Below are 72,089 nucleotides of genomic sequence, written 5' to 3'. Positions count from 1 at the left end.
TAACTCAATAAACATTATCCTAAAGATCTTTCATTTTTTTGGTGAGAAGGGCACTATTATTTTTACCTGGAGAAGAGAAACTAAAAAGAATCTCAAACATATATAAAATCTTTAAAGCATTATTATTAGACTCCCTTGTGTTGGTCTTACTGTTACACACAACAAATCTTCCTAGTAATCTGGCCTCTGTTTCTCACACCATCATTACACACTTCACAGGTAATTAAATGTCTATGATGAGTAGGGATTACCATGGCTAGACTTGGACTCATTTGCTTTTCACTTGTTGACACCTTTAGCTTTGTTGTTTTCATGTTTTCATTTCTACTGACACATTAATTTCTGTAATCTTTCTTTACCCCACTTCAGCCAAATATTTAAACGATTACTGATTTGTAGAAAATCTCCAAGTCCTAATCCTTCCTCTTTCAATTTTTGATCTGAGACCACAAGGGCAATGTGCTGTGCACCTCTGTTTATTCATTGCTTTCTGAAAACTTTCTAATAAAAATTATTTGAGAATTAATAATTTTGGAAGCTTGACTTTTTCTCTAGTTTGATTTTAAAATAGTAAGAATTTTAAAGAAAATATCAGGTCTCAGAATATTAGTAAATTTATGGACTTTAAATATCATTCTCAATAATTCTAATAGTAAACATTTAGGTTGTTATAACTTTTTAAGAAATATTTCCTAACACTCCTGTGAGAATGAATGGAGGGTTCCCATTCACTAGCATTCCAGTGACATGCTTATATTCAATTTTAGGAGATGGCCATAGAAAAGGAAAATTGCAGTATAATTAATGATCAGTGGAGGTTGGGTACTCAGAAAAGAATGGAACAGTATTCAGGTTCATAATTAGATTTTAATTTGTGTGTCTTTTTAAACTCTTCTATTTGACAGACATCTGAAGTCCTCAACTTTTACCATTTAGGATCTGTCACATGAAGATCATCAGTCATTAAAAACTGAACTGAGTCTAGAAGAAATTAAGAGAAAACCAATATTATTTTTGCAGGAAATAGTAAAAACCATCATCTTGATGGATAGGGAATTTGAAATCTTTTTCTTTTCAGGTCCTTATATCAAACAAGTGCAAGCAATAATTAATAATTGCATCTTCAAGTATTTTTATAATTGACAGTAATTAATAATTTCATCTTCAAGTTATATTTATAATTGCATTTTATAATATTAACAAACAAGTGTGAGTATACCTTTTTTAAGATTGCTCTGCTTTAACTGCAGATATAATACTGCTATAGCAAACATAATATGGGATCATAGAGCTGTAATAACTTTCAAATTTAAATGGTTATTTTCCTGTAACACATAGTTATGTACATTGGGCTTCTGTGGTGTCTCAGCCCGTGAAGAATCCACCTGTAATGCAGGAGATGAAATGGCTGAACGACTTACACAAGCATAATATTATCATGGAGCCGTAATAGTTTTCAAACTTAGATGCTTCTTTTTTGTAACACGTTGTTTGTATACATGGAGCATAGATTCATGTCTGGACGAATCTGAAGATTTTCAGACTAATGGAAAGTTTTTGAATTGCCACGCACAAATAATACTGTAGTAAATTACCTATCTGTGGTAAACCAAGGGCATGTTTATCCAAAATTATTATATAACCCTTCCCTAGTCTCATCTAAAACACAATGTTATTCATATTAAAACACAAAATAATTTACTTTGTAGCAAAGCTGGCATTTAAAACAGTAGGGAGATGATATTCAATAAGTGGTATTGAAATAACTCTCTATTTTGAAGAAAATAAAGTTATATCTTTCCCTTACACTATAAATTCTTGCTGAAATAAATATTCAGTGTTATAAAAGGAAGCAAGGATTATCATTATGGCTATGAATCATTTATATAATTTTGAATTTTAATAATTTCAGGTAGCATTCATTATTTAGGTTTATCTTAATATTCAGTGAATAAGTGTGCTATACAATACTGTATCCAAATTTGGAATTTATCTTGTGTGAATGAGCAATTATGGAATTAGTATAGTAGGTATACAATTCTTTATATTAGATTATGTAGTCTTGCATGTATATTCTCAACAGATAAAAATTAATACTTTATATTAATTTTTCTTCTGATTGTTCTGTTTAGTTTTCTTCTAAAACTATCTTCTGATTGTTATCTGATATATGCAAAACCCTTTTCAGTGTACCCAATTTAAAGGAATTCTACTTAATCACAATTTTAATTTTTCTTTTAATTTAAGAAATTGCCTTCATTTTTACAGAGGATGTTCGTGTGGCATGATTATCCTTCTGTGGAGTGTGTCATATTAACTAAATGTTGGCTGGATTCTGGAGATGTGTTCATAAAACATGAAACTTCTTCAAGACTATGAAACTAGTAGACATCAGAGCTAGGATTAGACTCATGATAACCTTGACTATAATTAATAATTAAGCTATATTCTTCCCTGAGAACTTTGAATTTTGCTCTGCAAAATTTTCACATTCAATGCTTTCTCTTTATCCTCACAACCAACAATTTGGATCAAATGTCTTCACCTTTGAAAAAACTATGTGGTAAAATACAAGTAATAAAATTTGCCACCCTACCCATCTTTAAGCATACGTGCAATGGTATAAAGTACATTCATAACATTGTGTAACCATCACTGCCGTCCATCTCCATAACTCTTTTCATCTTGTAAAACTGAAACTTTGTACCCATTAAACAATAACTATCCATTTTCCCTTCCCAGAAGTCATCCATGAACCCACCTAGAGTCATCCTGTTAGAACAAAACGTACTCCTAGTGCTTTTGTCACTTAGAAATTTACAATGGCTTAAGGAGCCCTTTGTCAAGGTTGGGGTCAAAGACACAACAATAAGAAATGCTCCTCATGCTCTTGTCACTTAGGAAATTACAAGGGTTTTACATCCACTGAATCACAGGAAAAGCAAGGGAATTCCAAAGCACATCTGCTCCTGCTTCATTGACTACACTAAAGCCTTTGACAATGTGGGTCACAAAAAAATGGACAATTGGAATTGGGAATACCAGACCTGTCTCATGAGAAACCTGTATTCAGGACAAGAAGCAACAGTTAGAACTGGGCATGGAACAACAACTGGTTCAAAATCAGGAAAGAAATACGTCAAGGCTGTATATTGTCACATTGCTTATTTAACTTATATGCAGAATACTTATATACGTATCTAATTTAACAGATATGCAACTGATAGCACTCTAATGGCAGAAAGTGAAGAGAAACTAAGAGTCTCTTGAATAGAGTGAAAAAAATTGGTTTAAAACTCAGCTTTCAAAAAAATAGGATCATGGCATCTGGTTCCATCACTTCATGACAAATAGATGTGGAAAAAGCGGAAATGGTGACAGATTTTATTTTCTTGGGCTCCAAAATTACTGTGGATGATGACTGCAGCCATTAAATTAAAAGACGCTTGCTCCTTGGAAGAAAAGCTATGACAAACCTAGAGAGTGTATTAAAAAACAGAGACATCACTTTGCCAACAAAGGTCCGTCTAGTCAAAGCTATGATTTTTCCAGTAGCCATGTATGGATGTGAGACTTGGACCATAAAAAAGGCTGAGTGCTAAAGAATTGATGCTTTCAAACTGTGGTGCTAGAGAAGACTCTTGAGAGTCCCTTGGACTGCAAGGAGATAAAACCAGTCAATCCTAAAGGAAATCAACCCTGAATATTCATTGGAAGAACTGATGCTGAATCTGAAGCGCCAATACTTTGGCCACCTGATGGGAAGAGCTGACTCACTGGAAAAGACCTGATGCTGGGAAAGACAGGACAGGAGGAGAAGGGGACAACAGAGGATGAGATGGAATCATCAACCTAACGGACACAAGTTTGAGCAAACTCCGGGAGATAATGGTGGACAGGGAAGCCTGGCATGCTGCAGTTTATGGGGTCTCAAAGAGACGGACATGACTTAGCAACTGAACAACAGCAATGCCAGGAACCAAGGCTGGAGACCTAAGTTTGAATGTGTATGTATATAAATATATATATGTGTTTTTCCTATTGTCTCAAATACAGTATTTGTCTTTTATGACTGTCTTGTTTCAGTTAGTATAATGTTCTTTAAATTTACTCATGTTGTAGCAAAATTTACTTCCTTTTTAAAACTGAATAATACTTCATTGAATATATTACATTTTGCTTATCCATTTGTCCTATGATAGGCACATAGATTGCTTCTAGTTTTAGCTGTTATGAATAAATTTAATATGATCATGGATGTACAAATATTATTCAATACCTTGCTTTTAATTCTTTTGCTTGTATACTAAGAGGTGAAATTACTGAATTATATGGTAATTATATTTTTAATTTTTTGAGAAACTTACACTGAGTGTATGTGTCATTTCACATTTCCAACAATGGTTCACTAGGGTTCCAGTTTCTCTACATTCTTGCCAACATTTGTTTTCCATTTTTTTAAAAGGTAGCCATTCTAATAGATATGATGTAGTATCTCATTGTAGTTTTGAGATTTGCATTCTCCTAGTGGTGGCATTGATTATATTTTCATGTGCTTATTGACTATTTATGTATCTTTTCTGGAGAAATGTCTATTCAAGTCGTTTGTGTTTTTAAATTGGATTATTTGTTTTTTTGTTGTTATTGAATTTTAGGAGTTACCTATACTGTTTGTCTTTCTCATCAGTTATATGATTTGCAAATATTTTCTCCCATTCTGTGCATACCTTCTTTATTCTATCAATATTATCTTTTGATGCACACATTTAAAATATTCATGAAGTCAATTTTGCCTATTTTTTCTTTTGTTATTTATGCCTTTGGTTATATCCAAAAAATCAATGTCAAATCTAATGTTATACAGATTTTGTCTTGTGTTTTGTTCTAGGAATTTTGCTTCAGGTGTTATATTTAGGACTTTGGTCCATTTTGAGTTACTTTTTTATATGGTATTAGGTAAGAGTCCAACTTCATTCTTTTGCATGTGGATACCCAGTTTTCTCAGTACCATTTGTCAAAAAGCCTGTCCTTTCCCCATTGAATGGTCTAGGTGCAGTTAAAATCATTTTTACATATATAAAAGGGTTTATTTCTGGGCTCCCTATTCTATTCCACTGGTCTAAATACCGTGTTTATGTCAAAATTACACTGTTTTGATTACTGTAGTTTTATAGTAAGTTTTGAATTCAAAAGTGTGATCCCTCCAGTTTTATTCTTCTTTTTCATAATTCTTTTGGCTGTTTAAGGCCCCTTGATATTCTATTTTAGGATATAATTTTACATAAACCATCATTGGGATGTTGATAGGGCTAATATTCAATCTGTTGATTGCTTTGAGTATTGGCATTTTAACCATATTAAATCTTCCAATCCATGAATATGTGATGTGTTTCCATTTATTTGTGTCTTTTTAATAGTAACATTATGTCTTATTATTTTATCTTCTTTATTTTAGTGATGTTTTCTAGTTTTCATTATACTACTGCTTTAGTTCCTTGGCTAAGTTAATTGCTAAATATTTTATTTATTTGATGCTATTACAAATGGGTTTGTTTTTGTAATTTTAATTTTAGATTGTTTGCTATTATTGTATAGAAATGCACTTTTTCCATTGACTTTGTGTCCCACTACTATGGTGAGACCATTTTAGTTTTAACAGGTTGTGTGTATATATGTGTGTGTGTGTGAAATCATTAGGGTTTTCTACATGAAAGATCATATCATCTGCAAACAGAGATACTTTTTACTTTTTCCTTTCCAATTTGGTTTCCCTTTATTTCTTTTTCTTACCTAATTTCTTAGGCTAGAACTTCCATTAATCTGCAATCTCGTCTTTGCCAGGACTAAAGCAGTCTTAATTTTTTCCCTTGTTTTTATTTATTTTTTCTATCCTTATTTCAGTTATTCTTCCACACTTTACTCTGTTATAGAGTAACCTTTCTACATTTTAAACATGATCTTTAAGGGCCACTGATATCCCCAAAGCTGAAGTCCAATTTCTTAGCACTGCACTTAAGGTAAAAGGACCCCTACACCACACCCTACACTCCTTGGACATAGATTGCTTTTTTATTTTCCGACTTTGGTGCTTTACCCATGGTATTCTGTCAGCCTAGATTTCAATTCTTTCTTGTCATTCATAAATCTCTGCCTTTAAAATCCAGTTCAAACATCTTAACCTGTCTAGAGACACCTTTGAGTCTCCCTGTCATTTACATTTCTTTCTAATTTACCCCATGGCACTGTCTCATGGTTCTTTTCACACTTTAATTCATATTAGCATTAGTTTCTCTCTGTCTGCCACAACCTTTAAATTCCTTGAGGGGAGGAATTGCTTATTTTACTTCTTCTCCAGGTTATATGGAGTAGCACATAGGCCTGTAAGTATTATTAGTAAATGTTCAATACATAGTTGTAGAATGGGATTCTAAACATATTTATATATGTTGAGGAATAAGAAGTATAAAATAATAGGAATCTGAAATTTTGATTTCTGTTCTCTGAGTTCTCTCATCTTTACCTTTCTTTCACAAATGAGATTGAATATATTTTTTGTTGGTGATACGGGAAAAATCATTTTCTTCTTGTTTCAAATTCCTCTTTTGTAAGCTCAGAGTGTGACTGTGAATTTATATCATAATAAGGGGCACTGAGAGATGCTATAAAGATAAACCAGAAATAAAATATATTTTATAAAGCAAGTTTTCACTCACAATGTAAGAAGAATATCTAACCATCAATGCACTCATTTCTCCAGTTCAGCAACTTTCAAGAAGTGCCGCATATAACTGAATATGTAAAGTAGAATAAAAATCTGACAAATCCCTCCTGGGTACAAAAAGATGGATCAGTCAGAGAAACTTACTCCATAAATTCTGCAGCACACACAAAAGGTGGATTGGAAAGTCAGAGCATCTCCAGAGATACCACCACTTGCAAGAGGATTGTAAATTGTGTGGAATTTTGAGATGAGAGCTAGATGCTTATTCCCAGGGTGTCATAATTAGTCTCTGCAGTGAATTTTTCCTGAGAAATTCACACATAAATCTATTGTTCAAGACTTTTAACAAGTCAAGATTGTATTAGAAAACAGATGATGGCTTGACCCATTGTATTGGCCTGTCTAAATTGAAATTCAAAGAATGTAATCTTTTAATTAAATCAAACTCTGCTACAGATCAGGTGTATTTCTCCCAGTTGTCATTCTTGGAAAGGCTTCAGTAGTTATTGAAATGTATAGTTCAATTTAGTTGGTAAATTTACCTGAATGAAAGATATTATGGCCCTTCCTTTAGAAAATATTAAAAAACCAGAACATTACTGAAAACTTATTTATTATTATTCTTTTTAGAATACAATTTTACAAATTGCAGGTTGTCTCATTCTGTAATAACTTCATAATACTGTTATCTTGGTACATACATGTATTCAAATTAGTTAATAAACTGTTGTTGAATAGAAGCCTTTTGAACTTATAGCACAGTAAGTATGATTTATAATAAGGTTATCAATTTTCTGTATATGATTGGATACTTTTAAATGCCAAAATATGTTGAAGTGTTATTTCCTCAATCTTGTTTGTACTATAGTTTGCCCTATCTGTGCAAATGTTTTGGCAAGGAATCATTATTACCAATTTTGCTTTTGAACAAATAAATGTAACATTCAAGTTAAGTTCAGACAGACGGTAAAGCGTCTGCCTGCAATGTTTGAGATCCGGTTTCAATCCCTGGGTCAGGAAGATCCCCTGGAGAAGGAAATGGCAACCAACTCCAGTACTCTTGCCTGGAAAATTCCATGGAGAGAGGAGCCTGGTAGGCTAAGTTCCATAGAGTCGCCAAGAGTCAGACACAACAGAGCGACTTCACTTTTTTTAATACACTTTATATGAGAGACATAAATTTGACCTCTCTCCACCCATTTTGTATTATTAATCATAAGTTCCTTCCCAAGACTCTTGGACTCTAACACTATGTAAGTTCTTAGTAAATTCTGGTTGAATTAAATAAGTGAATTCAGTGCAACTTTCTTGCACTCCTACAGTTGTTTCTAACCAGTTGGTAGATATAACTTTCCATTCTTTTTTTTTTTTTTAATAGATTTCTTGTTCTTGACCTGACAAGCTTTATGTTTCCTCAGCTATTATTTAGTGAAAATCTTTTTAATATTAATATCTGCATTAGTATTAAGAGCAAAGAGGATACAATGATAAAATCTTGTTCCTTGCAGATTGATGGTTGGAAAAGGCATAGAGTTCTTAACAATTTAATGTGATCTGTCCAAAGTAGCTTGGGACACTGAGGATAAGAAGGCAGGCTGACTCTGTTTCTTATAGAATGTGTGAGATTTCAGCCACCACTTAGAGGATCAGTAAGAGTTCCCAAAGCAGAGAAGACAGTTAGGGTATTTCAGAAAGAAGAGAAAGCATAACAATGCAAACAAATGACATGGAAATCCTGTCCAGGGAATTTCTGAAATTTTGTAGCTATAAAATATAGTTTAAGAAGGACCTGTGAAGCATGGCATCAAGGAAACCGTATAGTCGAGTTTTGACAGTGCAACGGTTTTGAATTCTCCTGCTGGGTTTGATTCCTGGGTTGGGAAGATCCTCTGGAGGAGGGCATGGCTACCGACTCCAGTATTATTTCCCAGAGAATCTCCATGGACAGAGAGGCCTGGTGGGTTACAGTCCATGGGGGTCACAAAGAGTCAGACATGACTAAGTGACTAAGCACAGTGTGCGGCTGGCCAAGCTAGTGTATTCTGACCAAGACTGGGATTTTTAACTGGGTTTAGCTGCCTTTGTTGATTGGGCTGAGTTGAAATTGAGGCTTGGTTAACCTTTGGTCTTTAATTATGGAGCAAAGAAGAAGCCAACTACAGAAAAAGCCAACTAAAGAAAACCTTTAGGAAACCTATAGGAAACAAAGAAACCTTGCAAGCCAAGTATAGATACTCAAAAAACTAGAGCAGGCACTCAGAAATCTAGTCCAAGATAAAGGGTCTGCATATTCTGGTATTGATGTAGCATGTGAGAAAGTTGAGACAGGATGACCATTTTAGGAAGCCTTCTCAGTCTTTAAAATGGAGATGATAAGAAACTGAACCAGGATAATAATAGAAAAAATGGAGGATGAATGAGGTAAGAACAATACATAGCTAGAGCTTTCAGGCCACTTACATTTAATACAGTTGCTAGATTTTAATCTTTTTAAATTTTTTAATTATTTATTTTTATTTCTAAATCTTAATTGGGGTATAATTGATTTACATTGTTGTTAGTTTCAGCTATACAGCAAAGTTATCAGTTATACATAAATGTACATCCACTCTTTTTCAGATTCTTTTCCCAAATAGGTCATTATAGGGTATTGAGTAGAGTTCTCTGTTATACAGTATGTCCTTATCAGTTATCTGTTTTATATGTAGTAGTGTGTATTGATTTTGTTTGACTTAAGTCTACCATCATTCCATTTGTTGTTGTTTTTTTTAATTTTTCCCGTTTTTTAGAACTTTTCTCCCTTTGCTGCTTTCTTTAGATGAGCTATCTTTTCTTAGAGTTTCATGTAATTTTCTTTATTATTTTTTGACTGTATCCTTTTATTTCTTTTTTCCCCACCAATTACTCTAGGGATTAAAATATATATACTTAAAATATCATAGTCTTACTGTTGCTGTTCAGTCACTATGTCATATCCAACTCTTTGCGACCCCATGGACCACAGCACAGCAGGCCTCCCTGTCTTTTACTATTTCCTAGAGTTGGTTCAAACTCATGTTCATCGAATGGTTGATGCTATCCTACCATCTCATCCTCTCTCGCCCTCTTCTGCTCCTGCCTTCAGTCTTTCCCAGCATCTGGGTAGTTTCCAATGAGTCAGCTCTTCTTATCAGGTGGCCTAAATTTTGGAGTTTCAGCTTTAGCATCAGTCCTTCTAATGAATATTCAGGGCTGATTTCCTTTAGGATTGACTGGTTTGCTCTCCTTGTAGCCCAAGGGACACTCAAGAGTCTTCTCCAGCACCACAATTCAAAAGCATCAATTCTTCAGTGCTCAGCCTTCTTTATGGTCCAACTCCCACATCCATACATGACTACTGGAGAAACTTAGCTTTGACTAGTTGGACCTTTGTCAGCCAAGTGTTGGCTCTGCTTTTTAATATGATATCTAGGTTGGTCATAGCTTTTCTCCCAAGGAGCAAGAATCTTTTAATTTCATGACTGCAGTCATCATCTGCAATGATTTTGGAGCCCAAGAAAATAAAATCTGTCACTGTTTCAACTTTTTCCCTTTCTCTTTGCCATGAAGTTGTGGGACAGGATGCCGTGATCTTTCTTTTTTGAATGTTGAGTTTTAAGCCAGTTTTTTCACTCTCCTCTTTCACTTTCATCAAGAGGCTTTTTAGTTCTTCTTCACTTTCTGCCATTAGAGTGATATCATCTGCATGGCTGAGGTTATTGATATTCCTCCCTGCAATCTTGATTCCAGCTAGAGCTTCATCTAGCCTGACATTTCACATGATATACTCTGCATATAAGTTAAATAAGCAGGGTGACAATATACAGCCTTGATGTACTCCTTTCTCAAGTCAGTAGTTCCATGTTTAGTTCTAACTGTTGCTTCTTGACCTGCCTACAGATTTCTCAGGAGGCAGGTCAGGTGGCTTGGTACTCCCATCTCTTTAAGAATTTTCCATGGTTTGTTGTGATCCACACAGTCAAAGGCTTTGGCATAGTCAATAAAGCAGAAGTAGATATTTTTCTGGAATTCCCTTGCTTTCTCTATGATCCAGCGGATATTGGCAATTTGATCTCTGGTTCCTCTGCCTTTTTAAAACCAAGATTGTGTATCTGGAAGTTCTCAATTCATGTACTGCTGAAGTCTAGCTTGAAGGATTTTGATCATTACCGTGTAAGCATTTTAAATGAGTGCAGTTGCATCAGTCTACTTTGGGATAATATTATACTTAGAAAAGTTAGACATTTACAAAACATACATATATTTACCCCTCCTCTTCTCTGTGCTATTTTCAAATGTGATAAATTCCATATTTATTTGTTACTATTCTGCTTTAAACCATCAAATGATTTTTAAATAGATTAGTTTAAGGCTTCCCTGGTTGCTCAGATAGTAAATAATCTGCCTGTAATACAGGAGACTCAGGTTCTGTAGAAGGGATTGGCAACCAACTCCAGTATTCTTGCCTGGAGAATTCCATGGACACAGGAGCCTGGCGATGGGGTCGCAGAGTTGGACATGACTGAGCTACTAACACACAAGGAATTTAAGGTGTTAGGTTTAGTGTAAATTTTCTGAAAGGAACTAATTCCCTCAATTTTTTTTTTTTTTTTTTATTGCAAATGCCTTTTTTCATCTTATTGGTATTTTTTTCTGATAAAGGGCATACATTTATTATTGTAATCACACAGACATTAAACACTTAAATGTAATGCGATTGTTTCATTCAGCTAGTATTTATTGAGTGCCCACTACATGAAAGTCACCTAATTAGGCAGTGACATCTTAGTCTATATACTATTTATGAAATGCCCATTATGAATTGAACATTTGGGCATGGCCATTTGATTGATATAGTCAAGGCTATGGTTTTTCCAGTAGTCATGTATGGATGTGAGAGTTGGACTATAAAGAAAACTGAGCAGTGAAGAATTGATGTTTTTGAACTGTGGTGTTGGAGAAGACTCTTGAGAATCCCTTGAACTGCAAGAAGATCCAACCAGTCCATCTTAAAGGAGATCAGTCCTGAGTGTTCATTGGAAGAACTGATGATGAAGCTGAAACTCCAATACTTTGGCCACCTGATGTGGAGAACTGACTCATTTGAAAAGACCCTGATGCTGGGAAAGATTGAGGGCAGAAGGAGAAGGGGATGACAGAGAATGAGATGGTTGGATGGTATCACCGACCCAGTGGACATGGGTTTGGGTGAACTCCGGGAGTTGGTGATGGACAGGGAGACCTGGTGTGCTGCGGTTCATGGGGTCGCAAAGAGTCAGACACGACTGAGTGACTGAACTGAACTATCTCACTTAATTCTTAATTTAACTTCATGTTATAAGGCTATTTTATTTGAATTAAAATTATAATTTGACTTCTTGTTTTGACTTGCTTTGTGTCCTTCTATTTTTTTTTTTTTACTTATATTGTTTGACTGAGAAATCAGTAATCAAAATAATCATTCTATTTCCCTATACATTATATACATATTTTTTCTTTATGTTTCTTTTTTCTTTGCTTCTGGCTTCTTTCAAGATTTTCCCTTTATTTTTGGTTTTCATGAAAAACTTGTCTAGGTGTACTTCTTTTTGTATTTTTCCTATTTAAGCTTATTGAATTTTTTGGAATTGTACATTGATATTTTTCATCAAATTAAAAAACAAAGTTGAGCAATAACCTTTAAAATATATTTTTGCTTGCAATTTATTTTTCCTTTCATTCTGTGTAAACACTTGCAATCATGTTACACACTGATCATTTATTCACAAGTTACTAATACCTCAACCCCTAGCATTCTTTCTGTTTCAGTTTAGGTGATTTTTATTGGCTTATCTTCAAGTTTACTAGTTTTTTTTCTTTTACTTTCCAGCATGTGAACCCACTCAGTTAGCATTATAATTTCAAATATTGAATTTCTCAGTTATAAACTTTCCTTTTGATTCTTTTTAGAGTTTCCATTTCTTTCTCTCTAACTGTGTCTATCTTTTACCTATAAATGCTTTACCATATTTATAATTATTATTTTAAAGTCCTTGCTACTTCCAATAGATAGGTTTGGGTCACTTGTTAGACTGTGCCTGTAGACTTTATTTTCTTTCTATTATTAGTCACAAATTTCTACTTCATTGACTGTCTCATACTTTTTAATTATGTTTTTAATCTATAGTTCAGATATTGTGAATAAAATTGCAGACTAAATTATAATTTTGCTTTGTTTTGTTTCTCTCCTCTGTCTGGAAATTAGAGTGACATGCTGGTCAGTTAGATTTCTCCAAGTGTTGAGTTGAGGCTATCGCTGCAAACAAGTTATATTTACTGACTGATGTCAGCTGCCTATTTGTTTTCTTTATTGCTTCTTTCATGCTAGATGTTCTCTGGTGGACAGGTGATCCAAGAACTACACTTTATGCCCAGCCCCATAGGCCTGTCCCTAGACCTCTTTTTCCCCAATCTAACTTTCTTTCAGTCTCCCGGCCAACTATTTGTTATTGTTCTTGAGTTTATGTATATTCTTACTAAGAAATATTTCCCTTTTCACACATAGTGCATGATTACTTGAACCGCCTGAAGTTCTGCCTGTAGGAGGATTTGTCCTCAGTGCTGTTTTTAGTGTTGCCCTGAATAAGGCTACAATGTGAAATGGCCCATTTTGGTTCTCACCACATGTTGAGCAAAACTATCTGTGATGGAAGTTTGTCCTGTTTTCCTCTTACTCAATCCAGTCAGATGTAAGAAACCTCCATGTGAACAAAGTTTGTTTTTTGTTTTTTGTGTGTGTGTGTGTGAACAAAGTTTTGACTCAAAGACAGGTGCCAGTATTCTAGAAATGTACAGTTTGGGAGTCTAGACCACCTAGCTCTGACCCTGTTCATGCCATCTTGGATGTGCCTCTTTGGCCTAACACTAAAATTACTGTGTATATTCCTGATATTATGACTCTGCCGTTCTGATAAGATATAGTTCATGATGGGTAGCTCTGGTCAACTGTCTTTCTGTTGTCCCACAGATAAATATTTTTTCTATACCAGGCCCCAGTAGCACATAAGGACTATTCTCCAAAAGGTGTTTACTTGCATGGCCTTTTACCAGAACTTGCTTCATAAATCTAGGTATTTATATGTTATTCTCTTTTTGGAACTTGTCATAGTTCTAATAACATTAGAGTTTGCTTGTTCATATGACTCAGGTGATAAGATTACCTTCACTGCTGTCTAAATAACAGAATTCTTTATGATCTGGGCGCATTCAAAGCTGGCAGACTTGCAAATCATCTGGTAAATGAGGAAGTGTGTTGCCTTCAAAGAAGGCTGCCCAGTATTTTTTGTTTTTATTTCAGAGAAGTCTTAGAAAGTTATGGGCTTCCCCGGTGGCTCAGACAGTAAAGAATCCTCCTGCAAGGCAGGTGAGCCAGGTTCAATTCCTGGGTTGGGAAGATTCCCTGGAGAAGGGAATGGCTACCTACTCTAGTATTCTTGCCTAGAGAATTCCTGATAGAGGAGCTTGATGGGCTACAGTCCATGGGGTCACAAAGAGTCAGACACGACCGAGTGACTAACACTTTCACTTAGAATGCCATGCACCAAGAAAGTCCCTCAAAACGCCCCTGGATGTTTTTTAAATGTTCTCATTGGGGCCTTGTCTCTCATTTCTCTCCTTTAGCCAATGGGTTTTGGTCCTGAGAACGGGCTCAGATCTTGAAACTAGGACGTATATTAGACAGTTGCCCCCAGACCCTCTTTATTCATCCTTGATTTGTTTGATTGCATAAATTAAGCAGCACTGTTTTGACTACCCAACTCTCTTGTTCCTGAGAACACGATGGTCTGTTAATCATCTTAGGTCTGCAGGTGTGCACATCTCTCATTTCCTCTGGCTGCCACTTTAACCTTTGCAACAATGATCACTTTGCCTCAGATGGTCTATTGCCACCACTGGCCTGTGTTCTTTTGGGAATCCTCATTATCCTGTAACTGCCCCTCTTGGCATCAGTTTTGGTCTACCTCCGTGACTGATCTTTTCAACCATGCTGATGAGTCACTCATTCCTTATTATATTAGTAAATGGAGCATCTTTTGGGCTTTTCCATAGAAAATAGTTGGGTGGTGGGCTTCCAGCCTTAGGTAGTATAACTGTTCTGGCATGCTCCTGTCTTCAAACCATTTGATGTCTCCTGCCACCATCCTTTGTGAGAGTTCTCATATTTTCACTTCACCTAATAATGAGCCATTTCTTTCCTCAAGCTTCCTAGAGCCATCCTAGAAGCTTATTAGTAATGTTTTCTAGAAAATTTGACAAAGAATTAAATATTGTATCAAAGAACAGCGATCCCATATCAGTCAAGCATTGAGTTCTGCCCACCCTCTTTCAGTTTGCACTCTTAGGGCTTGTCCTCTACCGACTCTTTCGGCTCCAGCTCCTGTCACTACTTTGGGTAAATCTAGCAGTATTTTTCAGCATTGTGTCTCATTCCTCGCTTTTGAGACCCATTTCTTCCCAGTCAAATTATGTTGGCATTATTGGTCTAGAGGAGAATCCTTGATAATATTCAAAGGTAGAGAGGGTATGTGTTGCTTTGCAAGGCAAAAATCTCTACATAGTTCTTAAATAGGGGGTAAACTAGGCTTTTAACTTGGAGGAGTGGCTACTCTTACAGGTCCAGAGGATTCAGTTTGGGGAGTTCAGTTTTTCAAGCACACCAACTTAGTTATTTCCATTTCAAGTCTAAAACTCATACTCCATTCCAATGAGGGCCCTGATCTTGGCATAGAACACTCACTAGGCAGCAGTTCATTCTTTGGAGCTCTTGAGAACTGGATTGCTCTTACTGTATCAGTCTTCCAGCTATAAGTGATAAGAATTTCTGTATATATTGCAGCTGCTTTGTACTTTAAGTTGATCATTTAAATAAATAATGACATTTGGCTTTTAGTTGTCTTTCTCCAAATGTATGGGAAATTGTACCATCAGGGTATTCCATTCCAGAGTTACGCCATCCAAGTTAATCACCAGTGAAAGTTTTAACTATTTCACTATTGTAGTATACCAAAAACCATACTTACTCCATCAGTAGGCAATCTGACTTCTAAAGTTCCATTGTCAAAATCTGTCTTAGTCCCACTCTGAATACTAACAGTCTTAAGTTCCCTGGGAACAATGGTTCCAAGATGGAGACTAGAAATCAGATTTACTAAGAAATACTCACTGGAACATATCTGTAAGTGGTGAGAAGAGAAGGTTGGACAGAGGGAGATGTTGAACTGTGATGTAGTTGCAGCAAGGATTTGGCTAATCCTATAGTGAACTCTTGACTTTAGATGCCTGGATTGTCCCAAACTAGGAAAAGGTCCCATTAATTTGTTTCCCTACATCCCAAGATGTGAGCTGCTTCCCTGGAAGGAGTCTATGTTTGGTTAGGAGCTCCCTATAACTGAGAGAAATACTGAAAGAGGGGATTAGTTAGCTATGATTCACCAGTGTCCAGCACTCCCAGAATCTTAAGGGAGTGGATGCTTTAATTTTCAAGAAGGTTTGGCCAACATACCACAGCTTCCATTATATTTGATATGACATGAGCTGGGGCCTCTAAAAATAAGAATGTTTGAGGATTGCAAAAACCTTAAAATTGCTCTAGGGCAGGATGTGGGAGTGTTCAAGGAACAAGATAAATGAAAACATACAAAATGTTCAACACACGATTTGAAATCCTGAGTTATTTTTTAATCTTCTAATTTAAGTGAAGACTATCTTTCATATCCAGCTTCCTTTTGAGTAGGAAGATGAATTTTTCATTCTGAAAGAAAAGTTCTTTTTCTTCTTTGTTTTATGATGGGGTAATACATTCTGTACTGATAACTACAAATGTTTGTATTTGACAATGGATATAAAAGTACATAGTGAAACTTAGAGTGTGATAGAAAGCAAGATAATATATATCATTATTACTTCCATGCAACAATCTTTCCATCCTGTGACCTTTGTAAAATTGATATTGCCTAGAATTCTAAATTATAGGCATAAATTATCTTCCTTCAAAAATTTACTCACACATCAGCTGAAACCTATCAAATAATGAAACTTGGCATGTGAACTAGAGACTCAAAACTACTATTCTGGTGTGAATTTCTCTACTGAGAACATTCAAGCCGCACTTGTTGACTAATCAAGGAGTATATAATTATACTTAATTATAAGTATAGAGGAGAAATCAAAGTGAAAATGTTCTCCAAATGTCCAGTTAAATGTTGCCAAAGAGAATTTCATAGAAAACAGGGCCTACAAAATGTTTTGTTTAAAGACTTTTATTTCCCCAAAGAAACATGCTAATTTTGTTGCTTGAACTCTTCTATTCACAGACTCCACTTTATTGTGGAACTTACAATCCATTAGAACTAGAGTTTCATGGGAACACAGTGAGATTTAATTATCCTAGATTCCTGCGTGGTATTATAGAAGCCGATGCTGCTCCTGGCTGCAGAGTGTTGATCATGATTGTGGTAGCCAGACTCCAATCAGCCCCCAATGTTCTCCCTGCTCCTGGTATTTACATCCTGTGTAGTTCACTCTTACCTTTTACGGGTCTGTGTGACTGGTAAAATTTGGCAGAATTGATGGTGTTTTTGAGATTAGGTTATAAAAATGATTGCAGCTTCTTTCTTGAAAGCACACTCTCCCTGACCACTCCTCTGTAGGCAGTCAGCTGTCGTGTCTTGAAGACACTAGGAAGCCAATGGATGGGCTTATATCATGAAGATCTGAAGTGATCAGAACTAGGGCCTGCCAAAAATAGTGGAGTGGAAGCAGATCTCTAAACTTCATGATAACTGTTTGATGATGTATGCAAGTCAGATCATTGTGCTATACACTTGAAATTTATAGAGTGCTGTATTTCATTTGTATCTCAATAAAACTGGAAATACATAGATTTTATATATATATATATCTATACACACATAGAGAGAGAGTAAGTATAGTAAATGAAAGTCACTCAGTCATGTCTGACTCTTTGTAACCCCATGGACTATACAGTCCATGGAATTCTCCAAGCCAGAATACTGTATATGTATATGTATATGTATATATTTCCAGTTTTAATTAGATTTTGCATATTTTATATTATATATAAAATATATCTGATGGATATATTTTAGATGATTTTAATTGAGAGAGTAGTTTATTATTTAGATTTTCTAAATTTTTTATGATAAATATTCACTAATAAAAATGATAGAATAATCAAATTATACCAATTCTTCACATGCTGCCTTATGAATATTCATTTCTCAAGGTAAAGAGATCTTTTATTGCATCCAATATATATTTAGTGAGCAACTATTATGAAATCAGGCTTCCCAGGTAGCACTAATGGTAAAGAACTTGCCTGCCAGTGCAGGAGATGTAAGAGACACAGGTTCAATACCTGGGTTGGGAAGATCGCTTGGAGTAGGAAATTGCCACCCACTCCAATATTCCTACACGGAATTTAATTTGAACCTTGTAATGGCTTTGTGAGTGAGCCAGTGAGAAGATCTACTGGACCTGGAACCTTAGTGACAATCAACACAGAGAAAAGAAAAGGTAGTGTCAGGGTGAATGGACCTGTACTATACTGACTTTAGACTTGGCCCCTCAAAGGAAGCTATGATCTGGACATCCTGTCTGAATTAGAGCGTGGAATATGGAAGCAAGATTTTATACTCAGGAGACAACCTAAATGGGGGTGAACAACAGTGTTTCATTGAAAGGAATTCTTCTGTCAAGAAGCAAAACTCAAGACAGTCTAATCCAGAGGAAGGGAAAGGTGAGCTAATCAGGTTGTCAAATCCTCTGACTAGATGTTTGAGATACAGAGACTCAGGATGTTTTACAAGACTCCTCTTTATGCTGTAATAATAAGTTATAAGTTAAGATGCTTGTTAAGGTTTAGAGACATGGTCTTGTCTTTGCCTATGTATAGACTGAGTTTTATAGGTGGATGAAACTGGAGCCCATTATACAGAGTGAAGTAAGCCAGAAAGATAAAGACCAATACAGCATACTAACACATATATATGGAATTTAGAAAGATGGTAACGATAACCCTATATGCAAAACAGAAAAAGAGACACAGATGTACAGGACAGACTTTTAGACTCTGTGGGAGATGGAGAGGGTGAGACGTTCTGAGAGAATAACATTGAAACAAGTATACTATCAAGGGTGAAACAGATCACCAGCCCAGGTTGGATGCATGAGACAAGTGCTCAGGGCTGGTGAACTGGGAAGACCCAGAGGGATGGGATGGAGAGGGAGGTGGGAGGGGGATTGGGATGGGGAACACATGTAAATCCATGGCTGATTCATGTCAATGTATGGCAAAAACCACTACAATATTGTAAAGTAATTAACCTCCAACTAATAAAAATAAATGGAAGCAAAAATGAAACAAAAGATAAAACAACATAGAAACTGTTACTAAAAATCATCCTAAACTTCAGGAACCATTGGTATTTCTGTTTAACTTCACACAGTAAGAAGCCATAAGCACTGGAAGACTCACAGAGATGAATACTTTCATTGTTAGCAGTTGTCTTGGGAAGGTCTAAACAGTAAAGTTTCCCTTGTAATTAAAAAAAAAGAAGAACTTGATGCTTTCAAACTGTGGTGTTAGAGAAGACTCTTGAGAGTCCCTTGGACTGCAAGGAGATCAAACAAATCAATCCTAAAATAAATCAGCCCTGAATATTCATTGGAAGGACTGATGCTGAAGCTGAAGCTCCAAAACTGGCCACCTGATGCAAATAGTTGACTCATTCAAAAAGACCCTGATGCTGGGAAAGATTGAAGGCAGGAAGAGAAGGGGACAACAGAGGATGAGATGATTGGATGGCATCACTGACTCTATGGACCTGAATTTGAGCAAGCTCCAGGAGTTGGTGATGGACAGGGAGGCCTGGCATGCTGCAGTCCATGGGAGTCGCAAAGAGTCAGACATGACTGAGCAACTGAACTTAAGCAGCTTAAAACAGTAAACTTTTGTTTTCATGAATCAGGAACACTGAGTCAGCTTAGTTGGATGGTTCGGATTCAGGATTGGTCAGGGGTGCAGTCTCATCTGGAGGCACAGTTGTATTTATATGTATGTGTGTGTGTGTGTGTGTGTTGAATATTTGTTGTTCAGTCACCAGGTCATGTCCAACTCATTGTGAGCCCAAGGACTGCAGCATAGCAGGCTCCTCTGTCCTTCACTATCTCCCAGTATCAGTTCAGTACAGTCACTCAGCCATGTCCAACTCTTTGCGACCCCATAGACTGCAGCACGCCAGACTTCCCTGTCCATCACCAACTCCTGGAGCCTACTCAAACTCATGTCCATAGATATGGTGATTCCATCCAACCATCTCATCCTCTGTCTTCCCCTTCTCCTCTCACCTTCAATCTTTCCCAGAATCTGGGTCTTTTTCCCGTGAATTGGTTCTTCACATCAGGTGGCCAAAATATAGGAGTTTCAGCTTCAGCATCAGTCCTTCCAATGAATATTCAGGACTGATTTCCTTTAGGATTGACTGATTGGATCTCCTTGTTGTCCAAGGGATTCTCAAGAGTCTTCTCCAACACCACAATTCAAAAGCATCAATTATTTGGTGTTCAACTTTCTCTATAGTCCAACTCTCACATCCATACATGACTACTGCTAAAACCATAGCTTTGACTAGACAGACATCTTTATTTATTTATTTATTTTTGATGAGACAGTAGTTATTTAATTAATTAATTTATTTATTTTTTGTGGGTTTTGTCATATATTGACATGAATTTTAGATTTGAAAAACCATAGCTTTGACTTTGTTGGCAAAGTGATGTCTCCGCTTTTAATATGCTGTCTAGGTTGGTCATAATTTTTCTTCCTAGGAGCAAGCATCTTTTAATTTCGTGGCTGCAGTCACCATCTGCAATGATTTTGAAGCTGAAGAAAATAAAGTCTCTCACTATTTCCATTGTTTCTTCATCTGTTTGCCATGAGGTGATGGTACTGGATGCCATGATCTTAGTTTTTTTTTTTTTTTAATTTGACTTTTAAACCAACTTTTTCACTCTCCTCTTTCACTTTCATCAAGAGGTTCTTTAGTTCTTCTTCGCTTTCTGCCATAAGGGTGGTGTCATCTGTATATCTGAGGTTATCGATAATTTCTCCCGGTGATTTTGATTCCAGCTTGTGCTTCATCCAGCTCGGCATTTTGCATGATGTACTCTGCATATAAGTTCAATAAGCAGGGTGACAATACACAGCCTTGATGTACTCCTTCCCGATTTGGAACCAGTCTGTTGTTCCATGTACAGTTCTAACTGTTGTTTGTTGACCTGTATACAGATTTCTCAAGAGGCAGGTAAGGTGGTCTGATATTCCCATCTCTTTAAGTATTTTCCACAGTTTGTTGTGGTTCACAGAGTCAAAGTCTTTGATGTAATCACTGAAGCAGAAATAGATGTTTTTCTGGAACTCCTTTGCTTTCTTTATGATCCAGCAAATGTTGGTAGTTTGATCTCAGGTTCCTCTGTCTCTTCAAAACCCAGCTCAGCCATAAAAAGAATTAAATTTTACCATTGGTATCAAGAGTGATGGACCTAGATGGTTTTATACTAAAAGGGTACTCTTGGCTGTTTCAATTTTGGAGTAAATTATCCTACCCCTTTTTTAAACAAGACTGTATATTTACATTACAAAAATGAGCCTTTACTATTTATTAATTGTCATTCTAAAATATATCTTTTTTGTCATTTAAAATATATCTTGAATATCTTTTCCATGTAAAAAGTATAAAAATATGTTAATTTGTTTACTGGGTTCAATGTAATACAAATCATTCTGTTATTTATTTCTTCTATCTTTAGGAAAAACAGTAACTCACCTTCCTTATGATAAACAAAATCTTATGAAAGAATGGATGGAAAAATGACCAAACCAGCTTTGGCTTTGTCAAGACTTGCTAATGGGAAGTACTAACGCTATTTTTCCTTGAGCAAATAAAAGTAGGTGTGGGTAAGTGAAACCTGTGAAGCTTCTGTGAACTGAGTCAGAATTAGCACAAAGTTTCAAGACAACTTTTATACTCTGAGAAAACCTGAAGCATAGAGATGGCGTGCTGAATCTTTCACCATTTAGGTGACACTCTCTGTATGAAGGTCATGATAGCATAGTGGACAGAGGACCAAACAGGCCTTCAGGAATCTGGTTTCTGTATCTGGGTCTGTCACTTGTTGGAAGTCTCTTTTCATTTCCCATGTCTGTTAGAGGTGTTCTAGCTCTGCTAGTTTTTTAATCTTCCATGTTAGTTTGAAAGATGTGGATTTTTTTCTTTTAAAAACATGTGGAAAGTCAAATTTTGCTTCTTCGAGTATTTTTATCTAATTTGAAAGTTCCTCCTTTCGCTTGCAAAAAGACAGGAGAAATATGATATTTCCTCAATTTATGCTTTATTTTTAGCAGACTACTTTAAAATTTTTAGTTTTTATTATATCTTATTATAAGATATTAGGTATAATTCCCTGTGCTATAAAGTAGGACCTTCTTTTTATCTGTTTTACTTGCCATAGTTTGTATCTGCTAATCCAAAATTCCCACTTTACCCCTCCTCATCTTTTCCCTTTGGTAAACTTGTTTTCTATATCTGTGAGTCTTATTCTGTTTTATAAATATGTTCAGACTGAGAAAGACAAATAACATATGATACCATTTATATGTGGAATCCAAAAAATTTATACAAATGAACTTAGTTATCTCTTAGAGAAGTTTAAGACTGCTGGATATGGCCATTCAAGCTGTGAGCTCCATATCTGTAAGGAGGTAATTCACATAGACTGTGAACTGAATGATGAACTAGACTTGTGTAATGTGGAACCTGCCTATATTTCTAGTGTGTCTATGGATGTTCTCATGATTATTAATCTTCTAATATAGTCAACCAGGTAGATATGAATAAGTCATATGTATGTGAGTGTTACATTTATTCATAATGTTGTTTGTTGTTGTTGTTGTTGTTCAGTCACTAAATTGTGTCCAGCTCTTTGCAACCCCATGGACTGTAGCACTCCAGGCTCCCCTGTCCTTTACTGTCTCCTGCGGTTTGCTCAAACTCATGTGCATTGATTTGGTGATGCTATCCAACCATCTCATCTTCCGCCACCCCGTTCTTCTTTTGCCTTCAATCTTTCCAACATCTAGGTCTTTTCCAGTGAGTCAGCTCTTTGCATCAGTTGGCTAAAGTATTGGAGCTTCAGCTTCAGCATCAGTCCTTCCAATGAATATCCAGGTATAATTTTTAGGATTGATTGGCTTGACCTCCTTGCAGTCAAAGGGATTCTTGAGTCTTCTCCAGTACCACTATTAGAAAACATCAATTCTTTGGTGTTCAACCTTCTTTATGGTCCAACTCTCACATGTGTACTTGACAACTGGAAAAATTATAGCTTTGACTATACAGACCTTTGTTGGCAAAGTGATGCCTCTGCTTTTAATATGCTGTCTAGATTATTCATAATAATTTTTAAAATATATACCCTGACACCAGTAGTGACTCCTGCTGTTCTAACCTTCCAAACTCTACACTTTACAGGTTCAATATCATTCTAGGATTTAAGACCAAGTATGAGAATCCACCTGCAATGCAGGAGACCCCGGTTCAATTCCTGGGTCAGAAAGAGCCCCTGGAGAAGGGATAGGTTACCCACTCCAATATTCTTTGGCTTCCTTGGTGACTTGCCTGGTAAAGAATCTGCCTGCAATGCTGCAGACCTGGGTTTGATCCTTGGGTTGGGAAGATCCCCTGGAGGAGGGATGGCAACCTACTCCAGTATTCTTGCCTGGAGCATCTCAGGGACAGAGGATCTTGGTGGGCTACAGTCTATGGGATCGCAAAGAGTTATACACGGCTGAGTGACTAAGCACAGCACAGCACATGTTCCTATTAGGAAGAAACCTTATAAGTCTTAGGATAATATTTCAGGCTAAGAGAATAGAATCAGGCTCTCTGATGTTCTCAATTTGCCCAATAATATCTGCTCTTCTAATTACATTCTTGCCTTGTTCCTTGGGACCTGAACTACTTGCTACTTTCTTTCTTCCAGTGGAAAGTACGTTCTATGAAGGTGGGCGTTTTTGTCTGCTTTGTTCACTCAGACTATCACAGGTTAGAACAAGAGTTTGAGATCAGTATGTGCAAAACAAATTACTGATTTTAATTACTGGATGCATGCATGTGTGCTTAGTCCTGTCTGATTCTTTGTGACCCCATGGACTGTAGCCCACCAGGCTCCTCTGTTCATGGGATTGTTCAAGAATACTGGAATGGGTTGCCATTTCCTACTCCAAGAGATCTTCCTGACCCAGAGATTGAACCCACATATCCTACATCTCCTGCATGGCAGTCAGATTCTTTACTGCTGAGCCATCTGGGAAGCCCCTAATTAATGGATAGAACCATGGATTATCCTATCCAAGTCAACTGGCAGCAGGGATTTTGCCCACTCCTAAACCTGAGTTCTAAGTCAGGCACCCAGACATCTGTCCTCACACCTTCTGCCATTCTTCTTGGTTCTGTATGTTTCTAGACCCCAGACTCTGATAGTGGCGCCTACGTGCATGCTGCCCCAGGGAGTTGAACATCTGCCTGACTAAAATGCTCCCTGTACATGGCCAACATGATTTTTTCCCCCTGTCTTCTGCCTTCTGAGCTGTTTACCTTGTTATCTCTGAGGGCTTAGCCTGGCTCTGAGCACCTGCTCTAACGTGAAGCATGTCTCATTTCTGGGTCCTAGGCCTCCTCAATTCCTCCCAGCCTTCCTCATTTCCTACTTAGCTCACACCTTGGCAGGACTTGCTATACTTGAAGTCTGATTATTTTTAGATTTTAATTTTGACAGCATTTGAAGTTGTTTCCATGCCCTCCCGACAACCTAAAGAACTGAGTGAAGTCACTCAGTCGTGTCCAATTCTTTACGACCCCATGGACTGTAGCCTACCAGGCTCCTCTGTCCATGGGATTTTCCAGGCAAGAGTAGTGGAGTGGGTTGCCATTTCCTTCTCCAGGGGAACCTCCCGAACCAGGGATAGAACCCAGGTCTCCTGCTTTGCAGTCAGATGCTTTACTGTCGGAGTCACCAGGGAAGCATTGCAAAAAGAAACAGGGTTTACTTTCAGCCAAGCGGCTTATCACCAGATCTTTTCAGAATGGACATTCAGCTCTCTCATGTTCCCTGAACCTTAGGTCAGTTGGTAACATTCTCTGAATCTCAGTTTCCTCAAAAGCAAGTGGAATTAAAGAGCTCACATTTGTGAAAGGACATAATATGACATTTGACACCTAACAATTACATGCATATTACTGTCTATTCCTTTTTTGTTCTTTTTTAAAAGATTTTTTTTTTGATGTGGACCATTTTTAAAGTTTCTATTGAATTTATTACAATACTTCCTCTGTTGTTTATGTTTTGGTTTTTTTGGCCAGGAAGCATGTGAGATTTTAGCTTCCCAACCAGAAATTGTACCTCCACCCTCTTCATTGGAAGGTGAAGTCTTAACCTCTGGACCACCAGGGAAGTCTCTCTATGCCTTTTCTTTTTTTTTTTTTTTCCATTTATTTTTATTAGTTAGAGGCTAATTACTTTATGAGAAACATGAAGGCTTGGGATTTGGCAAAGGCCAGCCTTAGGTATTAAGGTCTTCCAAATGTAGCTGACTTGTTTCTGGTCTGTGGATATGATCTGCTTGCCAAAGCCTGCTTCTCAGGATTCTATTCCCTAACTGTTGACATTAGCCTTTGACTGCTCACCTCTGGTATTTCTGTCTGTCTCTCATTCTTTACTGTATATGCTGAATATCTATCCATTTCTCAAAATGCAGCCCTTTTGTTTTGTCTGCCTCCAGTACCTGACATCACCAGCCCAATTCTGTCTCTGTTCCCTTGTCTGGTTTAGGAAATTAAATTTAAAATAAGACTTTTATGCAGCTGAGAACCTCTTCCTTTCCTCCCCTTGCTTTGAAAATGAGGCTGAAGGTAATGAAATAATTTAAAATAATGAATGTACTTCTGAATTGGGGTTGAAACTTTAGTCCCCCAGTGCCTTGTCCATTGAGTGATTCGCTTTGCTCCCTGTTCCTCATTCATAACTTAGCTCCATCTCAAGGGTGTCACTGAGACTATTAGCTAGCAAATTCTTACTTCATACCTATGACAGCAAAAACACTTTATTAATGATTCCATAAACCATACAGGCAAAGAACATATTGTATTTTTAGAAGTGACTCATTTATGAAAAAGAAGTGTGTTCTGTGATTTCTAGTCTGCTTGGCAAGCTCTAGTAGAGAAACTTTGACTTTTAGCTATGTTTTTAACAGAAGTCTTAAGAAACTCTTCTGTTTTGAAACTTCTTAAGTATGCGGAGTATATAAGTATTAAATATAGCTGTAACTCATGGTATTTAATGTACATTGTCCCAAGAAATGCTATTATGGTCAAAGTAGATTGTGAGCTCCTAGAAAACATCCTCCTAGTCATCTGTTTGTTATTCAATAACTCACACAACGCTCAGGCAACATTTTTTTCTTTATGAATAAATTTCTCAGAACAGGTCAGTGATGTAGAAAATCTATGACTAGTTCTTCAGAACCAATCAATGACAAAGAAAATACATGACAGTTCAGAATACACCCATACTTTTATAAATATTAGGCAATCAGAGTGTTGTTTTCATACTTTGGTTAGGGATCTAAGAGATTCATATACATAGTCACCCTGCAATTAAAAAATCTTATCTTAGTTATTAAGGAACTCCTGACTCCCCTTTTCTTCCACTTTTGTTAAGGAGAAACTTCCCAAGGCTTATCTTGGATGTTTCTTCTCTCTTATGGGTGATGGCAGTAAGAGAAGGGATTTTAGGCAGGAGAGTTTGAGCTTGTTAGTTTATATCTTTTTTAGTTACAGAACTCAGACACAAAAAAGTTCTATAGAGTTAAAAATGCAGGTAAAAACCTCCAGATACCGAGTATCTATATTGATCTACCGTGTGATAGGTTGGGCCATCCATCACCGGAAGCAACAATGAGTTTCTCCATTTTCTTTCTAAGAGTGAAAATAGCCTGTGTGTGTGTGTGTGTGTGTGTGTGTGTGTGTGTGTGTGTGTGTGCAGTAGTTTCCCCTGAGGCGGAATCAGCGATCCTTAATGCCTATAGGGCCAAACTTGTAAGTTCTCAGCAAGTTCCATGAATTGCTTTAGAGCTGAAAAAGTTCACAGCTCTGAAGGAGGCCATTGAAAGGAGGGGCATATTGACTGCTTATTTTCTTCTTCTCCTGATCTTTCTAATATCATGAAGCACTCTATTCCCTATCTCTCTGCAGGACTGGACTCTCTGTTGGCCATCTATTTGGAAAACAATCCTCTCGTGGTTGAACCTAATACGTGCAGCACTTGGAGGTCAGCATGTAAGATTCTTGAGTTCTCACACGTATCTAGACACCAACTTATCTACCTAGATCTAGGTACATCACTTGTTAGACTTAATTTTTCAGTTGACACTATTTTTAAAAAATTCAGCAATACCAGCTGTTAGAAAAGAGTTTTTTGTTGTTGTCTTTTTAAAAAGACTGAAGGCTACAATACCTAAAAGAATATTTTTTAAAGTTTATACACACTACATGCTGCATTTTAACACTAGATTTGCTGTAACTTGAGCATTTTAAATAAGAATATAACCAAAGATTAATTAGAGTTAACCTTGTATGTGGTATCTTCAGATTAAAAGTAGCAGAATAGGGAACAGTTAAGTAAGTTTAAGTGGCATTACAGATTTATATCTAAGCCATGTTTCTTTATTAAAAGGGGTGTATGTTTACAAAACTTTCAAAGACCTCTTGTGTGTTATTGTGAATTACTCTATTTCTGTTTTTCTCCTTTCTGTGCCTACCCCTGTCATTTTTACATATTCAGAATGAGTGTTCAAACTTCAGTTTAGTGAAACACACTTTAAGATAAATGGTAAGTAGTCCTACCTTTTCCTTTTACATATAATTCTCTAAGGTCAAATAAATGGTGTTTGCTTGAAAACTTAACTGACAGCATTTTTGCAAATGTTAACTGACCAAGGGGATTTACGCTGTTTTATTCTGTTTTGAAGACTTAGCATTTAATTTTGTTTCAACCCCTGGACTCTTTGGAATGCCAGGGTTATGAGTATAGCCTCATTCGATATCTGAGTTAGGTCATACTGGAGAAAACCCCTGGCCGTGCAGGAGCTTGGGGAAGGGAGACCCACATGAAGCAAGTCAGAGAACATGCTTCAGATATGAGTGTGACTCATAAAGGAAGAATCCAGTTTGTTTTGTGTTGTAGCCCAGTTACATCTGAGAGATTTAGACTTTTCTGTTTAAAGAGGATGACAGAAAAGAACAGCGTGTAATAGTACTACTTAAAATTATGGACATTAATTGAGCCAGATGATCTTTCACGCATTATTAATTAATTATTTATCTATTTATTCATCATTTAGTTGATCCCCTTCAAGCATCTACTCTCTACCCAACAAGGTATTTGTGAGTTAATCCAAAAATAAGTGCCTCATATGTTTTCTATTTTTAGAGGATTTACCCTTTTCAACTTAAATGTTACCTTCTTCTGGTTATGTTTCTTCTCTAAACCTTGTCCATTACTCAGTCTTGCCTGAGATTAGCTCTTCCTTTTACAAAATCCCTGACTGGTTACCTGGTTACACATTTATGTGTCAGTTGTCTCAGGAATTTGTTTCAGGTTTTCACATCTGCAGCACTAAATCCAGTAACCACTTCCTTCACTTTGTCAGTTCCCACAGCTATTCTCACTTACTGTTTTTACTGACAGGTCCTGCTTGACATAGTTTGGAACTGAAGAGACATCAAGTTTGGTTGATTGAGGTACAATTTGCAAACTAATCCACATCACTGCCTTCAGAATAAATTTACTGAAATCATCTATTACAGATTTACTTATTACTAAGAATTTGTCTCCCTGTTCTATTGCACTGATTACATTCTACTCCAAAAGTCTGAAACCTCATCTCTCTTCTGTTGGAGATGTGTGTGTGTGTATGTGTGTGTGTGTATATGTGTGTGTGTATGTGTGTGTGTGTATATGTGTGTGTGTGTGTATGTGTGTGTATCTCACAGATTGGTATGAGTGTGGTTCTCATAAAGTTTGGGAATCAAAGCTCTGTGTGTGAGATCAATTTAAGATTATTGGATGCATTTCTGCATGCTATATGTTATGTAGTCATAAGGTTTTTATTTTAGGAATGTGAAAATTTTAGAATATTTTAGAAAATTAAATAAAATTTTGGTTTAATTCAAAAAGTATGGGTAGGGTAAACTGATCCCAAAATTGAAAAAGACTTAGTCTCTAACATTGAGGGCTCAGAACTCAGTGGGAGAGATACACAAATACATAAATATAAGTCAGGCTATAAAGTGTTACAGGGCTTCCCTCATAGCTCAGTCAGTAAAGAATCTGCCTGCAATGCAGGAGACCTGGGTTCGATTCCTGGGTCGGGAAGATTCCCTGGAGAAGGAAATAGCAATCCACTCCAGTATTCTTGCCTGGAAAATTCCATAGACAGAGGAGCCTGGTGGGCTACAGTCCATGGGGTCGCAAGAGTTGGACACAACTTAGTGACTAAACCACATAGTGTTACAAGAGAAAAAGAAATATATCTGCCATAGTACTTTACAGCAAGGAAAGATTAACCAACAGGATCTGAAAAGGTTATCAGAAAATAAAGGCATAGATATGCTCATGTGTAGGTAGAGAAAACAATTTAACAATTTAAGCAAAGAAATGGATGATTTGCCAACTTCTTTTATTCATTTATTCCTCCACTGCTTCTTACTGGTCTAATGCTAACTGGCATCAGAGAAGGTATGTCTTTGCTGATAAGAAGCTCTTGACCGGGATGGAAGAGAGATTAAAAGGCAAGTTATCTATGACAGTGATTTCCCAGAATCTCCAGGAGATATTTTAAGAAATTATGATTCCTGTAAATCATAATCTCTCTGGGTGTCTGCTTTTCGGTAACAACTATGCAGGTGATTCAGACAAGCAAAGTTTTAGAGTCAACCAGCTAGGAAATAATGAAACCTGATTCTAGAAGGAGGCAAGAGGGAATTAGTTAAGTGGTGAGGAGAGGAGAAGCACAAGGATCTTCCAGGCAGAGGGAAGAGCGTTTTCCAGATCCTGAAGAGATAGTTACTGTTTCAAAAGAACATGCCTGCATGTAAGAAGTCATAACAGGTGAACCTAGAGAAGCAGAGAAGTGTCAAATTGAGAGAGATCTTGCATGCCATTCTAAACACTTTTTATTTTATCCTCAGAGTGATGAGAATCTTTAAAAGGGTAGTGGAGAGCAATGTTGTAGCAGAGGCACAAGGAATTACTGCTAATGTATTTGATTCTGAAAGCTTTTTTTTTTTCACTAATGTTTGAATTTTGTAGTTGAAACATTTCACTAAAATGAAGGAATCACATGATTGATCTTCTGTCCTAAGAATTTCCATCCTTGGGCTCCACTTTGGGTTTTATCACTTTTAGTTAGTTTCATCTCTGTGTGTCAGTTTAGCTAAGCAGACTTCAGTTGGTCCATGGTTAAGTAAATAAAATCACACCTAATACCAATGTTTTGCTATTCTGTTTAAAGCCTCCTTATATATGCAAATAAATTATCATTATTAGTTTGTATCTACATATGTAGTTAGTAATCACAATATGCTAAGTGAAAGTGAAGTCACTCAGTCAAGTCCGACTCTTTGCGACCCTATGGACTGTAACCTGCCAGGCTCCTCTGTCCATGGGATTTTCCAGGCAAGAATACTGGAGTGGGTTGCTATTTTCTTCTCCAGGGGATCTTCCCAACCCAGGAATTGAACTCAGGTCTCTCACATTGTGGTCAGACTCTTTACCCTCTGAGCCACAGGGAATCCCAATATGCTAAAATATGTATATTCTAATTAGTGATCTCTGATAACAAAACAACCCAATAAAATTAAATTCTTAAGCACTTACTCTAAGCAAGATGTCTGTGCAATACTGCAGGTGATAAGAAGATGAGGTTCTCACTCTAATCATGTGTTTCTTTATCCATAATTGTATAAAAGAACTACCTCTTGCACTTGTTGGGAGAATGTAAAAACATAACACTCAAAAGTCAACCAGCTTAGTCGATAGCATGTAATAAGTCCCCAATAAGTGTTTTACAAGCTAAAAGTTAATGTTGATTCAAAGAGAGATTACATACAAATGGAGCCTCACAATACACTCAAACAATGAGAACATTTGAGAAGATCCTGGAAGATGGTAGAAGATCTCAGTGGATAAATTTGGGAGACAAGAGAGAGAAGAGACAAGAGTGGGAGGAGAAGACTTTTCTGAAGGAGGGTAGAACTTCACAGCATTTATACATGTGCATGAAACAGGACATAAAGTACAACAGAACGGCCCATCCTTCATGAGTGATGTCACTGCCTCCCTGAGGGCAGATTGGTTGAAACTATGTCACTGATAAATTCAAATGAGTGAAATGACTTGCTTCACAGTTTCAGCAGAGAGCTTTCGTTGTACTGGTATGATAATACAAACACCATGACTGCCATGTCCTGATTCTTGCCTATTCAGTGGTGGTCATGATGGACCTTACACCTGACTCCTGCTTGAGGATTAAGGAGTCAGGATGTTGGAAAGGTAACAGATAGAGTGGGACTGTCCCTGAACACTTGCCAGGTTTGAGTAGGCCTGTTCTCCTCAGGAGGACTTCCATTTCCCTGACTCATCTCCATTCATTTTTATAGTTTCAACTGGATGCTTGCCTGTGCTCCACTTTGATATTCTTGGATCCTAACTCTGATTCTGCCAGTTTCTAGCTCTGTCAATCTGGATAAGTCACTTAGCAAATAGCCCTGACATTCCTCATCTGTAAAATGGTGATATGATGCCTCTCCAATTGTGTCTTTAATACAAAATGAAATAATATAAATGAAAATATCTATAAACTGCAATTAAATATGACTAAAATTAAGAATGTTGATGCAGAGTGTTTTCATTAATTCTTTAAGAGCTGGTATGTAGACCTTTTTGCTCATTTGAGGCATAGGTAAAGAAATATACTTGAAATTTTGTCTGAAAACTAACATGATGTCTGACACATGGAACTAATTCATTCATTTTTTTCATTCAACATGTATTTATTGAAACCTAGCATTTAATAAGTCTAGTCAACACTGTTTCTATTTCCACGGGGCATAAATTCTTAAATAATCAGGCAAATGTCCCCAGCAAGTGTGCTTCTACAATGATGCCATCATTGTACTGGATATTGTGGAACATTTAAAACAGGCAAAAACAAATAAACAAGCAACTAAAAAACAGGGATCCCTGCTTGCTTATTGGTGTTTGCCTCAAACTCATTTCTCAACAATGTGATGATGCACATCCACCCTCCCTCTAGTTTTTTCAAGATGTTTAATTTGTCTGCTCCCTTCTTCTATGTTTAATGAATTATCATCATTTTAGAACCAAACCAGCCATCTCCTCTTTCATGAAGCATTTTGTATTTGCCTAGAGATATCAATCACTCCATCATTTATACTCCTAAAACATTTTTCAAAAACAGATATTTCAACAAAGGATTGGTCTTCCTTTCTATATTTATGTATCTATCTATCTCTTCTCCTAAACAATTGCAAACTTCATGAATGGTGTTTTATTAATGTTTGGATATGAAGTACTTAATGTGTGCCTGACACTCTCTACTTGGTAAATTTTTTTGCGTGTTTGTTAAGCATCATCTGGAGACATCAAACTAATGTATCAGTTCAGTCACTCAGTCCTGTCTGACTCTTTGCGACCCCATGAATTGCAGCACGCCAGGTCTCCCTATCCATCACCAACTCCCGGAGTTTTTTCAAACTCATATGCGTTGAGTTGGTGATGCCATCCAGCCATCTCATCCTCTGTCATCCCCTTCTCATCCTGCCCCCAATCCCTCTAAGCATCAGGGTCTTTTCCAGTGAGTCAGCTCTTCGCCTGAGGTGGCCAAAGTATTGGAGTTTCAGCTTCAACATTAGTCCTTCCAATGAACACCCAGGACTGATCTCTTTTAGGATGGACTGGTTGAATCTCCTTGCAGTCCAAGGGACTCTCAAGAGTCTTCTGCAACACCACAGTTCAAAAGCATCAATTTTTCGGCACGCAGCTTTCTTCACAGTCCAACTCTCACATCCATACATGACCACTGGAAAAACCATAGCCTTGACTGATGAACATTTGTTGGCAAAGTAATGTCTCTGCTTTTTAATATGTTGTCTAGGTTGGTCATAACTCTCCTTCCAAGGAGTAAGCATCTTTTAATTTCATGGCTGCAGTCACCATCTGCAGTGATTTCGGAGCCCCCCAAGATAAATAAACTAATGTATAGAAACCTTGAAATAATGGCATGCTAAATGATATTGTTAGGTAGTTAGAATAGGGAAAAAGAGTCCAAAATGGCGGTGGCTAAAAGACCTGGAAGGGAAAGCCTGTGAAATTAGAACAAAGGAAGTTCCGAGGACCTGAGTGAGAACCTCAGGTAAAACAAACAACAATCCTGCCTAAGCCCAATTTACATAAGACAGGCCCAGGGACAGAGAAACATATAAAAAGAGGAGCCAAAGCCCTCTTCTCCCCTTTTATTCTCTCTCGCTCTCTCCCGTGTGATGGGGCGATCTTTTCTTCGCGTCTTTGGATCGACGTGCCTTCACGCCTCAAAGATGAATTTTCCTGCTGTTATCTAAATAAATAGAGCTGTAACACTGAGCTGTAACACTGACTTATTTAAGAGCTAGAACACAGTCTGTTTGAGACCTGAGAGCTATAACACGGTCTGTCCTTCGAGAGCTGTGACCCGCCAAGGGGCTTTAATGTCCGTCACTCCAAATTTTTGTTGTGACGAGACAAAGAACTGAGGAGCATACACTCGCATGACAATATGGTTACTAATTACATGTCAAACAGATAGAGGGGAGTGAGCTAAAAATATCACATCAGGTTTTGTAAAGTTAATATTCATCCCTTGATTGATTATTCAGTTCAGTTCAGTTCAGTTGCTCAGTCGTGTCCGACTCTCTGCGACCCCATGAACTGCAGCACGCCAGCCTCCTTGTCTATCACCAACTCCCGGAGTTTACCCAAACTCATCTTCATTGAGTTGGTGATGCCATCCAACCATCTCATCCTCGGTCGTCCACTTCTCCTCCCACCCTCAATTTTTCCCAGCATCAAGGTCTTTTCAAGTGAATCAGCTCTTCACATCAGGTGGCCAAAGTATTGGAGTTTCAGCTTTATTAGGATTATAATAAATAGCCAGAAAAATAAAAAGCATCCCATCCAGAAGAAATAGCATAAATATATGTTCAAAGACAGAAGTGACCAGAGGTTAAGAAAAAAGTGCATAATGTCTAGAATGAAACTCTATGGAGAAGGATTGAGTGAACAAAGAGGAGTGATATAGAATCTTCTTATGAGATATTTATTAGTTCTCCAGACACACACACACACACACACACACACACACACACACACATACTGGATTATGGAGGTGGGAAAGTAAAATTCCACGACCTGCTCGGTGAGTAGGCATGCTGGAGACCCTGGAGAATCCTAGGTTCAACACCCAAAGCTTTGAAAACCAGGAAAGCCACTGGTATATTTCTCATTTTAATGTTGGAAGTCTCTAGACCCAAGTTTAGCTTCAGTTCAAGGCTAATAGATGAGGAAAGCCAACGTTCCAATTCTAAGGCAGTCTGGCAGGAAGAATTCTCTCTCTTTGGGGGGATGGCCAGCCTTTTTGGTTCTACTCAGGCCTTCAATGGATTGAACAAGGCCCACTCATGTTAGGCCCATGTCTAACATAAATCGGCTTGATTTAATACATTGATTTAAATGTTAATCTCACCCCGAACACCCTCATGTTTGGATATTTTGACCAAATATCTGGTCACTCTATGGCCCAATCATTTTGATGCAGAAAGTTAGCTATCAAAAGACGTACAGAGGAAATAGTAGAAAGATAATTTCATCCAGCATTATTGATAAGAGGTTTCATGAAAAAGATATCTTGAAGAATATGAAAATTTGGGGTAAGTAGATTTTGGATTTTAGTAGGGGTCATTCCTGATGGCAAAGCAGCATGAACAAAGGTACAATTCAGGAAAGGAGAGGGTATTTGTGGTTCTGGCAAGAATCACCTACATGGAGCATCACTTAGGATACAGAGAGGGAGTGGTGGAGTGACCCAACTTTACCTCCTCTGCCCTGAACAATCAAGACCTTTGGGTTTCTGTTTTCTTTTCACTCTCTCCTGCTTTTCCTGATCAAAGTTGACTGTGAAAATACTGTGGGAAAATTATGAAGATTAAAAAAGTAGGACTGTAGATTTGTTTCTAAATTAGTAGAATTTTAGCTTACCTGCCAATGAATCAGAGAGACAACCAAGGCCTGGAGGTACCTTCCCTCTGTGGACAGAGGGAAATAAGCCTGCAAATTAACTGATGCAAGGTCGGGTCCCTGGGGCCAGAGCTGAGTAGAATACAATGGAGGTTATTCAGATTGGCAAGGGTGGGCATGAGCTGTGCCCCAGGGAGCACCAAAAGCTAGGGAATACAGTCAACTTCTAAGTCTGAAAGGTTCATGGTGGGATTTCAGTGACAGATAAACTCCAAAGACTGAATTCAGGAAGACAGGGTAGCAGTACAGGATGATGTGGGGCAAAGTGCTAGGGACAGAGTGAAGAGGGAGGACCCAAAATAGTTTTCTAAAACATAATTAATTGACTAGAACTTGTTTTTATTAGTTTCTACATGCCTTGTAGAAGATCACTCTGGTTTAAAGGCTAAAGATTAGGGTAGATAGGAATTAATTTTATAGATGGTAGTAAAAAGAGATGCTACCTGACCAGCCTACTACTTGACCACTCTTGCCCCCTTGTCTAAAACCTTCAGTGGCTCTCAACAAATTGTATGTTGATCCATGCTCCTTAGCCTAGGATTGAGGATCTTCTGTGATGCTGCCACTCCAGCTTGCTTTTCCTCTACTGTCCTAAACATACATGTAACTCTGGGCATAGCAGAGCACTCAGTGCTTCTTCATCTTATACTTTGTCCTTCTGCCTCTAGACCCTTGATAATGTTATTCTTATCACTGATATAGTCTCTCACCAGTATACTGAATGAAACCCCAAATTTGCCATCTACTGTCTTAGATAAGGGCTTTGTGCAATTTCCATTCCAAATGAGCTGAGTTAAGAATCAATTAAGACAACTGGATTGTAAAGCTGAACACAAGGACAATGATAAGGATACAACTCAACAGTATATAAGGGCATCTCCTACTGACACTTTCAGTATTTTCCTACTCAGTGTGGACTAAGTATACAGTGAACATTCACTGTAAATATATTCATCACTAATATAGCCTTTGTAATTAAAAAAAAGAGCTGAAACTGACTCATAAGTGAATGCTTAATATGTGGAAAAAAAATAAGAAGGAAGTACAAAATGACGAGAAAAAAATTGTAATAGTCGAATGTGCTTGAGTCAATTAAAAGATGTTCAAATTATAAGATAACTGATTTTGATATATTTATTTAAAACCACTTTAATAATAATGAAAATAAGGATACATGTGGAAGGATGCAACCATTCAAGGGAAAAGTTTCATGTTAGGATGGCTTCCTGAGTTACCAGTTAACTCATAGGGAGTAAAACACTAACATTTGACACTGGGTTTATTACATTGTGGTTCACCCAAAGCACCCTTGATATCTTACTCATACTGCACCGTAATGAAAATTTTGGTTCTCAAGGGGAAATAAGTTACAGAATGAATAATGATATATACATCGCTGCTGAATTTGAGGTGTGATTATTGATGAATGATTCACTGAGTCATCTCTGAAGTTTGGTTTAAGAAGGTCTCATATTCTATGTGAGGTAAGAGATAAATTAGGAATACAAATTTTCCAGGACCCCATGCTCTCCAAGCATTCTCCAAATCAGAGTTCAATTATCCCATCATGAATTGACTCAGGAACCTTTGCCATTGGTAATCCTTTCTGTTTGAACATCTCCAGTATTAAGGAACCCATCAGACCAGACCACTTTCTTTTCTGTCAGTTCTGATTGTTGGCAATTCTTCCTGAATTGAGTATAACTTTTCCTTTCTGTGCATTTACAATATTTTGTTGTGTTCTCTGAAGCCTCCTGGAAAGATTATTATTCATTTCCCTTTTGACAACCCTTCTACTACTTAAAACCCACTATCATGCTTACTCTCTCCTTTACTAAGATTTTAAATATCCTCTTCTTCCCAACTTCCTTCAGTTATACTTAATATAAGATGGTTATCAATCTCCTCACTTACTTCACTAACTGGAACCTTCTCCTCTAGGTGGGCTTAGGTCTATTTTAAATGATAAGACTCATGAGCAAACACAGTGATTCCAGATGGGGTCTAGCTAAGATGGACACCGGAGTTTCAGTTTAACACAAAGAAAGTCTGTGTATTAGGTTTTTCAGCTGGAACTGTTTTAGTCCCAGTTTTGACTGAAGTCACTAGACAGTAAATACCACATTCCAAAATGAGATGAGGGACCCCACACAGGAGTTGCAAAAGCGTTGTCTTTGAACCAGTTTTGCAACTCTTAGTGGGCAAGCTATCTCCACTCTGCCTACCCTTCTCAATCTCGCCCCCTCCCCCCACACACACAATAGACAGTTATCTCCAAGAAAAGAGATGGATATTAGGAGAGATTTTCAGAAAATTCTTGCTATGTATTGAGTCCCACTTCCCTGTCTCCAAGCAGAGTTCTCACACCTTAGTTTAAGCCCAGAGAAAGGAATTTCAACTCGTCTACACTGAGAACCTGGTATTTGTTCCCTGAACCTGGAAAGACATAGTGGATTGCTGTCCATCTTTGGGTCCAAGAAATCTAAAGGGTGGAACTGTGGTAGGCACATTGCTATGAGGCCTGCACGAAGGAAGACTGGCTGCAAAGAGTTTGGCCATTGTGCAGAGTATGGGTGTTTATATCACTGGAATGACGCTGTGTCTTTGTGCCTTGAAATGACTGCTAGAATGTATATTACCCAATAATGACAGCAATATCATGGGACTTACCCTAGATTTCATCCAAGAGGCAGGTGAAGAATTGGCCCCAAATGAATGTATTTGAAAGGACTGTAGGAGAGAAAAATGAGATTGCTTCATGATTACACCTTTTGCTTCCTCTGTGTTCAGTTGACTAAGTTGTTTTACCTATCTATTTATCTATGTATATATGTATCATGTCCATGTGTATGTACATAGATATGCAGAGGCATACACAGATACATACCTGCACACACACGTGTGTGTATATATATATATATATATATATATATGGCACATCTGAAGAAGAGCAAGATTGTAATGTAAAAAAATAGTAGCTATAGTTTATTTATTATGTTTCAGGCTCTGTCCGAAGATCTTTACAAATATTATTTATTTTTCATAGTCATCTTAGACAGAATTTGTTATTTTCATCTTATTGAGCCAGCTATTAATTAAGTAGCAAATAGTGTGCCCATGAGCTCATGTATGTTAAGTGGCTTAGCCTGAACTTGAGTCTGCTGACTCTGAGCACCAAACTCTTTCACCATGGATTTATTTTGTCCTTAGATGTGGGCAGTATGGTGTTTGACAGCAGCCACTTGATTTTATTATGTACATTTTTCCATTGAGCATTGGGCAATTAAAAAGTAGTGAAAAGATTATTCATAAGATGTGGTATAAATCAGCTTATTTCTCCTAAGAACATATAATGAACATAGAAGGAACAGTGTGTGACAGAAACAAGAGCTAACAGAAACAAGAGCACAAAAACAACTTGTTTTTTCCCAGCTGAAAATGCAGAGCTGCTTCCACCTGCCGGCCAAAGGAACAATTACAGTATTTCCATCTGAGCTGAGATGCTGAGTCAGGGTGCTCGGCTGAGGGCACCACTCACCTCATCACCAAGTGGCTCTAAATCTGCAACCAGGAGTCATTCAAATGCTGGGCCAGTGGGAACGTGGTGATTATGAATCAACCACAACGTCTTATGGATCCTGAGGAATGAACAGCTATTCAGCTGCAAGTAATGGAGCCACTCCTGTTGGCCCACTATTTATCCTAGGGAATGCTGGTCGATTCTGAAGGACCAAGTCCACACTTCCAATCTCTTCTGTCAAATGTGAGAGCTGTGAGAAGTAAATAAAATGTATCATCTAGTTGCTGAGAGCTTGCTATAGAGCGGGCTGACTTTTAAGCCCTTGAGGGTAGATTGGTCAACAAAACAAAGCTGTCTGTCTTCATGGAGCTTAAATGAGACCATGGGTTTGAAAATATTTTGTAAACACTACTGGGTCACTTGCAGAGTGCGGACTGTCCTCCGTGTTTATGCTGCACTGGGAAACCCTGCATGTTTCTAGCTGCTGGGCCTCTGCACTACGCTTGGAAGCAGTACCATCACTCAGGTGCTGAACGGAACTCTTCACTTCCTCTTGCGTGCCAGGTTTCGGGCCACTCGCTGCACCTTCTCAAGGACAGGGACCAGAGCTTCCGTACTCTATTTTCTCTGTCTCCAGGATCTAGCATAGCACTGCTCGGAGGAGGCTGTATGTGTGCTGAATGGAATGGACCTAACCTAGGATTGAGTTGATAAAGCTAAGTATTGGAATCTAAAGCATGAGTAGAATGAAGAATAGATTTAATTATACAGACTCATGAGCGGTTTTTTATTTTGCTTTTGTTTTTGTCTTATTGAAGTGTAATTAATTTACAATGTTGTGTTAGTTTCAAAGTAAAGAAACTCCCTGCATTGCAGGAGACCTGGGTTTGATCCCTGGCTTGGGAAGTGAGTAGTAACCCACTCCAGTATTCTTGCCTTTGTCCCTGTCCTTGAGAAACTGCAGTGAGTGGCCCAGTAAGTGACCCAAAACCTAATACACAAGAGGAAGTTAAGGGTTCCATTCAGCCAACTCTGCGTACAACCTGGAGAATTCCATAGACAGAGCACCCTGGCAGGCTACAGTCCACAGGGTTGCACAGAGTCAGACATGACTGAGTGACTAACAATTTCACACTTCCACACTTCACACACACACACACACACACACACACACACACACACGGGGCTTCCCAGGTGGTGCTAGTGGTAAAGAACTTGCCTGCCAATGCAGGAGACATGAGAGACACAGGTTTGATCCCTAGGTCAGGAAGATCCCCTAAGAAGGTCATGGCAATCCACTCCAGTGTTTTTGCCTGGAGAATCCCATGGACAGAGGAGCCCACAGTCCATGGGGTTGCAAAGAGTTGGATACGACTGAAGCAACTTACAACATATTTTGTATATCCTTTTTTCAGATTCTTTTCTATCATACCTATTATAAGATACTGAATATAGTTCCCTGTGCTATATGGTAGGTCCTTGTTGTTGACTTATTTTATATCTAGGAGTGTGTATGTGCTAACCCCAAGCTCCTATTGAACCCCTTCCCTCTGCTGTGCCCTTTGGTAAGCATCAGTTTGTTTTCTGTGTCATGAATGGTTTATTCCGCACCTGCACCTCCGTCCTCATGGCTCCTAGCACGTCTATCTCCTCTTTTGAGGTGCACTCAGACCATACCTGTGACATCCTCCTTACTCATTGGTTAGTCTGCATGGCTCTCCTTTCTTGGATCTCCTGTCGTATGAAGGACATAGACATAAACCTTTAAACATGCTTGTCCTATGTTACCCTTTAAAAGTACTATACTTTGATTCAGGAATAATTCTATGGTCATTTTAGTAGTCTCCTAATCCTTAACCACATACAACATCCAGTACAACTTGGGTAATGAAATAAATTAAGGTACAGCCTACATTATTCTTGTGAAAGAATCTCTGATTTCTAGATGTACATAGATATATGTGTGTGTGTGTGTGTGTGTGTGTGTGTGTACATGTATATGTTTGCATACATACTGCATGCATGGTGCTTATTTTTTTTTTTTTCCATTTCATCTTCTCTATTCAGTTCTGATATTTGAATTTGGGACCTAATGTAGCAGTAATTGGGAGAAGGCAATGGCACCCCCACTTCAGTACTCTTGCCTGGAGAATCTCATGGACGGGTGAGTCGGGTAGGCTGCAGTCCATGGGGTCGCACAGAGTCGGATACAACTGAGCGACTTCACTTTTCACTTTTCATGCATTGGAGAAGGAAACGGCAACCCACTCCAGTGTTCTTGCCTGTAGAATCCCACGGACAGTGGAGCCTGGTGGGTTGCCATCTATGGGGTCGCACAGAGTCAGACACGACTGAAGTGACTTAGCAGCAGCAGCAGCAGCGTAGCAGTAACTAAGGAAGAGTTGGTACCAAAGATGTGATTCTGGTATCCCCCTTTCCATAGCTTTGTCTGTGAGCTATAATATAGTATGAAAGTGTTAGTCACTCAGTACTGCAACCCCGAGGACTGTAGCCTCCCAGGTTCCTCTGTCCATGGAACTATAGTATATGACTCTGTGAAGTACCATGCTGGTTTTAATGCTGATTTTTCTTCTCTTCTTAATCCTTCTAAGCATGGTTGCTTGGCTCAAAATCAGAATTTTGTACAAAACATTTACAAAATGTGAACTCTTGGCTTTCATTCCAAATTTCCCGAATCCAAATCTCTGAGGCTGGAGGTCCCAGGTCTGCATTTATAACAAGTGGCTTTGGAGATTCCAGTGTGTACTCAAGTTTAAGAACCGTTGCCCTGGGGTGCATTGTTAGCAGGAAAAGTACATTGTGAAAGGTCCCTGGGTGGCAAGCTAGCAGCCAAGTCCAGGACTTTTCCTGTAATGGGCATGCGCTTCTGGAATTGGTTTCCTTGCCCAGATCAACAGAGCATGAGCATTTTAGATTTTAGAGCACAGGGACAGACTCACTTGTTACTCACAAAGCAGCATGTATGTGTTGTAGCTGCCTTACACTATAGGAAATGCCATTCTTTGAGTGAGCGCTTTAAAAATAAGTATTATTTTCTCCAATTATTAAGCAAAATAAGACAAATGAAGTAAATAAAATTAAAATTTGTAATGCACCAACTAATGACAACTACTGACAAATATGTGTGTGTGTGTGTATGTATATAGCCTTGTTTATGGCAATAAGTAGACTTATATTCCACATATGGCTTTACGAAAGCGCTCACATTTATATTTACATTCTCTACTTTTGAACACAAATCAATTAAAGCTAGAAAACAAGAAACTTTAGTCACAAAAGTATATTATTTTAATATGTACTTGAAGGATGTTTTATCAATACTGATTTTAGCCTTTTACCCTAAATATTATAACTGAATCATTAAGTGGAAAAAAGTAACCCCATCCTCAGCTGTCACTAAAATAACTGTCTTGGTAGCTGATTCTTCCCAGAGTAATGACCTGTTTCTCATCCTTTTCTCTTGTTCCTCTTTCTCTTTCTCTCTCAATCTCTCTCTCTCTGTCTTTCTCCTTCCTTCCCTTGCATTAAGAACAACATAATTTTTTTTTAATTTTCATTTACAAATCTGTATTTTAGTGTAGAAGGATCTGTCTGATGGTGATTGAATGCTCTTTTAAGTATTTTGAAAATACCAGTATTTTGAAATATACCAATTATGGCATATTTATCAGCTTTTCTAGGACTCAGATGGTAAAGAATCTGCCTACAATTCTGCGGGAGACCCAGTTTCAATCCCTGGATGTCTGGAAGATCTGCTGGAGAAGGGAATGGGTATCCACTCCTGTATTCTTGTCTGGAAAATTCCCATGGATAGACGAACCTGGCAGGTCACAATCCATGGCATCACAAAGAGTTGGACATATTGAACGCATTCCCTTTGCTTCTTTGAGCATTTATACTCAGTAAGGCTACCCATTTGGGTGTAGGTGAAATTCAAGTTGCCCATGCTATATCGCACACTTAAAAAAAATTCTTTTATTCTAGCACACACAGCTTCTTTTTCAGGCATCTTTTCAAACTTTGGTTCATGAGGGAAAAGTAATCATATAGGGAATTCTCGGTCATGTTAATATTTACCATTTAGCTATTTTGTCTGACACTATTCTAAATGATTTACAGACACAATATTCTTTTATTTTCCCAAGCACGTCATGATGTCTGCTTGTATTAATATCCTCATTTTACAGAAACTGGAGCCCAAGCGCCTTCAACCTATAAACTTCAGAACAAGGATTTATACCCTGAGCTGTCTGGATTAAAATGCGCACTCTTTCCCGCTGAATGATGTCAAAAGGTTAGGAGCCATGGCTCTACCTGGGGCCGAGGTGCTTGGGAACCCTTTATGGGCTGTTCTGCCCAGCACTTTGGAATGCAAACTCCCTTGAGCAAGCCCTTCTTGGCATAGTTTCACCAGCAGCCTGTCTTAGGTAGTTAGAGAATATTAAAATAGTCCTAATAATAAAATAGCGCTTGGTCAACCGTGTAGCCCCCTAACTGAGGGGAGGAGGAGAATAGCTCACTTTCCCTGGAGGGCCTGAGAAAGATCAGTTTACAGGCGTCAGCATGGGGTGTAACCCTTCTTCCTTCTCTCCATCTTGACGCCAGCACGTGCTTCTTGTGACCACCATGTCCCATTAGCCCACGGTCTGGGCAGAAACCATGAACAAGGCTCTTTTTCTCCCCCACCCAAAACACGCTCAGTCCTTTCGCTGACCTGGCTTCTGATTGGAGGCTGGTTGCTGCAGATAATGACCTCCAAGACCCCTCTGTGGATTACAGCCTGTTTGTTAAGACACCTTAACAGTAGCATTTTGGACATCCCCAGGAACCAGAAGCACAGGAGACTGACAGCATCCCAGCCGCCTGCATGGGCCCAGGGCTGGCAGCCTCCCATGTGTCCTTTCCAGACAGTCTGCTCACTAGGATGAGGGATCTTCTTCAGTATGCTGCCTGCTTCTTTGCATTTTTCTCCGCTGGGTTCTTGGTTGTGGCCACCTGGACAGACTGTTGGATGGTGAATGCAGATGACTCCTTGGAGGTAAGAAGTCAATAGATTCTTTTACTGACCCAAGTCCGTCTGACTTTTCTCTAAGCCCCCTGTCGCATTACATTCTAGGACTAGTGATCGTAGTACTAGCCAAAGTGGATAGACTTATTCCTTACTTGCTACTTACTGAGTCTTTACATTACTAACTTATCTAATACACACAGCTCATCTATGGGGTAGATATTGTTATCCCATTTTACAGATGAGGTAACTGGATAACCCCCCTTTCTTCATAAAGGTAAACTCATACAAGTGTAATTATATAAGCTTTCCAGAAACATCTCTTCCACTGCTGTGTATACCCAATTGAATAACACTCCAGTAACATCCTTTCTCACAAATAGAAATTTGCTAATCTTGAATATAGCATTAAGGGTAATGTGATAGACCTTCTTAAGAAATGATCATCTAAAAGTTGATCAAGTGACTAAACTCAAGTCATATAAAACCTATCCAATTACTGTGTAATGGAAAAATGTCCTTTTAAGAAGTTTCCAAACAGGATAAAAAATTCCGTGTGAAACCAAATCTTTGCAGTGTGTCCCAAAATGGGACAGATGTGAATTCAAGAAATCTTCTTTTAAAAATGAGTTAATATTGGGAACCTAATGTTTGTCCAAGAGATGAGTGAGCGGTTCACATCTGAAAATTTTATTTTTGTCACTAGAGAAGTTCTGAATGAAGTAATTTTGAAATTTAGAATTTTTTTTCAATGGCTATAAGAAGCTGAAAGAGGTAAAAATAAGTTCTTCAGAATCAGCAACTATTCATTAGCAAGACCTCAAAAAGTGTAGGTAAGAAAAAGAAACTATAACAGGAACTCAAATACAGAATATATAGCAACCCACTATGTTCTCCTGTGTACATCCTGAAGAGAACAATTTACTCTAACAAATGCTATAACTTTATGAGGTTTAAGAAAGACGCCAGAGGGCAAGTTTTTTATGTTTTTTCTACTAATTTTGTTTATTAAACTCTCAAGTTGGAGTTTCAGATGGAAAGTAATAATCTTTCTGTTTTTCTGTGTATTATTATGTTTCTGTTTTATTTTTTTCTTTCTTTTTAAATTTCCTCTGACTCCTACATGGCACTTCAAAGCCAATAGAGTTTTAAGTATTTCTTTAGCTAGCACTTGAAAATTATATTTCTGAAAATTGTGATAGAATTGAAATATTATAAAGGATGTGTGTTATATGTTAGTCCAGGGTGCATTATCTGACCATGCACATAACTAGTGAATGAAATAAAGAACTGTCCTTTTAACAGTACTCAGAAAGTGCAGATAGAAACATTCTGCTACCATTAGCTTGCTAGAATATGGACTGTCAGTACTCGGTGATGAATACAAAAATATGCTGGACTTGAGCACACTTAAAATTACCTTTTTAAAAATATGCAAAATCACATCTAAAAGCATTCTTAGAATATTTTCTAATCAATTTGAAAATCTTTCTTCTTAAGCTGATGGAAGTGCTAACTTCACTTGATAAGAAATAAAAATATTAAAAGGGTCAGACCTTGCTGAGATAGATTGAAAGTCCTAGCACTTAAAGTGTCTCCTTGATTTCATTTCAGTACATACAAACAATTTGCCATCTCTTCTGTGCAAGAAGACTTCTAGTGAAAATGAATGGAATGAGCAGTCCAGGTTACTTACCTCCAGTAAATTCTTGTGAACCTTGGACTATAGTTAGTAGTTCCTAGCTTTTTCCATATTTCCTGTACCTGAAATGTATCATAATAAATACTCCCCAAGAAGCCTCCCCATTAAAAGAACCTTTAAAAATTCTCTCCAGCAGTCTATTTGTCAATATTTTGTGGATCTCTCATAATAATTGCTCTTTCATTTGGCAACATATAAAGTCATAATATCTTTAAATGTCAAGATATGATACTCACTGACACAATTATACTGTTCTCCCTCTTTGCTTCCTTCTCGTGGATATATATACATACATACATACATATATATAATTGGCCCATGTTAACAAGTCGCTTTAAACAACTATTGGAATAAAGTTGACACAATAAAAGTGCTTTAAAAAAAAAAACATAGCCATAGAAAATTTAAACAAAAAGGGCTATAATGAATTTTTAACTTTGTTAATCTTTTATTGTGATGAAGACATCAGAGTGGGAAAATGGATTCTATAGTTCAGGATAACATAACAAACATGAAATGTATGTCATGTAAAAGGTGCTCTGCTAATCCTACTAGGGGAGGCAAAGATAAAACAAGAGCAGGTCCTGCCTTTCATGAGTGTACACTTAGACAGGAACAAAGATACCATGAAACTATAATAAAGGGCATAGGCCAATTCATATTGAGAAAGAAATGAAGTACCAATGGAACAAAGAAGATAGGTGATTATTTCCTGTCAGGGACATTGAAACAAGCCTCAGGGAGTAAAAGCCATTGAACAAAGCTTCAAAAAGATCCAAAAGGATTTCAAAAAGTAGAAATGGCAGCAGAGGTCTTCCAAGAGAGGACCAATAGAAAAAAAATACAGAACAAATATGAGTAACAGGGAGCAGGAGGCAGATAAAGCTCAAACACCCCTTGCCTTACTAGAGAATACTCAAAATACAACAAAATAGTATTTTGTCTTATTTACACTTGCCCTGAAGAGAAAAGTTCTTTGAGTTAAGAAAAAGACTGGATGCATGTGTATGTATGACTGAATCACTGTGCTATATTCCTGAAACCAGCATAACACTGTGAATCAATGTTACTCCAATATAAAAAATAAAGAAATAAAAACATTAGGAAAAAGAGCACATGGGATGGTGTCGTGCACAGCCCCAAGTCAGGCAGCAGGGTCCTGAGCCACAGTGCTGCTCCTCCTGTCGTCCCTGGTCCCATGTGTCCTGGAGACACTTCTGTGTGACTAGAACTTGGGTTTTGAGATTATTGTAGCCCGTGTTTGCATCTTAACTGTCTTCTACTGAGCAAGTCACAGCTCGTGTCTTAGGCCCAGTTTCCTCAATTATAAACATGAAGTCAAACTCAGTTGTTTTAAGGCCCTTTTCAGTCTTATATTCTTCAACATCAGAACTCCTTGGCTATGACTGTCTAGAGACATGACTATGTCTTCCAGAGAGATGGCCAGCCAACATAGGAGGACCAATGGCATCTACAGCCTCCCCAGAAATTTCCACTAGGAAATCTAATGTTGATAGTCTTCATTTTTCTGTAGCTTCATATGTTCTTTCTTCTTGTTTCCCACTCTCCTTCCATCCTTATTTTTTTCTCCTTTCTATTCTTCCCCCCTCCCTCCTTTCTTCCTCTTTCTTCCTCCTCTCATTTCCTTCTCCCCTTCTCTTTTTTCCTCTCTTTTAAAAAATCTTTTATGCTCTACTTCCCTTTTCTTCTTTTTTCTTCTCCCCTCCTCTTCTCCTTGATCTCTTTATCCCTCTATTTGTGCTTCCCTTTTTTCTTTTCTATCATCTATCATTCCACAAATGCTCTTTGTCTACATGATACTGTAGTGGGTACACATTATGAAAGAGGGTGAGTCTTGGATCTTCCTTACGTTTCTCCCAGAGTATTGGGGGAGACAAAAAGGTGAGCTCATAGCCACAGTATGCTGTGGCCAGTGCTGCAACTACAGGTACCTCTGAGTGGCCAGCTCACTCAATCATGAATAATCAGTGAAGGCTACTCAGAAGAAGTATCCAAACCAGACTGGAGGAACAGGTGAAAGGGACAGAAAAAGAAGAGAGTATTGCAAGCACGGGATAGGATATAGGCAGAGATCTAGGCATGAGAATGCTGTATGTTAGTGGCTTTGGACATATTTCAGCAAAGCAAGAGTTTCCAGTGTAGGGAAAGAATATAGGTGCTGGATCATCAAGGGATTTGTCTTCACGAAAAATGTAGACCTTATATGGGGGTTTCCCTTATCTCAGTTGTTAAGGAATCCACCTGCAATGCAAGAAACCCAAGCCAGGTTTGATTTCTGGGTTGGAAAGATACCCTAGAGAAGGAAATGGCAACCCCTTCCAGTATTCATGCTTGGGAAATCCCATGGACAGAGGAGGCTGGCAGTCTACAGTCCACGGGGTTCCAAGGGTCAGACACGACTGATCTAAACCACTACCATAGATCTTATATCATAGACAAAAGTGGTTCACTCTAAGAAAACATATATAAATATATATGTTTCAGAAAAATCCATCATTCTGGTTAATGTGGGGATTAGAAAGGGTAAAATGAATTACAGGGAGACCAATTAGAAAGCTTTTGCCATAGAACAGGAGGAAAACATTGATAATCTAAACTAGTGTGGCAACAAGTATTAAAAGATGTGAAGATATGGGAAGCTAAAGAATTTGAATTGGTGGGATTGATAATTGACTGCAAGGTTGATGCACAAGGAGAACTAAAATTTGAAATCCACTTTCCTGTTTTGGTACAATGAAAGGAAGGATGGAATCATTCACCTAAAGCTTAAATGGAGGAAAATTAATCTTTATGCAAAAGTTATTAAGCAAAAATGTTCCTACACCGTGCCATTTCTTTTTCACTTAGATTGTTGCACAGCACCTTGTGGGGGCCAGAAAGGTAATGCTTTGTAGTGTGGATGTTTACAGGTTGAACTTGAAGTTAGAAGGACCTGAGATGAAATCCCAAGCTGCCAGTCAATAACTGTGTGAATTTAGACAAACGTTTAAGTTTTTGTAAAACCACATTTCCTCTCCTATAAAGGGAGAATAATGATATGCACATCCTAAGTGTCTTGTGATAGTTAAATGAGCCTATGTATCTAAAGTATTTACCACAGTACCAGGCAAATATAAATCAGTCAATAAATGTTAGCTATAATATTGTCTATTTGCAGTTTATTGCTTTGTTTTTGTTCTGGAGGTGGAGATGACATTTTGTAGAATGTTCACTGAAGGGAAAAATATGAGATTTAAGTCCTGTTCCTATTTTCTCTATTGATTCTCTTGGACAAATTCTGTTTATTTCTCTGAGCTGTTGGTTTTTCCATTTTAGTTCCTATGATTGTACCCTTTTTGTCTAACCAGGAGAATAAGGCAGAGAATAAAGATAAAATAGCATAAGTATTCTATTAAACGCATTTTAACAGAAAATAAATTATGAATTAATAACATTATTAGTATGTTAATCATATTATGCATAATTCTTTGTTATCCATAGTGAAATTGAAAAGTAGCTCCTCTACAAAGTTACTGGTCTCTCAATTATCAAAAAGAAAAGATGTTTTCACAAGTTTTTTTTTTTCTCATTTTTAAGTTCAACTTTTGTTAGTTATTTACTGAGAAAATCTGCCTTATACCAAGCAATGCTATGATTAAAATTTTATTACCTCAAATAAAAGGTAATCCACATTTGGATTCATTTTATTTTCATAACCAGATTTTCCTCTGGGACTTCCATTTGTATTAATGATTCTACAATTCTTTCAGACATAAGACAATTTTCAGACATAAGACAAGCATTAATGATGCTGCAATTCTTTCAGATATAAAATAAATATTTAAATTATTATAACTAGCATATACCCTGGTTATTTCTATACTAGTTGTATTTTTTAACTGATTTCTAATTCCTTCTGCAGACATTTGAGGCTACAAATGGTCTTTAATTCACCTCATTGTCTCCTACAGTTCCTAGCTCCCCCTTCTAAATAATGGGAACTTAGGAGGTATTTGTTAATATAAACTGAATGGGTGCCTACTATGATAATTGACACACTTACTAAAAGAACCAATAAATAAATGAAATAAAATATGAAGTACTATTTGGAAATCTCACATTGAACAAGAAGTATCTCTATAGAAAGATCATTATTTTTTTCTTTGGCAAGACTTTTCATCTTGTTGCAATTTAAATTTTTCCAATATGTGGATCTGGTTCCTCCTTTTAATCAGATAAGAATAAAGATCCAGTCCCCTGAGATGTATGATAAAATTAGTGAAGACAGTATTCTCATCTAGAAAACATAGCTTTTCTTCCTGGTGCTTCAAAGAGGGAAAGAAATGAAGAAAAGGAGAGATACAAAAGGAAATTAATATTTTATAATAATTCACTCAACATAAATTGTGATCTCGGTCACTGGATAGTAAACATTGCAAAATTAAGATACCATACTTTCATAAGGAAAACATTCTAAAAAGGTGAAATATATGGCTTAAATTAAATAATACATATTACAATTGAAATACTTATATAGCCCATATATGTAAATTAGATATTATCATGAAGACCACAGACATTATATTTTTACCTACTAAGTTTGCGTCGTCCCATTCTTGCCATTTATACCTTTAGCCAGTGCTTCCCAGCTAAGTAAGCAGAGTTAACCAAACATATTTTAGCAAATAAATTCATGGTACATAAATGGAGTAGAAGGGAAAGATGACATTTATTAAGTTTATTTTAATCTTGCTTCCTCATCCTTATAAATTACCTGTCTTGAGTTCTTTTAGACCCTAGAATAGTAAGAAAAAGAAAATAAAATATAAAAATGAAAAGTTCATAACTCTAGTATAAAAAATTCAAAAGTCACTTTTGTTCAAAGTGAAAATATTTCATAGAAAATGTTGTTTACTATAGTATTATTAAAACTTTTGCATCTTAATAAATATATTCAAGTAAGTACTGGAAACAAGTACGTTGCATCTTCAACATTACAATATGCTAGCATGAGGTTGGCAAAGTGATGTGAAACTATAAGTTTCTATTTTATGGTGGTTTTTAAAAGAATATATCTTCATGACTTATCCCAGTTTTCTTTTGACTAGTGCATTATTCTTCCTATATTTTATATTTACATATAAATTCCAATGCACATGCATTTATAACATAATGCATAGTGAAAAAGAAAAATCTTGTTTGATAGTGGTCCAAGAAAAAATATTTACTAACTTGCTGTGTATAATTACTACATATGGAAATCTGAATTAAAGTATTTTAAGTTTCTCTCTTCTCAAAAGATATGTAAAATATATAGAGTCAAGACACACATGCAAAACTGTAGTAAATAAGACAATGCAGGCAAAATTGTGTGTTGTTGCTCATAACACAGAGTGATGAGAAAAGAGAAATTGGCAAAGACTAGGATAGAGATGCCTTAATGGGAAACTGCAAAAGAGTTTAGAATAAGAAATCCCAGGATTAAGAAATTAATTTATGCCATTATATACTCAACTGGAAGAGAGATCATCAATCTAGTTTCCTTAAGTCTTGTCTGTGTGGTATCCTGTTTATCTTTACCACCGTGGTAAATACTTTCCAGAGCCAATTGAGTAGATCGGGTCGAGGCTGACATCCAATCAGCATAAACTCCTAGTTTCAGTAATAGTTCTTTAGTTCTTCGACTCCTGGATTTGGCTACTCTACTCTATTCAGTCAAGCTGAAAGGACATATTAAGCATCAATTGTACATCTAGTGTATCAGTAACCATTTTCCATGGCAAATTTGAAATGAGAGTTAATGTGTATGGAATAGAAAAAAAATGACAAATATTTTCTCTCAGTAAATGTCTACTGGGCATCTATTATACCCTGAGAAGCAGGGGTTGTAAGCTCCTTGAAGCAAGGTGCCATGCCTAACTTGGTCATTGCTGTATCCTCAGCATTAGGTGATTGACTGACATGGAACAGACATTGAATGAATGAACACAGTCTGAAAGACAGACTTGGGAGACTGATGCACATAAATGCATATGAAAAGATAAATGCAACATTATAAATGCTATAGAAATACGGACAGGTTGCTGTAGGATCCAAGAAGACATTAACTCCAGCTGGAGAGACTGGGAGAATCTCATGGAAGAAGACATGCCTTTGAGGAAAGATTTCAATGACAGACAGAAATTTGAAGAACCACTCAGTTCTTGCTAGTTGTTGCTACATGGAACTAGGAATTCCAGGTGGCCAGATTGGCCAGAAATCTGAACTCTTATAAAATCTTCATGTTTTACTGCTGGCAAATAATAAATATTCATATTGGTGACTTGTACTTTTACTGTCACACCTTGGGTAAACTGATTTCTCCTCACTTTAGGATCAACAGATATTCATTGAAATGATATAAAAATTCATCAGGTATCAGGACTGCCCTAGTGGTCCAGTGGATAAGGCTCTGCACTCCTAATACAGAGGTCATGGGTTCGACCCTTGACCAGGTAACTAGACCCCACATGCCGTAACAAAGATCAAAGATGTGTCACAGCCAAATAAATAAATAATAAAAATAAAAACTCTTTGAAAATAAAGTTAAAAAGTGAAAAACAAACCAGGGAAAACATTATTTACAGAAAATTAAATGTTTTCTTTTTGCAGTCACCCTCTATGTTGTTTATCAGTCTAATTTTATGGAGGCTTTCAATGGCTAAGTCAAAGAACTCTCTGGGTAAATGTCACATTGCACTTGAAAATATGTGGGTTATTTTCAAATATCTTTGATATTAATTTCTAGCATAATTCCACAGTAATAAGAGAACAAGCTCTGCTATGATTTCAATGCCTTTAGACCATGAAATTTTTGTACCTTGTTTTACATCCTCAGATATGTTCCAGTGTCTCCTAGCATGCAGTCTATAGGAACTTGAATAGAATTTGTATCCTACTGTTGTGTGAAAATTGTATAAATCTTATTTATGTTGAATTGGTTTACAGTGCTTTTCAGGTCTACTGTATCCTTTTACTTCTCTGTAGATTCATTCTGTTAAGTTTTGAATTTGATATTGAAACTCCAACTAAAAATCTTAATTTATCTACTTAAAAGATAATGGTAGTATATAGTGGAACCACATGTAACCTTATTCTGTGTTTTCCAAGTCTTCTGTAAACGTGTTATCATACTTTTATAATTTAAAAAATAAAAACTGAAATAAATAAAAATAAAAATTATGGAAGTTTTATTTTATATGTTATCTGTTAATATATGGATCACATGTTAAAAGGACAAAGCTTAAATTTGCAGTTGTCCATTTTGGACAACATTGTGAGAAAAAATTATAGTTAATGTCGCTTTTGCCCTTTAAGAAATATTAACCATAATATTTTAAGCATAAGTCTGCTTTGCAAGAACCTTTTCTTAAGACTTTAAGGATTATAGAGTTACCTGACTTCCTCAGAGGGTAAAGAATCTGCCTGCAATACGGGAAACCCAAGGTCGATCCCTGGGTCAGTAAGAGCCCCTGGAGAATGGAAGGGCAACCCACTACAATATTCTTGCTTGGAGCATTCTATGGACAGAGGAGCCTTGCAGGTTACAGTCCCTGGGATCACAAAGAGTCAGACATGAGTGACTAACACTTTCACTTATCTTTCTGCCTTTTAGAGAGTTCCTAATAAGACATTATACAACAGGAGGATAAGTGAAGACTCTAAATTTTAGGCAAGGAGGGCTTTCCTAAATGTGATAAATAACCTACAGTCCTTTAACCTTGTTTTTTGGGCACAAAGGCACCTTTAAGGGTGTCTCCAGTAAGTGTTATAGTAACACAGAAGTTTAGTTAATTACAGCCACTATTCTCACATACCTTGACTGAGTGTGAATACCAAACAATCTAATATTGTGCCCTAGAGCATTAATACCTAATGAAATTGGATTCCTTGTTTCCCCTAATGAGCTCATTGCTTTTCTAAATGCGGTCATTGCGGGTAAATGATCAATAGCCTTGAAAAATGACACCACTACTGGATTATTTTGGCAAGAAACAAATACTTTTTAGCTTAAAATAAGTATCCTCAAATATATATCTCAGCTCATTTTCTAAATAACCTCACATAGAATGACTAAATTAGATTTCATTAGTTCATTTTAGTAGCTGAATTAGCAGGAAATTGGAGATTATTAGTCAGTCTCTGATTATTAGAATAGTGACTTCAGGTCCGCATAACCTAGTTCAAGTTGGAATCAACTAGACCCAGTGTGTTCCTGTTCATTGAGACTCCAACGAGTAAAAGGCTATGAGAGGGCTTTTTTTCTGTTGTATTATAATAGTTTAGTACAAATCGTCTCTACTATATCCATTTCCCCAGGCTGCCATAACACATTACCACAATTTGTTGACTTAATACAAGAGAAATTTACTCTTTTGCAGTTCTGGAGGCCAGAAGTTTGAAGTCAAAGTGTTGGGAGGGCTACACAGCCTCTGAAGGATCATAGAAGAGAATAAATGCATTCCTCACCTCTTCCAGCTTCTGATGACCTAGGCATTCGGTGATGTGAGGCTGAGTCACTCCGAAGTCTGTCTCTGTGGTCACATGGCCCCCTTCTCTTCTGTCTGTCTCTCCTCTGTTTTTCTCTTCTTTTTTTTTTTTTTTTTTTCAGACTTTAAACTTTTTATTTTGTATTGGAACATAGCTGATTAACAATATTTGGTAGGCTGAGGTGAAGAGGGAAGGTACTCAGCCATACATATACATATATCCTTTTTCCCCCAAACCCTCCTCCTATCCAGGCTGGCACACAACATTAAGTAGAGTTCTTTTTTTTTTTTTTTAATTTTTTTTATTTTTTTATTTTTCAGTGGGTTTTGTCATACATTGATATGAATCAGCCATAGAGTTACACGTATTCCCCATCCCGATCCCCCCTCCCACCTCCCTCTCCTTGTTGGTTACTCACTGTGAATATAGCAGTGTGTACATGTGTATATCTCTTATAAGGACACTTATCACTAGATTTAGGGCCACCCTGGTAATTGAAGATGATTTCCTTATCTCAAAACTCTTAATTTAACTACATATGCAAAGTCCCTTTTTCCAAGTAAGGTCCCATTCACAGGTTTTGGGGATTAAAACATGGTTACATTTGGGGGCAGGGGTTGCCATTCAACCAATTACATCTGCTTTTCTCAACTTTCATATGGTTCATTAGTAATGCTCAACTTAGTCACAACTCAGGTTATTATGATGCTTAAGTACTTTACAAATTTTATCATTTATTGAGCAAATTACTTGTATTATGTATGTTTGAAATTTTTAGTTCTTATAGTCACTCTAGTATTAGTTCCTATATAAAGACAAGGAGTTTGAAGCTCGAAAAGGTAAGATCTTGCTCAAAGAAACAACACACGTAATGAGTGTCAATTTAAAGTCTGTTTTATCAGTTATAGTTTAAATTTTATGTGTATACAACTTTGGGCTTCACTGGTAGCTCAAACAGTAAAGAGTCTGCCTGCAATGCAGGAGAACCAAATTTAATCCCTAGTTTGGGAAGATGCCCTTGAGAAGGGAATGGCAACCCACTCCAGTATTCCTACCTGGAGAATTCCAGGGACAGAAGAGCCTGGCGGGCTACAGTTCATGGAGTCGCAGAGTCAGACAACTTAGCAATTAACTCTTTCATTTTTCATATAACTTTGTATGGTCATATCCTCCTTCAGAAACTGATATGTTAGATTTCATAAGATGAATTTTCTGTATTAAGTTTTTAGTCTTTGTGGTGTCTCAGATCAGATGTGTGTACTAAGTCGTTTCAGTAAAGTCTGCCTGCAGTGTGGGAGACCCACGTTTGATCCCTGTGTCAGGAAGATCCCCTGGAGAAGGAAATGGCAAACCACTCCAGTACTCTTGCCTGAAGAATCCTGTAAATGAGGAGCCTAGCAGGATACAGTCCATGGGGTCGCAAAAAGTCGGACACAACTAGGGACTTTGCTTTCACTTGCAGCCAGCAGTGAAGTCTTATTTGCTGCACAAAACAACTTCAAAGCAGAACATGGGGCAGGGAGTTTCATAGTATAGTTATTCTCTGATATAATTTTCTTTTGCAAATCAAAATGTTCTATATTCCTTTCTTCTCCACATCAGTTATAATCTTCCTGCTTTTCATTTCTCTTCCCACTCTGCTCTGTTATTTATTCTTTCTTTAAGGAATATTTTAAGCTTTCATTTTCCAAGATAATTTTTGGTTAAAAAACTATTCCCAGATTGCCAAAATAATGTGAATCTGTAATTGAATCAGAACAAGCAATCATATTAGCTCTGTTCCATATGCAACAGTTCTGTCAAGAATACTTGAAAACATTTCCTGTTGGCATGTTTATAATTCTAGGATATGTGTTTTGACTTACAGCTTATAAAGTATGAGAAGTTTCAGGACACTGCTACCTTTTAGCTTTAAAGTGGCTATTTAGAATCATCTGTACAACATTTCTAAGTAGTAGTGGTTTACAACTGTCAGGTTGTACGAAATTAATGTTCAGTTTGTTTACATCCACATCTTAGCTTAAGCATTTGTAGTCTGTCAGTGGAGCAGGGGTGAAGTCGTGTGGTCTTTATATTTCATTTATTGTTGTCTTTCTGTATAACTTTCTTTGACCATTATTTTAAATTTGTGAATTTCATGTATAATAAATGCTTCTTCATGGGATTCATGTTCATGATGAAGAAAAATTAATGTACATTCCTAGTAGATTCAAGATGTCAACAGTGATCACCTATTGTTATATTGATTTTTTTTATAAGTAAATGTCAGCATAGCAAAATGAAATGAAGTGCTGCCAGATTAGATCGACATGATGATGGAACCAGCCATAGGCATCTGCATATGTTTAATTCTGATTTTAGCCATCTTCAGCATGACTTATTCCCCCTCCACTCCCAAATCAGGAAATAAGTTTACTCTCTGTTGAGAAAAGTCTTTATTGTTAGTGCTTAAGAGAAATACTCTGGAATATATGGTGTTTGTTGTCAGTGAAATTCAGATCACCCTTGTAAGCACTGTACTTTGCTTTTAGTCTCATAATAGCCAAGTTCGTCCTTTGATCAAGGTAAACCGAAGTGCGTCTGCCTGGCCGTTTCACATGTTGTCTTCTCCAACCTCTAGGTGAGCACCAAATGCCGAGGTCTCTGGTGGGAGTGTGTCACAAATGCTTTTGATGGAATTCGCACCTGTGATGAGTATGATTCTATACTTGCTGAGCACTCCTGTACGTATGCCTTACACACCCCTCCTTGTCAGGGCAGGGAGACCAAAGGAAATTGAACTCAGGTTTCCATGATGTGTTTTTGCCTTCTACTATACTAAAGTTCTGTTCAGTTTTAAATGCTTCAGTTAAAATTTTAGTTTATTATTTCTGCAATGTGAATTGAAGCATTTTTAGCATATTTAGTCTTTCCCCGTCTATTTATAAATTCCTTTAGGGTAAAATTGTTACTTTATTCAGGTCTGCTCTCCCACAAACAGTCTGTTATAGTGCTTATACACAGTAGGCTCATAGTAAACACTTAAAAATGAAATTAATTCTTTAAGGGCAGTGATTTTTATGATTAGAGTTGATAGGTTAGATGAAAAGATTTCAGAGAAGTCTTTTAGCAATGACTTAGGTCAGGTAGAAAGTTTACAATGTTTCAGTGAGTGATTTGCTAAGAAAGAGAGCAGGTGGAGGCAGAGGGGCAGATAGGGAGACAAAGAGAAAAAGGCAAAGAGACCCAGACTGTGGGATCAGGGAATGAAAAATATTCAGCTATGTGACACATTTTTAGAAAATATAAAAAGCCAGTTCCTCATCTTCTCTACCTTTAGCTTTAAAATATAATGAGGTGTCAACAAGGCCCTTGTTTCTATGAATAAAGAGATTTCACAGATTGAAAAGCCTTATTACTGATTTCTCTCCACTCTTCTCCATACTATTTATTTATTTATTTAGAACATCAAACTGTGCTGTTGCAACCATTAAAGCAAATTTGTTTTAATCTCTTTAGAATAAAATGATGGGTGGTGGTACAACATAGCAATTTATTTTTTCAAGATAAATGACAAGTAAACCCTTAGAATGTGACTTTTCCCCTGGACAGCTATTTCAGTCCAGGGAGAAACACTTAAAAGGAGTTGTGCTCTAAAAACAGCATTCTCTGCCATTTAGGATTTGAGTGCCTGGAATACTGTTTAACATAATTCATAAGGCTTTTATTTCATTTTTTCAGTTAAAACAAAACCTTTTATGTTTTCTCTTTTTCCTTGCACTAACTTAGTTCTACATAGAAAGAAGCATGATTTGGTCAATAGGAATGGACTTTTGTGTTCACTTGAACACTAGGCTATTCTAAAAATTCAGGGTTATGTTTAGAGCTGAGAAGAAACTAGAAAGCTACAATATTTCCAACTTTTAAAATATTGTTATGTATATTTATGCAAGAAGAAAATAAAATCATTCATAAGCCTACTACACAGAGAAAGTCACTGTTTGTACTTTAAAATTGTCCTGTATCTTTTGCCTATACTATTTCACATTTTCCTCTTGATATATTTTTATCTATTACTTTTAAACAATATCCTAAAAAATCTCTTAGTATCCTTTAAAAATTCTACCATATGCTTAAAGACAAAAGAGATAAAAATGTGTTCTAAGAAACTAATGACCTGTATCCTCTAAGTTAAGATGTTACCTATAAGAGAGTAGGATTTTATTTTTAGTCTTTGATATCTTTTATACAATCACAATTAGACCACCTTTCTCCTTGCTCTTGTCTACCTAGGGTATTTAGACTCAGATGCATTTTTTAGGACTCTGTTGATACTGTTAGTCTGAGTCCATCTCACTTCTTCAAATCAGAGTATTTAATATTCTGGTAGCCAAATCCCAGACAATCTCCAAAAGGAGATTCCTGACTGGCCAGCGTCAGCAACCTACTTGCAGAGCTGCCTTCTTGAAACTGGACTAGCTCTACGGTCCTTGGATGACACCATAGGAGTGAGTCCTCAAGTTCCACGGAGCATCTGAATCACACTTTGTATGGGAGTCTAGGTCAGACAGGGGAAGACCAGGGCGCACAGTGATTTCAGGGCACTCTATCCAGATGACAGTCCTGGCCCTGTTGACCTAAGTTTCAAAGGGGACTTACAAAACTTCAAGGGAAATACTCCAGAGGGTGGGACCACTTGGTGTGGAGTGCTGAACAGGAGGCTTACATGTGTATACCCGTTTGAGGATCAAGGAGATCTGTCGAACTATACAAATTATCACCTAACAAGTTACATATTTTAATCTTTCTTCAATTTTGAAAAAAAAAAATGAACCTTAGATTTGGCCTACATTTGACTCTAAATTTTAAAAAATATCGTCACATTTTGATATCTTAAATATTCACCTATTAAGGTACAGATTGATTTTATGCATTGATTTCCTCTCTTAGATGAATTATGAAAATATTTTATTGGAAGATTGGCCACATTTTTACAGGCAGTCTATAACTAAGTAGGTCCTAAAGTCATCTCACCATTGGGGAAAAAATTATTTCAATAAAATGAAACCCCAAATCACTATGAAAATAAAACATAATTACTGTAACATCAAAGCAATACATTTTATTACTCCTCTCCACTAGCCAGCTAAAGTACCAATAGTTCTGACTTCAGATAATTAATCCTCCATTAGTGGTAACATTATCCTAGTTTTAATTTAGTATCACTAGGACTCACAATTGAGGAAACTTTCATAGTTGATATTCCCATTATAGATGACTGCTACCATTCTACTTCTATTTACCTGATCTTCTCTTTCCTGGACTTTCCGCCATATATTCTCATTGGCGATGGCTTTAAAATGTGTGCAGTTGACAATGCAAGGTGGATAGATTAATGCAGAGTGTTGGCCAGGAAGGGTCACAGCATAAAGGAATTAAAAGAAAATATGATTCTGGCTTCCAGAAATCGTCTACTTAATAACAGAAGTTCCTTCTCCTTCTAAAGATTTTTTGATGGCTCCCACCTGAATTGTCATGAGACATCTTGAACTATTTTATTCTTCTCCTCTATATCAAATTCTAACCAATTATTTACACTTTTTCAATAGAAATTCAAACAAATATAGTGATTAATTATTTAATGAATATTTATTGGGTATCTTTGGAAGAAGAAATACTCTATTTTCAATATGGCTTTCAGCTAATACTTGTGAACAAGACTCATTCCAAAACAGGAGGAAAAAGAGAAATAGTTATTTAGTCTCTGCCATATGCCAGGCACTTTGCTAAGAGGCCAACAAGATCACAATAAGCAGTGCTTAAAAAAATAATGTTTGTTTAAACAATTAATGTCAGTAGTCTTATAATACTTTTGAATTTTATGAAAAAATTAAATAAGAGTATTTATTTTCAAGTTCATGCACATTTAAAGTGCGATTGTGTTCACTGGGCATGTGCTGATGTACGCGGTTGTGTTTTTCTCTTTGGTGCACCTCTGTGTATTAACATGTCTCCTGCCTCTGATTATGCTGAAACCACGTGCTCTGATCTTCTAGTGAAGCTGGTGGTAACTCGGGCGCTGATGATTACTGCAGATATTCTAGCTGGGTTTGGATTTATTACCCTGCTCCTTGGACTTGACTGCGTGAAATTCCTCCCTGATGAGCCATACATCAAAGTCCGCATCTGCTTTGTTGCTGGAACCACATTACTGATAGCAGGTACTGGTCTGGACTAGTGATGGGGATAAAGATACTCAACTAAGGTCTTGGGATGAAGAAGGGTGTTGTTCTGAAGGAGTTCATTTTAGGATCATACGTGACTTGATTTTCTAGAATGAAGGAATAAGGAGTACATCCACCAACCCTGCTTTCCTTAGTTTTGTAATCAGATATTAATCTTTGGCTAATATCCCCAATCAAGGTTTTTGATGTCCTCAAACAATTTTTAACCACTTAAAAAGTATATAAAGCTTTAAATTTTTAAAAACTTTTTTGGTGATTATTCTTGAAGTTAAATCCTAACAATTTTTAACCACTTAAAAAGTATATAAAGCTTTAAATTTTTAAAAACTTTTTTGGTGATTATTCTTGAAGTTAAATCCTAAAGCAATCCCCAAGCTGCCACCACCTTGCCTGTACACATCCTCACCAATTCTTTACAATGACCTAAGCTGCGTCAAGTTCTATATTAGACTTTTCTCATGTGCCAACTCATATGATCATATCTGTAACAATAAACAAGTATGATCTTATCTTCACTTAAGCAGAGAATAAGTGGATTTCTGAAGACATAAATCAAGCAAGACTAAAAAACAATAAATCAAGATGCACTTTATATGGGGTTTATTAGTGCAACAGCAAAACTGATATTTTCCTGAAGTCAGTCATTAATTTCAATTTAGTCATCCTAAATAAAACACAGTGTCTTTCTTGGATCATAATGCAAATTGGGAGGAAGTGCACTATGAAAAAACCAAAATGTAGGAAGATTGAAAACTGATAAGTTTACCCTCCAAAGTGAAAACCATCTTCTTTTTTGGTAGCAGCAAACAGTCACCAAAGCAAATTTAAGTGGGAAACTGACTGGAACGTGAAGGGTAAATTGATGAGAATTCTAAAACTATAAATACTTGGAGATATGTATATATGTGTAATGTGGGACTTTAGGTCAGTTAAATTAATCTGTCTCCTTTTCTTGGTCTGCAAATTAGGGTAGAGTCCCAGCAATAGTATCCATTCTTAATTGTTGCTATAATCCCAATGTGGGCAGAGTAAACTCATAGCAGAAAGTCTTACCCATCACGTGGTCAAAAATGGGATCTCCCTGATATTTTCACACAAGGCCTTAAGGATCCTAAATTGCACTAAAAAGTCACAATAATTTATTAGTTTTTTTTTTCTTTTCAAAATATCCATTCCCATATCCAGCTTAGTGAAAGCATAAACCTTTGTATGTAACAATGTGCTTTATTTAGCAATTTAGACATCATTTAATGCTATGCAATTTTGTTCTAGAATTCTTTTTAAGACATCACTAGGTAATCTACTCTATCTTTTTTAATAAAATATCAGAACTAAATTTAAAGAAAAATAAGTCAATGAAGAAAATTCCTTCAGGATTGGCTAAAGAGATGACTGAATAAATCACCCAAGATGACTAAAAACTTGGAATTATCAATTGAAATAAGTATGCTATATATATATATATAATCTGTTTTAAGTTTCAAAAAAAAAAAAGAATTTTCATGCTAAACCTATAGGCTGCAGTATTACAGAAAAGATGTAGTAATTTATGCCCTATATTCTAAAGATTACTATGTGTTCATGATCAGGTTCTTCTTAAACTTGTTGCATTAAATAATTGTGAAAAGAATGCAATGAAATTGTGATTTGAAATCACAGACTTACTAGGAAAAATGTGAGAGTTTCTTGGGGGCTTACGGATTTCAGAAACACTATTTTCATATAGTCTTTTTTTCTACAACTGCCCATGATTTTTTCTTCAATCCGAACCCTGACATGCAATGTATACCTGTAATTTATACATGTGAAAGGACTTTAGTTGCATCATTTAAAACCAGTCAATTTTCAGAAAGACAAATCTCTGAGGATTAGATTTTATTTGAAATAAATAAAATTCTTAGTCTATTCTTACATATGGTGGGTGTGGTAGATAAATTTTCAATTTCTACTTCAGTTATTTGCTTTTAACCCCAAATCACTAAAATTACAGGTGTTGATTATGTAGTAGATGTAACTTCAATCATGGGTCTGGGTGGTGTGGTGGGTCAGGAGAGTCATAGACTAATCTTAAATACAACATGATAGAATACTCTTAAATACAATACAATAGAATAACTTAATCTTCTTGGATTTAGATTTGGAAAAGACCTGAATTATTTTTAGCAATTTCCATTTCTTTCAGGTGCCCCAGGAATAATTGGCTCTGTTTGGTATGCCGTTGATGTTTATGTAGAACGTTCTTCTCTGGTTTTGCACAATATATTTCTTGGCAACCAATACAAATTTGGTTGGTCCTGTTGGCTTGGAATGGCTGGTTCTTTGGGTTGTTTTTTGGCTGGTGCTATCCTCACATGCTGTTTATCTCTCTTCAAAGGTAAGGACAAAATAAAATAGCACACTTCCTTGCCTCCAGTGTTATTTCTCCCAACCTAATGCAAACACACTCACCAGCCCAAAGTAATATTGATAGCTTGATACTTATCTATTACCATTAGGAATTTCTATTGCTCAAGGACAACTGATTTTTAATACTAGAACCTTACTATCCAGTTAGTGATATATTTGCTGAAAAAGGAAGCAAAGGAGCTACAACTGTGTCCAATACCCAAATAGATAATGATTATTTCAATGTGTCATTATCTTATATATCTCATCTCACACAAGTGAGTAAATTTTTTTCTAGAGTTAAATAGAGAAGTAGATGCAGAGTCAAATCAAATGTATCCTTGTTGTTAAAGAATGTAATGTGTTACTATTAGGTTACTAAAATGTCACTGAAAAAAACTTGGAAATTTCTCTTCTCATAAAAAAAAAGGGAAATTACTTGGCTGAATTTTAAATCTAAAAACAACTTTCAGGTTGAAACCCTTAGATTTTCTTCTAGGGTTCTTAGATGATTCCTTCTTCGAATATTTATATTCTTGCCTCTTTGAAAGAATATCTAATTACATTTTCTTGAAAGTTTACTGAGCCATAATTATTTTTATATCACTACATTTATCTCTTCCAAACAGATGTTGGACCTGAGAGGAACTATCCTTATTCCACGAGGAAAGCCTATTCAACCACAGCTGTTTCCATGCCGTGGTCACATGTGACCCCTCGAACACAGACTGCCAAAATGTATGCTGTCGACACTAGGGTGTGAAGTGACATGTATCAGTCTTGTGTATATATATTGTTTAACTAATCAAGTGAGTTCAAGTTAACCAAATAGTAGATCTATCCAGGAACAGACATCTAGGCCTCAAGGCCAACTAAATTAACTGCTCAGCTTACTCAAAAAATTAGAATCTCTTATTGTTTCTCCTTCTTAATTATTACTTTCTTCCATGTTCTTTTACCATCTCTCTCTCTCTCTCTCTCTCTCTCTCACTCACTCACTCACACACATACACACACTTCCCCTGTATTTGATGGTAAGGTTGCTGCGATACAAAAACATTTATTGTGATTTCTACATTGGTACTAGAGATAGTGACATGGTGGTATTAAAATGAAATGACTCTTTTTAAGAATGGACAGAAACTTTCAAAGGAGGCCAGAGATTCTAATCTTTGAAGGGACTGACAAACTCTTAGCTCTTTCCCTGGCTTTTGGCTCACTTTTTGTGTTCTCCACTGAGTGAGTTATTTGATAACTCTGAAGAAGATGATTTTTCCAAATTCAAACCAGTATTTCAAAGCTTACCATTGGTCTGATCCTGTTAAAATAGAAAAAGAAAAGAACAGCTCCATGTACCAGCCACTGGTGGGAGGTAAAGATAAAAGGTGCCCTCTCAATGCTCTAAATGTCGAAAGCAAATGCTAAATTAATACCAAATTAATATCAGAGTCAGTGCTGACTTTCTTCCTCATGAGCAACATAAGAGATCTGTGTATTATTTGATCACTACTCCAAGTTTGCTTGTATATTGTCAAACATTAAACCACAGCAGTTAATAGCTAAACCAGGGAGTTCACTTAGTATTGATTGGGCATCTAAATGCCTTTCAAGAATGTGCCATATTAGAATTCACTGATTCAGGTGTCCTCTCACCACTGGATCCTCAGTAGCCAGCAAAATAGCCAACATATGATGAAATGTAATAAATATTTTTTTGCTTGAAAGCAATAAAGGCTCACAATTCTCTACTGAAAAAAGTCAATTTTCCTCACAAAATATGTGCTTTTTGAAAAAAATAGTTATATACACATTTAAAGAAATCAATGAAATATTGCTAATGGCTTTTATTCATATACATAATATAACAATTCTTCAATTTTTAAACTGTAGAGTTTTTTTAAAGCTATAAAATTTAACCTTAGTTTTTCTGTTTCCTTGAAAGTCTCATGAATAGCATTAATAGTCATGCAGTACCTTAACAGATTATGAAACCAAACTAAAAATCAGTTCTCTGGAAAATGGAAATACAGTTATGAATTTCTGAAGCCTTCAAAAAAAGTGTTTCCAATTTAAAAAGCTAAATAATGTAAAAATAAGATAATAGCATCTTTTTCACATGTCGTTGAAAATGATTATCTGAGAGAATAATATTGAAACATGTATGTTATGAATTGTGAAACAGATCGCCAGTCCAAGTTTGATGCATGAGACAAGTGCTGGGGGCTTTTGCACTAGGATGACCCAGAGGGATGGGATGGGGAGGGAGGTGGGAGGGGACTTCAGGATGGGTAACACATGTAAATCCATGGCTGATTCATGTCAATGTATGGCAAAAACCACTACAATATTGTAAAGTAATTAGCTTCCAACTAATATAAATAAATGAAAAAAAAAAAAGAAAGTGATGTTCATACTTCACAAGCATCTCTCTACCAGTATCTCAGGAGAATTACTAATCTAATCTTAGAATTAAGAGTGATTGGTTGATGCACTTTTACTTCATGGATGTTATTAACTGTTTAATAGACATTTAGCAAAATTAATTATTATGTTTATTAATTATATGGGTTTTATTCCAAGCATTTTAAAATTTATTTTTTGTTCTTTTTACTCAACCTTGGCATTTAAATTTTTTATTCCCACATTTATTTTATGATTTATTGTCTGTCATGTTTTGTATATTCTAATAAGTATCTTGAAATATTTCTGGGAAAACACAGGGCAAAATTAATTAAATAATTAATTAAATTTTAGAGATACAAAATTTTCCCTCCTTAAAGTTTTCATTTTTATGAGAAAATATTTCAGAAGATTATGGGGATAATTAAAATCTATGACTGTTTTGAATTTTTTTCTCAATAAAAACATTTTGCATATCCTAGGAAAAATATTAGTAAATTTTTGAAAATTCCCTTGGGAATCTTTATTCCTAATCCACAGCAATTTAATGAAGCATCCCCCAATAAAGCAGCTAGTGAAGAGCAAAGCAAATGTCAAATTGTGAAGAAGCAATAATTGACACAATGATAGATCAATATGCTTGGAAAGAAAAAATAATATAAGTCCAAAATATATACATATCTGGCTATTAGATTGAAATATTAAAACACCCCACTCAATCTGAGCACTATAATTTAATCATGTCCTGTTAATTGTGATGAGAAAAAATAAACTTCATAAAATGGAAAAATAAAATATTTATAAACAAAAAAGATTTAATAAAAATTATAAATTTATAAAATTTATAATGTCTTTAATATCATATTTTAAACTGAAATTGGCCTTTTGTTATTAACAAAGTTATCTGTGTGCATTGTATAACAGAAAGCTGGAAAGCACAACCAACCAAAACTTTATCTTACTAAAATATAGTGGGACCATATGCTCTCTACCTATATCAGTACTCCTAAAATCCTATTGAACATCTGCACATTCTTCCAGATATTCTGTTTATGCATATATGTACAAAGACAATATATTTCTTTTTTAAGAGTGCATTCCATATGTGTGGCTTTTTAATAAAAATTTCCTCCATTAACTATCATTGTCTTTTCATAGCAATAACTTTTCGTCTTATCTAACACGCAATCCATGTTTAAATTTACCCAAATTTCTCAAAATGCACTGTACTACTGATTTCTTTAAATCAATATTTGCATTTCCTCTGGTTGTTATGCCACTCAAGTCTCTTTTAATCAAGCTACATTTTCTTTCACCATTCCCTAATTTACTTAAAAGAAAAAAAAGCTGAATAGTTTTTCCTAGCTTGTTCCATCTTCTGGATTGTCTGGTGGTTATTTAGCTTGTTTTTCTATACCTTGTATTTCCAGCAAATTGAAATTTAAATCAAAAGGCTTTGAAGAAATCAAGTTAAATAGTTTCTAAAACATACTGTAAGTGATGTGGAGTGTATTTGGAGACCTAATATCTGGTTGATTTAGACTTAATTATGCTAAAGTTGTCCACTGGATCAAGGTGATGCTTATCTGATTCCTCCATTCTTCAGTTGTATGTATTTTCCCTTTAGTGACAAATACAAGTGATTATTGTGGTTTTATGTTAGAAATTACAGAAATATCCTATTCTTGATCAACCATAATAATAATTTTAAATTAATACTTTTAAAGTTAATAATCTTTATTGGAGTCAATACATTGCTTACAGTTTGTAAAAAGATGGTTTTCTAATTCTGTTCTATCTTCATCTGTAGTAAAATTTCTTTTGAAAAATAAGCCTTAGTTTCTTTGAGTTACCCTGAAAAGGCAGGATAAATGCTTAAAATTCTTCCCCTTCATTTGTCAATTCACTAATACAAAATAAAGAGTTAGTTTATTAGTGAGATAGTATGTAATTTATCATCCAAACAGGGACAATTTGAAAGTAAAAGTAGTGGCCATTAGTAATTAAGTCAGGTCTTTCCTGGAAAGGTAAGACGATATGGCCCTTCTTTTTAATAATTCAAAAGGTGATGAATATTGTTTTTTCAATATTTGTTTATATTTAAGTATCACTATCAACCTACAATTTACCATTAACTCTATGTGCTTTAATCCATAATAGTGATTGTTATTATGATACTTAAATGCTTAAGGTCTGTAAATGATACAGACCTTTGGTCTGTGTGGGCTCTTATAAACTAGCTGTTGTGTTTTCTTGATACAGTAAAGATGATTTCCACACAGGGGGATTGGACAATACAACTATACAGATGTCTCATTATGTCCTTCACCATATAATTTCCTTGTTTATAGTACTGTAAACTTTAAAAGTTTCAGATATGTTGATATTATAATGATCAATATATAGTTCATTATCTTTTCTCTCTTTGATGGTTGTGTCAGTTTCCTCTTTCCCTTCCTCCTGTCAATGCTTTACACCACAGTCAGATGGAGCTTTTAAAAAATATTTATCCAATAATGTTACCTTACATGTCCTCCTACTGTTTCTAGGATAAAGTAACAAACATTTTAGCAAGATTTTAAAAGGCCGGCCATGACTTGGTCCTTGGATACCTCTCCTACTTCTTTGAGCACTCTCTCCCTTTCTTCAGTTCAGTTGCTCAGTCATGTCTGACTCTTTGTGACCCCATGGACTGCAGCAGGCCAGGCTTCCCTGTCCATCACCATCTCCCGGGGTTTGCTCAAACTCATGTCCATTGAGTCGGTGATGCCGTCCAACCATCTCATCCTCTGTCATCCCCTTCTCCTTCTGCCTTCAATCTTTCCCAGCATCGGGTTCTTTCCAATGAGTCAACTCTTCACATCAGGTGGCCAAAGTATTGGAGTTTCAGCCTTAGCATCAGTCCTTCCAATGAATATTCAGGACTGATTTCCTTTAGGGTGGACTGGCTGGATCTCCTTGCAGTCCAAGGGACTCTCAAGCGTCTTCTCCAACACCACAGTTCAAAAGCATCAATTCTTCGGCACGCAGCTTTCTTTATAGTCCAACTCTCACATCCACACATGACTACCAGAAAAACCATAGCTTTGACTAGATGGATCCTTGTTTGCAAAGTAATGTCTCCACTTTTAATATACTGTCTAGGTTGGTCATAACTTTTCTTCCAAGGAGCAAGCGTCTTTTAATTTCATGGCTGCAGTCACCATCTGCAGTGATTTTGGAGCCCCAAAAATAAAGTCTCTCACTGCTTCCATTGTTTCCCCATCTATTTGCCATGCAGAGATGGGACCAATGCCAGGATATCTTATCACCCTCCAATCAAACTGCACTTCAGCCTCTGCCTCAAAAGCCATATGCTTGTCTTGCTTCAGCTCTGGGACCACTTTTCCCTTTCCCGTTCTTATCCCGTCATCCTTCTTGTCTCCAGGAACACATAACTTCTTCAGGGAGGCCTCCCCGACTTCCACTAGACTAGGTTCCCCAACACCCAAGGGCTCTGCTTTCATTACCCCATTGCCCTTCACTATGAGTGCGGTTTCCTGATCTGTATCTCAATCTTGCAAGTTGGCAAATTCTGAAAAGGCAAAACACTTCCTACTTTGTGTACTGCTGTATTCCTGGCACTGTGCCTGATGCATTGTAGGCCATTAATGCATATTTATGAATAAATGAGTGAATGAATGATGATAATACCTTAGTCTGGAGAAACTAAGTATTTTATTTGTGTCCAACGTATGCAATTAATTGTTCATTGAATTTTTCCTTCCATAAGTCATGCACACATTTATGCAGTTTTGTTGAAAGACCATCTCTATGTTTTCAAGCAGCCTAAGGCAAAGAGGGGACAGAGGCATAAAAAAATGAAACTTTAGAGTACAATAAAATAATTGCATAATGTCACTGTGAATGAAATGTCATGGGAAAAGTGACCCCTGCTTCTACTTTTGGAGTCAGGGAAGGCTTCAGAGAAGAGGGAAATTTCAGTTGCATAAAGGAAGATGACAGGCATTTTCAAAGAAAAGAAATAACAGGGAAATGATTCCTTATAAAGAAAAAAATGTGTACAAAGAAATAGAATCAAGAGAGGGCAGCTATTTTGCTAAAGATTGTAATTCCATGACCTCAGAACATAACTGGGATAAGGTGGTTTTGAAATTCGCATATTACTTTAAAATGAAAACCCTAGGAAAACAGTAGTTTTCCCCTTTTCAAGAAAGAAAATGAAGATGAAGAAATTTGCTAAAAAGCACTCATTACAAATACAATCCAAGGTCATAAGGTGCTAGTGTTACTCTGCCAGTAACTATCCTGGCTTCCCTTCTACAGTCAGCCTCTTTGAAGCATCATCTATGAGGCAAAGTCTTATTAAGGCAGACTTCACCATCACAGAGATAAGTTTGATTCCCAAATTAATCTTCCTACCATATAGTCTCCTTTACACTTCAGTCTTCTTTCAAATCAATTCTTTTACCTTTTTGGTTTTGTTTCTTTATCTCCACATCCTCATGCTGGAAAGAATAGTTCCAATTTCATTTTAAGGAGGTAAACTGGGAATTATTTGTAAAAAAAATATATTCTTAGAGCAGTTTCTGTAACTCTGAACTACTAAATACTTTCAAGTGAATAATTTTGGCCCCTGATATGCAGTGATATATTTGGAAAACAATATAATACATAATCCAATATTGGTTACCCTAGGTTTTCATTCAAAAATCTGGTGATTTTTCACTTAAAATTTTTATTGAAATAATCTTTATTTGTTTAAAACAGAAAAGAATAAAGAATAAAGCATCAGACAAATAAAATCACCAATTATCCTCACACCCAAAGAGTGTCTGTTAACATAGAGAAAAATTGTATATGGGTAAGATTTTTCAAAACTTAACAATACAGAATGCAAATATTATACAATGTCTCTTTTACCCACCTTTATGGTTTTCCCCCACCATCTCTCTCCCAAGACATATAACTATCACGTATTTCTTCTATCTTAACAAAGAAAAGATTTGAAATTTGTGGCATATATAAATCCTTTGAAAATATATACACCATACTGCTATTCTTTATCTTCTCTCTAAAAATAAAATTAATAGCTATACTTATTGATGAGCTTCCCTCGTAGTTCAGCTGGTAAAGAATCTGCCTGCAATGCAGGAGACCCTGGTTCGATTCCGGGGTCAGAAAGAAAGGATAAGACACCCACTCTAGCATTCTTGGGTTTCCCTGGTGGCTCAAATGGTAAAGAATCCTGCAGTCTCCCTGCAATGCGGGAGATCTGGGTTTGATCCCTGGGTTGGGAAGATCCCCTGGAGAAGGGAATGGCTACCCACTCCAATACTGTAGCCTGGAGAATTCCAGGGACTGTATATACATGGGATCACAAAGAGTCAGACATGACTGAGCAATTTTCGCTTTCACTTGTCATACTTAATAGCATTTCCTATATCATCTCATTCTTTTTAATGGCTGCATAGTTCTTTGTTCATATGTACCATTGTTTGTTCCCTTAATCATCTCCACTGTTGCTGCCATTTTTCCTATTATTAAGCACAGTGACAAGAATACGCTTTTGAAAACATCTTTGCCTTCTTGTAAGATTATAACTATAAAATTGCCTTCTGTGTGTAGAAGTACCAAATCCATGAAAATATGTATTATCATTTTTGATACATGTAGCCAAATTGGCCTCCAAGAAAAGTTATGCTAATTCATACTTCTCCCAGTGGTATATAAAAATGCTTATTTTCCCACAACCTTGCCAACACATGATATTAGCAATGTTTAATACTGTTACCACTTTTACAGTTAAAAATGATACACTGTTTTGATTTTCATTTACCTAACTAAGTTGAGTACAGTTGATAAAGTTTTTAAAATAATCACTAATTGTTTGAATATTTATTTCTGGAGATGGAAATTATGGGTTTTGTTTTCTTTTTGATTCCCTGCTATGGTCTATTTCCAATTTCAAAACATGTATTTATTTTCTCAAAATGTGTTATATTGTACTTACTAGCAATAGTACTTGAAATATTTTTAGGTGGTACATTAAATATTTTTATTTTATAGCAACCTACTCATTTTTCTGTGGATTTGAAAAAGCATGTTTCCACTTGGGCAATTTAACGTTTTCATTTAAATACATTTAAGTTTGAAACCGAGTTGATTTTAAAATAAAACAAAAATAAGTAAAAATGTTTTTGTGTATATCAAAAATAGGTAAATCCAAATTTGAGTAGCTGAATTTTGGTATGCAATTGTCTAATAAATGCAATATTTTTAAAATAAAATATACTTTAAGCAAAAGCTGTAATAATAAGTGAAAAATGTATATATGCTCAAATTCAGAGAGACTGTCTCCAGAGCTAATAAGAAAATAAGAATGCTCATTTGATAGTTTAAAATAGATCTTAGAAATCACGTAATTTCACTCATAAAGACCAAAAACAAAATCAACAATTACCAACTCAGTAATATCTGTTTCCCAATGTCTATTTTGTTCTAATTGTCTGAAAAAATGTCCTTTTCAACTGGTTCTAAATGCAAGATCCACACTCTGCATTTGCTATGGTTCAAATACAATACTGTAACTTTAATTTCTAAAATCTGCATTTGAATCAGGGTTTAGGTGACCTTTGAAAAATTCAAAGTGCTATAAGGTTTCCTTCACAAAAACTCAACTGCTTCCACAAAACTGGTGGATTAAATGTGTTGACAATACTTGAGTAGAGAGGGACTGCAGTTGAAAATGGATGTTAAGGGAATGGTTTTGTGATACAGCCTTTGCATAGATAAAGGAAAATGAAGCCAAATAGATGTGCTTCCTGAGTTTGCTGGGGAAATTTTGGATATTGGCAGGAAATTGAGGAGGGTTGTAGGAATCATTAAACACGTCTGCTACTTTCTAAATTAAGTTTTTGTATGCTAAGCTAAGCCTACATAGCCTAGAGAGTTAGGGGAAGGAGAGGAAAGACTCTAGCCACAAGTGTTTGTTTTCCTTTTACTAAATTGAAACAACATTATACAGTGCCTTT

The 72,089-nt window shown here is 36.5% G+C and overlaps 1 protein-coding gene across 1 annotated transcript; it reads left to right on the top strand.

Moving 5' to 3' along the window:
- Positions 1 to 43,370: 43,370 nt before the first annotated feature.
- Positions 43,371 to 71,278, top strand: CLDN16 (claudin 16). The gene is made up of 5 exons (XM_065943154.1): positions 43,371 to 43,845; positions 56,667 to 56,769; positions 60,082 to 60,246; positions 62,453 to 62,644; positions 63,285 to 71,278. The coding sequence occupies exons 1-5, from the start codon at positions 43,675 to 43,677 to the stop codon at positions 63,416 to 63,418; spliced, it is 765 nt and encodes a 254-aa protein (XP_065799226.1). The 5' UTR covers positions 43,371 to 43,674; the 3' UTR covers positions 63,419 to 71,278.
- The last annotated feature ends 811 nt before the right edge of the window (positions 71,279 to 72,089 follow it).

The sequence above is a fragment of the Muntiacus reevesi genome, chromosome 8 (assembly GCF_963930625.1).
Source record: "Muntiacus reevesi chromosome 8, mMunRee1.1, whole genome shotgun sequence".
In the NCBI taxonomy this organism is placed as follows: domain Eukaryota; kingdom Metazoa; phylum Chordata; class Mammalia; order Artiodactyla; family Cervidae; genus Muntiacus; species Muntiacus reevesi.
The sequence above is the reverse complement of the archived record's forward strand: the minus strand, read 5'-3'. Positions and strand labels throughout refer to the sequence as shown.

What these genes read in the sequence shown, in the direction of transcription:
- CLDN16 (XM_065943154.1), top strand. Translation starts at nt 43,675, where the DNA reads ATGGGCCCAGGGCTGGCAGCCTCCCATGTGTCCTTTCCAGACAGTCTG. An exon ending in TATACTTGCTGAGCACTCCT is followed by an intron (nt 56,770 to 60,081) that starts GTACGTATGCCT and finishes CTGATCTTCTAG; the next exon opens with TGAAGCTGGTGGTAACTCGG. An exon ending in AACCACATTACTGATAGCAG is followed by an intron (nt 60,247 to 62,452) that starts GTACTGGTCTGG and finishes CATTTCTTTCAG; the next exon opens with GTGCCCCAGGAATAATTGGC.